At 44.7% G+C, this 53,454-nt stretch overlaps 1 protein-coding gene and 1 pseudogene across 2 annotated transcripts; both read left to right on the plus strand.

The window, feature by feature from the left end:
• Positions 1-5,521: 5,521 nt before the first annotated feature.
• LOC148152269 (interferon-induced very large GTPase 1-like) lies at positions 5,522-26,588 on the plus strand. 2 transcript variants are annotated; one of them, XM_087992150.1, is made up of 2 exons: positions 5,522-5,705; positions 17,712-26,588. In XM_087992150.1, the coding sequence occupies exon 2, from the start codon at positions 17,947-17,949 to the stop codon at positions 24,796-24,798; it is 6,852 nt and encodes a 2,283-aa protein (XP_087848276.1). In that variant the 5' UTR covers positions 5,522-5,705; positions 17,712-17,946; the 3' UTR covers positions 24,799-26,588. The 2 variants fall into 2 exon arrangements, with proteins under 2 accessions (XP_087848276.1, XP_087848281.1); XM_087992155.1 differs by lacking the exon at positions 5,522-5,705 and adding an exon at positions 12,286-12,350.
• A 21,551-nt stretch (positions 26,589-48,139) lies between these two features.
• On the plus strand, positions 48,140-52,328 carry LOC148152270 (uncharacterized; annotated as a pseudogene).
• The last annotated feature ends 1,126 nt before the right edge of the window (positions 52,329-53,454 follow it).

Below are 53,454 nucleotides of genomic sequence, written 5' to 3' on the forward strand. Positions count from 1 at the left end.
TGTATGAGGTGAGGGATGCCATCGACATCCCTGCCGATTACACTTGCAGGAAGTGCACCCATCTCCAGCTCCTCCAAGACCGTGTTAGGGAACTGAAGCTGGAGTTGGATGAACTTCGGATCATTCGGGAGGCAGAGGGGGTCATAGATCAGAGTTATAGGGAAGTAGTAACTCCAAAGATGGCAGATAGATGGGTGACAGTGAGGGGGACTGGGAGGAAGCAGCCAGTGCAGGGACCCCCTGCGGCCGTTCCCCTCAAGAACAAGTATACCGTTTTGGATACTTGTGGGGGGGATGACTTACCAGGGGTAAGTAACGGGGCTCAGGTCTCTGGCACGGAGCCTGTCCCCGTTACTCAGAAGGGAAGGGTGAAGAAGAGCAGAGCAATAGTTATTGGGGACTCGATAGTTCGGGGCACAGATAGGCGGTTTTGTGGGAACGAGAGAGGCTCACGTTTGGTATGTTGCCTCCCAGGTGCAAGGGTACGTGATGTCTCTGATCGTGTTTTCCGGGTCCTGGAGGGGGAGGGGGAGCAGCCCGAAGTCGTGGTCCATATTGGCACCAACGACATAGGTAGGAGGAGTGCCGAGGATGTTAGACAGGCTTTCAGGGAGCTAGGTTGGAAGCTCAGAGTTAGAACGAACAGAGTTGTTGTCTCTGGTTTGTTACCCGTGCCACGTGATAGAGATTCGAGGAATAGGGAAAGAGAACACTTAAATGCGTGGCTACAGGGATGGTGCAGGAGGGAGGGATTCCGGTTTTTAGATAACTGGGGTTCTTTCTGGGGATGGTGGGACCTCTATAAACAGGATGGTCTACACCTGAACCTGAGGGGCACCAGTATCCTTGGGGGGAGGTTTGCTAGTGCTCTTGGGGGGGGTTTAAACTAACTCTGCAGGGGCATGGGAACCCAGATTGTAGCTTCAGGGTGCAGGGCCTGGAGTGTAGGGAGGTTAGGAACATGGCATCAATTTCCAAGGAGGGTGCCTGTAAACAGGAAAGTGGCTTGAAGTGTGTATACTTCAATGCAAGAAGTATACGAAATAAGGTAGGTGAACTTGCAGCGTGGGTTGGTACCTGGGACTTCGATGTTGTGGCTATTACGGAGACATGGCTAGAACAGGGACAGGATTGGCTGTTGCAGGTTCCAGGATTTAAATGTTTTAGTAGGGTCAGAGGTGGGGGTAAAAGAGGGGGAGGTGTGGCATTGCTTGTCAAAGATAGTATTACAGTGGTGGAAAGGACGATGGATGAGGACTTGCCATCTGAGGTAGTTTGGGCTGAGGTTAGGAATAGGAAAGGTGAGGTCACCCTGTTAGGAGTCTTTTACAGGCCTCCTAATAGTCCTAGAATCATTGAAGAAAGGATAGGGAAGGTGATTCAGGAGATGAGTGACAGTAATAGGGTGGTTGTTATGGGGGACTTTAACTTTCCTGATATTGATTGGGAAAGCTATAGCTCAAGTTCGTTAGATGGGTCAGTGTTTGTTCAATGTGTGCAGGAGAGTTTCCTGACACAATATGTAGACAGGCCAACAAGAGGTGAGGCCATACTGGATTTGGTTCTGGGTAACGAACCAGGCCAGGTGTTAGAATTAGAGGTAGGTGAGCACTTTGGGGATAGTGACCATAATTCGGTGATTTTTACTCTCGTGATGGAGAGGGATAAGTGTGTACTACAGGGCAAGAGTTATAGCTGGGGTCAGAGAAATTATGATGCGGTGAGGCATGACTTAGGATGTGTGGCTTGGAAAAGTAGACTCCAAGGCAAGAGTGTAAATGATATGTGGAGCTTGTTCAAGGAGCAACTATTGAGTGTCCTTGATAATTATGTACCTGTCAGGCAGGGAGGAAAGGGTCGTGCGAGGGAGCCGTGGTTTAATAAGGAATTGGAATCCCTTGTTAAATGGAAGAGGGCGGCCTATCTCAAGATGAGATGTGAAGGTTCAATTGGGGCGATTGAGAGTTATAGGGTAGCCAGGAAGGACCTGAAGAGAGAGCTAAGAGCAGCAAGGAGGGGACATGAAAGGTCCTTAGTTGGTAGGATAAGGGAAAACCCTAAGGCTTTCTATAGGTATGTTAGGAATAAAAGAATGACTAGGGTAGGAATAGGTCCAGTCAAGGATAGTAGTGGGAAGTTGCGTGTGGAGGCGGAAGAGATTGGGGAGACACTGAATGAATACTTTTCTTCAGTATTTACTCAGGAACAGGGCATTGTCGTCGATGTGAATACTGAGTCACAAATAAGTAGAATGGATGGCTTTGAGGTATGTAGAGAAGAGGTGTTGGAAATCCTGGAAAAGGTGAAAATAGATAAGTCCCCTGGGCCTGATGGCATTTATCCTAGGATTCTCTGGGAAGCAAGGGAGGAGATTGCAGAGCCATTGGCCTTGATTTTTATGTCCTCGTTGTCTACAGGAGTAGTGCCAGAAGACTGGAGGATAGCAAATGTGGTTCCCTTGTTCAAAAAGGGGAGTAGGGATAACCCTAGTAACTATAGGCCGGTGAGTCTCACTTCTGTTGTGGGCAAAGTCTTAGAGAGAATTGTAAGGGATAGGATTTATGCACATCTGGATAGGAATAATGTGATCAAGGATAGTCAGCATGGTTTTGTGAAGGGCAGGTCGTGCCTCACAAACCTTATTGAATTCTTTGAAAAGGTGACGAAGGAGGTTGATGAGGGGAAAGCGGTAGATGTGGTATATATGGATTTTAGTAAGGCGTTTGATAAGGTTCCCCATGGTAGGCTACTGCAGAAAATACGGAGATATGGCATTGAGGGTGAGTTGGAGGTTTGGATTAGGAATTGGCTGGATGGAAGAAGACAGAGGGTAGTAGTTGATGGCAAAGTTTCTTCATGGAGTGCCATCACTAGCGGTGTTCCGCAAGGATCTGTTTTGGGACCATTGCTGTTTGTCATTTTTATAAATGACCTGGAAGAGGGGTTAGAAGGTTGGGTGAGCAAGTTTGCGGATGATACGAAAGTCGGAGGAGTTGTTGACAGTGAGGAAGGATGTGGCAGGTTACAGCAGGATATAGAGAAGCTGCAGAGCTGGGCAGAAAGGTGGCAAATGGAATTCAATGTAGCTAAGTGTGAGGTGATTCACTTTGGGAAGAATAACAAAAAGATGGGGTACTGGGCTAATGGTCGGATACTTGGTAGTGTGGATGAGCAGAGGGATCTTGGTGTCCATGTACACAGATCTCTGAAAGTTGCCACCCAGGTAAATAGTGCGGTGAGGAAGGCATATGGCGTACTGGCTTTTATTGGTAGAGGAATTGAGTTCCGGAGTCCTGAGGTCATGATGCAGTTGTATAAGACTCTGGTGCGGCCGCATCTGGAATATTGTGTGCAGTTTTGGTCGCCATACTATAGGAAGGATGTGGAGGCACTGGAACGGGTGCAGAGGAGGTTTACCAGGATGTTGCCTGGTATGGAAGGAAGATCGTATGAGGAAAGACTGAGACACTTGGGGCTGTTTTCATTAGAGAAAAGAAGGTTTAGGGGTGACTTGATTGAGGTGTACAAGATGATTAGGGGGTTAGATAGGGTTGACAGTGTGAACCTTTTCCCACGTATGGAGTCGGGTATTACAAGGGGGCATAGCTTTAAATTAAGGGGGGGTAGATATAGGACTGAAGTTAGGGGTAGGTTCTTCACTCAGCGAGTCGTAAGTTCATGGAATGCCCTGCCAGTAGCAGTGGTGGACTCTCCCTCCTTATGGGCATTTAAGCGGACATTGGATAGGTATATGGAGGATAGTGGGTTAGTATAGGTTAGGTGGGCTTGGATCGGCGCAACATCGAGGGCCAAAGGGCCTGTACTGTGCTGTATTCTTCTATGTTCTATGTTCTATCCCAGCCTCAATACTGGGGGAACCAGCATAATACAAGGCTGAAGCATTCAGAACAATCTTCAGCCAACGTGCCAAGTGAATGAGCCAGCTCAACCCTCTCCAGTGGTCCACTGCATCACAGATGCCAGACTTCAGTGAACTTACTTCAACATGCATGATATCAAGAAACAGATGGAGGCACTGGATTTGGCAAAGGCTGCAGGGCCTGACAACATTCCAGCTAAAGGACTGGAGACAAGCTCCACACAAGTGCCAAGCAAAGATCATCTCTAATAAATGAAAATCAAACCTTCTCCCTTTACATTTAATGGTATCAACATCCATTCTCAACATAGTGCAGGTATGCCAGAGGAAAGATCACAGAAGCGCTTCACAGAAATAAAGGGGAGAGGAGGATGCTCCCAAGCACTGAGGATGTCACCTAGACAGGGGACGAAATGTCCGCAACACAAATTCCCAGCTTGGCGAACAGAACCACAACAATGAGCACCCAAGCCTCACACCTTCACACAAACAAAGTATCTGCCAGATCTGCCTCTGCCAGTGCCTCTTCCTCGACCTCTTTTTCTGCAGCAGCTTTCTCCAACAGCTGGGTGACCATCTTTTTGGCTATTCCATTCTTCATTCCATTGATGAAGCTGTTCCTCTGGTGTGCTTTTTACGGCGTGATTTCTGCTGCCATTATGTCTTCAGGTTCAACCCTGCCAAGTGTGAGGTTGTCCATTTTGGAAAGACAAATAAGAATGCGGAATACAGGGTTAACGGTAGGGTTCTTAGTGTGGTGGAGGAACAGAGGGATCTTGGGGTCTATGTTCATAGGTCTTTGAAAGTTGCCACTCAGGTGGATAGAGCTTGTAAGAAGGCCTATGGTGTATTAGCGTTCATTAGCAGAGGGATTGAATTCAAGAGTCGTGAAGTGATGTTGCAACTGTACAGGACTTTGGTTAGGCCACATTTGGAGTACTGTGTGCAGTTCTGGTCACCTCACTTTAGGAAAGATGTGGAAGCTTTGGAGAGGGTGCAGAGAAGATTTACCAGGATGTTGCCTGGAATGGAGAATAGGTCGTACGAGATAAGGTTGAGAGTGCTAGGCCTTTTCTCATTGGAATGGCGAAGGATGAGGGGTGACTTGATAGAGGTGTATAAGATGATCAGGGGACTAGATAGAGTAGACAGTCAGAAACTTTTTCCCTGGGTACAAGAGAGTGTTACAAGGGGACATAAATTTAAGGTGAAGGGTGGAAGGTATAGGGGGGATGTCAGGGGTGGGTTCTTTACCCAGAGAGTGGTGGGGGCATGGAATGCGCTGCCTGTGGGAGTGGTAGAGTCAGAATCTTTGGTGACCTTTAAGCGGCAATTGGATAGGTACATGGATAGGTGCTTAAGCTAGGACAAATGTTCGGCACAACATCATGGGCCGAAGGGCCTGTTCTGTGCTGTATTGTTCTATGTTCTATGTTCTATGTTCTAGGTGGTCTCAGTCCACTATGGACATTATGGATTTCAGTGAGACGTGTAAGGTACTGGGACACTGTCTCACCTTCCCGTTGTTTGCACATTGCTATTTTGGTCATGTCCATTCGCACTGGGAATGTCTCCTACAGGCGGTTGCCAGCGCTGCAACAAAAGCATTAATGTCTCCGTTCTCTTCTGCTTGCGGGTTGGCTACTCTGGCATGGACACTTATGGCTGGCCAGTTATACTCCTCTTGGCCTTCTTGCTATGATCTGTTGTGGGTACGAGATGCTACCGGTGATTCAGCAGACCCTGAGGCAGCGGCCGCTGACTTGGAACCTTCGCCAGGCGGATCGCGTAGGGAGGCTGCAGGTCTCGGAGGGCAGTCATCAAGGTCAGGGTCTGAAACAGACTTAAGACACTGTACAGCTTCGTTAGGGTGTTTACCACGCACGTCTGCATGTGTGCTGGTGTTTGCACGTGTATTTGATTTATCGTTTACTTGAGATTTCCTTTCTCTGATCTCAGCCTCAGCCTTGTACATATTATAAGCACTCCAATTCACAGGTTCTATTTTTCCCTTCCTTTTCTCCTTCTCTCTCTCCTCCAACCTCGACCTCAATATTTCCAGCTGCCTTTTCCTAAAACTTCCTCCCTCCGGAATACCACATTCCTTGATCCACAATTCTAACTGCTTCACAGACTCTGGGCCGTAATTATTGAGCATGTATTGTAGTTTTGATTGGCCATTCCAAGTCCTGTGTGGACTCTCCCTTTGTTTGCTCTTGCCAGAGCCCATTTTTAATGTAACTGGAAAAGTGTTCAGCTCTCTCTCTCTCTCTCGCTCTCGTGGTACCGTTACCTTTTCCCTTTGACTTGCTTTTACCGCCGGTGGTCCCCTTTCACATTGGGTGTGTCCGCCTCAATGCCTTGGTTTTCGTAAACCAAGAGACCACGTACCTGGGACATCTTAGGCGAGTCTAACTCAGCCAGTGGTGGTTCCAAGTCTAAAACCACACTTAACCTTGCTGTCTCCTAAACACTCTTGAGAGGGCAAGCCCCTTCCCTTGGGGTTTTACTCTAATACCATGCGAGAGTTCACTGAACCCTTTTCCTGCTGTATTTATTCTCTTAGAATGAGTCTCTATGCAGGATTACTTAATCCACGATTCTTACCCCGACCTTATTTGATTCGAAACCCCGGCACTAGGGCGATCCACAGATTCCCAGTCCTCTCACACAAAAGGGCCAATTCAGCGCTCAAGATGAAGTGAAAGACCTTCAAGGCGCTGGCACATGCGCCTCCTGGGAATCTTCAGAATCTCACCCAGTCACGGGGTCCCCAACCGAGCCCCCAGGTTTTCTGTCGTGGAAATTAAATCGACTTGACTCAATAATTAGCAAGAGCAAAGCAAGGGTCTTTATTAAAAATCTTGCAAGATTGACTCATTACACTAAGTCAGATGCCTCAATGCAATGAGTACCAAAAAATTACACAGATGCCTGCCTTATAGCGTTCCTTATCACACTCTCAAGGGCAGAGACTGGGGAAACTCAAGTTGTTATCCCCTCATCTCTAGGCCTAGACATAACAGTTCTTCAGCTTTCGCTGAGTTTGACTATCATAGGTCGAGTTGAATGCTTACAGAATTCAAACAGAGATAAGCTAACTGCAAACCTTCATCAAAGCATCGTTTACAAAGCTCAGGGTTGGAGGATCTGAGCTACAGGGAGAGGCTGAACAGGCTGGGGCTGTTTTCCCTGGAGTGTCGGAGGCTGAGGGGTGACCTTATAGAGGTTTACAAAATTATGAGGGGCATGGATACGGTAAATAGACAAAGTCTTTTCCCTGGGGTTGGGGAGTCCAGAACTAGAGGGCATAGGTTTAGGGTGAGAGGGGAAAGATATAAAAGGGACCTAAGGGGCAACTTTTTCACGCAGAGGGCGGTACGTGTATGAAATGAGCTGCTAGAAGATGTGGTGGAGGCTGGTACAATTGCAACATTTAAGAGGCATTTGGATGGGCATATGAATAGGAAGGGTTTGGAGGGATATGGGCCGGATGCTGGCAGGTGGGACTAGATTGGGTTGGGATATCTGGTCGGCATGGACGGGTTGGACCGAAGGGTCTGTTTCCATGCTGTACATCTCTATGACTCTGTGACTCTGTCTGTGCTCGACAGTGACAGAGGGTCTTTTCCTCACCTTTACCTATCTCTGCCTTTGTGTGCTTGACACTAATTGGGGAGGGGGCAGGGATGGGGTGAGGAGAGAGGGTGAATGGAGATGGGGAGAGGAGAGTGAAGCAGGGAGAGTGAAGGGAGCAAGAGTAGTGGGGGAGGTAAGATGGTAAGAAATCAAACAAACAATCCCAAGACAACTCAGCCTAACCTCCATAGGGAGCAAATTATTGGAATCTAATTCGAGAGATCATGCAAAGCTGCCAATCAGAAAGGCAAGGAATAAATCAATATCAAGCCGCATGGATATGTTCGAAGATGGTGTTTGATATTGATCGAACTAACTTGATCGAACTGTATGACGAGGTCACGATGAGTATTGATGAGGGTGATACAGTTGATGTGTTCTCTGTGGATTTCAACAAGGTTTCTGATCATGTCCCACATGGCAGACTAGTTTAAAAAAAACACTTTAAAATCCCCCATGGGATCCAGGGGAATGTAGCAAGCTGGAAATAAAGTTGGCAAGTTGGTTTCATGGCAGAACGCAAAGGGTGTTGTTGATTGTTTTAGCAACAGGACGACTATTTCTAGTGGATTTCTTCAGGACTCACTCCTGTGGAATGGATTAACAATTGGCCTTAAACCCAGAGGGTATGATCATGACATTTGCAGGCAACACAGAACCGTGTGGTTGATGGTGATGAGGACAACTGTAGACTCCAGGATGAATCTGTTCTGCCCCGATCTGTGTACGCCATACACTCAGCCCTACCCTGTGCATGTAGATTATATCACTGAAATGAAAGGGGAACACAGTGGCACAGTGGTTAGCACTGCTGCCTCACGGTGCCAGAGACTGGGTTCAATTTCAGCCTCAGGTAACTGTCTGTGTGGTGTTTGCACATTCTCTACGTGTGTGTGGAGGTTTCCTCTGGGTGCTCCCGCTTCCTCCCACAATCCAAAGATGTGCAGGTCTGGTGAATCGACCATGCTAAAATTGCCCCGAGTGTCCACAGATGTGTAGAATAGGTACATTAGTCAGGGGTAAATGTAGAGTAATGGGAGAATGAGTCTGGGTGTGTTGTTCTTCAGAGGGTTGGTATGGACTTGTTGGGCCAAATGGCCTGTTTCCACACTGCAGGGATTCCAAGTAATTCAATTGACTTCTTACTAATCACATGATTTCTGTGAATATAACTCAGTTCTAATCTATTCATACACTGGCATTACTGATTGGACATGGAGAAACAGAAAGTGAAAGTCCTCCTGTTTATATAAAGCCAAATGCATCTCAATGGAAAGGTCATTCCGACATCAAGAATCATCCGGTTCAGATATCATTGGGTAATTCTGCATCTTGTTCTTTACCATTTTCTGTTGTCAATTTCTGTATTTCCAATCCACCCTCTGTCTCATCTCTCCTGCTGCTTCCTCTTGCTCTTTCTGTGTGTGCTCAACTGTGTCTGAGGGTCTTTTTCTGATCTCCTCTTCCCTGTCTCGGTCTTTCTGCATTCGACTTAGCCTTTGGGAGCAGAGGGCTAGAGGGTGTGTGGAGAGAGGAAGGACAGAGATTAGGGGCAGATGGAAGAGAGGTGGGGAAAAGGGGGACAGAAAGGGGGTGCTGGGAGAGAGAGGAGGCAGTGTGCAGGGGAGAGAAGGGGCAAGAGGGAGAGGAGGAGAGAGAGGAGGGACAGGGATAGGGACAGAGAGGAGAAAACAAAGAGGAGAGCAGGGTGAAGAAGGGGGAGATGGGGAGAGTGCCGGGGATGGGGAATGGGAATGGGAGACAGGGAGGGGGCTGGTGTTCCTGGCCTGTGTGTCACTCCACTTCCCAACCTCCATGCCTGTGTTTCCCTCAATTTTCTGCCCATTCCATCCCACGTAGAGAGGGAAGCCAGAGGACAGAGAGAAAGGAAGGAAGGGAGGGGAAAGGAAGGTATGGGGGAGAGCATTTAAGGGGCTGGAGAGCTGAGAGGAGATGGAGAATGGGGAGAGAAGAGATAGATCAACAGAGGGAGAGAGGAGAGGATTGAGGGGGAGAGAAATAAAGGGGAGAGGAGGAGGCGGCTATCAAAGGAAGCTATGGATTATATCAGATTAAATGAATACATATTAAGTTGTTGGATTTAGTATTAAAGCTGATAATTATGATGTATATTGAATTCAGCAAAGAAGGCCCAGTAAACTGATCAATCAAAATTTGAATATAAATGGGGAAATCTAAATGAGACAATATTTAAAAAACTGCATAAGAGTCTTTGGGTAACAGGAAAATATTTTCTAAGATGAATGTGGATCCATCATGTGCAGAAACAGGAAATGTTATAATGGGGAATGAATAAATGGTGACTGAATTGATGGAGTGCCACAGAGGCTAGCACTGCTGCCTTACACCCTCAGGAACCCAGGTTCAATTCCACCCTCGGGTGATGCCTGTATGGAGTTTGCATGTCCTCCGTGTCTGCATGGGTTTCCTCACACAGTCTAAAGATGTGCAGGTTAGGTGGATTGTCCATGCTAAATTGACCTAACAGGATGGTGTTACAGGGATAGGATATTCTTCAGAGGGTCAGTGCAGATCTAAAACAAATGTAGGACAGATGTCCTTTATTAGAGGAGCCACACACCTTGGCAATACATCATAAACTAATTCATGGGGCTATGCACGCTTGAGCAACGAAGCTACGTGCTCAAAAAATGTGGCACACTGCTGCCTCACTGTGCCAGAGACCCGGGTTCAATTCCTGCCTCGGGTAACTTCTGTGTGGAGATTGCACATTCTCCCTGTGTCTGCTTGGGTTTCCTCTGGGTGCTCTGGTTTCCTCCCACAGTCCAAAGATGTGCAGGTTGGGTGAACTGGCCATGCTAAATTGCCCGTAGTGTTAGGTGAAGGGGTAAGTGTAGGGGAATGGGTCTGGGTGGGTTGCTCTTCAGAGGGTTAGTGTGGACTTGTTGGGCCGAAGGGCCTGTTTCCACATGTAAGTAATCTAATCTAAAAAAAATGCTCACAGTTGGGAAACACTGAGCAGGCAAACAGAGGCACCTTGAACAGATAAGCTACACTTTACCATTACCTCCTAGTGAGAAAGGAACTTAGCTATGTGCAGGAGGCTGCAAAACAGCACCCCCACTGCTACATGGAGAAAGTGAGGATTGCAGATGCTGGAGATCAGAGAGTGTGGTGCTGGAAAAGCACAGCAGGTCAGGCAGCATCCGAGGAGCAGGAGAATGAATGTTTCAGGCATAAACACCACACTCTCGACTTCCATAGCTACATGCCAAGCACTATAGTTCTTCTGGATGAGGGGCACTTCAACAAAATGATTCCTTAACTGGGAGGGAAGCCATGACCAAGAAAATGGCTTCCACAGAGTTAGAAAACACATTAGAATTCTGGGAGATGATGAGTAAAGATTCCTGAATAGTTACTGCAGATCCAAAGGAAGCATTAATGTCACCCCATCATTTATGAGGGTGGGAGAGAGGGAACAGGGATTGACTGATCTGTTGGTCTTTCAATAACAGCAGGGGAATGTTGGAATCTATTAGAAGTGACAGGATTGGACAGAGTCAGCATGAATTTACAAAAGGAAAGTTGTGCTTGAAAATTTCCTGGAATTTTTTGACGATCCAACTAGAAGAATGGATGAAGGGACCAATGAATGTGGTTTATTTGGGCTTTCAAAAGATAAAGTCTCATATAAGAGGTGAGCATGCAGTTAAAGGGCATGGGATTGGGATGCAGTGTGCTGACATGGATAGAGAACTTATTGGCAGACAGGAGAAAAAAGAATTTGGAAAAACAGACCTTTTTTCTGAGGGACAGGCAGTAACTAGTGGGGTACCACAGGGCACAGTGCTTCAACTCCAGCTCTTCACAGGATGTACTATTGATTGGGAAAGGATTGGTGCAATGAGACACAGGTTGCTGAAAGTAAGCATGCAGATGCAGCAGGAGGTGAAGAAGATAGATGATTGTGACAGGGAATTCCAGGATTTTGACCCAGCGACAATGAAGGAAAAGCGATATATTTCCAAGTCAGAATGGTGAATGGCTTGGAGGGAAACTTACAGGGTGTAGTGTTCCCATGTATCTGCTGCCCATGTCCTTCTAGATTGAAGTGGTCGAGGGTTTGGAAGGTGCTGTCTAAGGATCTTCGGTGAACATCTGCAGTGAGTCTTGTCCAGTTGAAAATATATAACAAGTTGTGGTCAGTATGGATAATGGTCTCTCTCTGTTCCCATTTCAAACATATATATCAAAGTATATGATAGCCAGAGAAGCAATAGCCTCATGGTATTATCACTAGACTATTCATCCAAAGACACATCAAATATACCTGCATCAAATGTTGCTGCAACAGATGATGAAATTTAAATATAATTCTTTTGGCATTTAGTTTGGCACAACATCATAGCCAAAGGCCCAGTCCTGCACTGTATCATTCTATGTTGTATGTGATCAGAACTAAGAAGTTAACATTCAATAATTTTGATTTTTTGAAAGACAGAAGAGGTGGAAAAGTTGATGGGGCAGCACTGTTAATAAGAGATGAAATGAGAACAATTGTGAAAGATGACCTCGGCTCAGATAATCGAGGTATTTGGGGGGGAAGTAAGAAACAGAAAGGGAAAGAGCATTTTGGTGGGAGTAATGGACAGACCCCAAACAGTAGCCACTTTGTAGGAAAAGGCAATAAATAAATAAATAATAGACGCATGTGAAAAGAATAGAGCACTAATTATGGATGACTTTAATCACAGAATCCCTACAGTGTGGAAACAGGCCATTTGGGCCAACAGGGGAGGCAATGGCCTAGCGGTATTATCACTGGACGCTTAACGCACAGGCTCAGGTAATATTCTGTGAACCTGGATTCCAATCCCACCACTGCAGATGGTGGAATTTGAATTCAATAAATATCTGGAGTTAAAAGTTTATGATGACCAGGATTCCGTTGTTGATTGTTGGGGAAAAACCCCATCTGTTTCACTAATGCCCTTTCGGGAAGGAAACTGCCATCTTTGCCTGGTCTGGCCTACATGTGACTCCAGACCCACAATGATGTGGTTGACTCTTAACTGCCCTCAGGGTAATTAGGGATGGGTAATAAATGCTGGCCTAGTCAGTGATGCCCTCATTCCATGAATGAATTTTTAAAAGGTCTACACTAACCCTCGGAAGAGTAACCCACCCAGACCCATTCCCCTACACTATTACTCTACGTTTCCACTAACTAATACACCGAATCTACACATCCTTTAATACTACATGCAATTTAACATGGCCAATTCACCCAACATATATATCTTTGGACTGTGGGAGGAAACTGGTGCACCAGGAGGAAACCCACACAGACACAGGGAGAATGTGCAAACTCCACACGGACAGTTGCCCGAGGTTGGAATCAAACCCTGGTGTTATGAGGCAGCAGTGCTACCCACTGAGCCACCAATCGTCAAGTTACTTGGGCCAATCAAGTTGGAAAGGGGATCAATGACAAGAACTTCATAGTGAATCAGGGATAGCTTCCTCGAGCAATATGCAAGGGAGCCAAGTAGGGAGCAGGCTATCTATGATCTAGTAATGAGGAATGAACCATGTTTCAGAGTGAAAGGTCCCCTCAGAAGTAATGATATAATTTAATCCTCTGTTTGAGCATAAGAAACTAAAGTTAAATGAATGGAATTACAATGAAAGGAGGATAGAGTTAGCGAAAGTGAACTGGTTGGATAGATTAACAGGAATGACAGTGAGGATAAATTCAGAATCCAGGAAAGGAGGACTAAAAAGATAATAGAGAGTAAACTACAAGAGCAAACCAGCGAGGAGAATAAAAATTGTCAACAAGAGCTTCTTTATGTTGACAAAAACGAAGAGAGAGGTCAAAGTAAACATAGTCCTTTTAGAAAATGAAGCTGGTGAGACAATTTTCAGGGACATGGAGATGGCAGAGGAGTTAAATAGATGCTTTGAATCAGTCCTTAAGGTGGAAGATATACTTAAATTGATTTATTATTCTCACATGTATGTCGATACGGTGAAAGGTGCTGTTTTGCATGCTCTACGGGCAGATCATACCATACCAAGTGCATCACGTTAGCAGAACAGAGTGCAGACTTCAGCCGCAGAGAAGGTCATAATCAGACAGCACAGAAACAGACTCTTTGGTCCAACCAGCCCATGCCAATCATGTTCCCAAACTAAACTAGCCCCACATTCCTGTGTTTGACCCATATCCCTCCAAACCTTTCCTATTCAGAAGCATAGCCAAACATCTTTTAGACTTTGTAACTGTTCCTGCATCCATTAGTTTCTCTGGCAGTTCACTCCACACACGAACCACTCTCTGTGCAGAAACATTGCCCCGCGTGCGCCTTTTAAATTTCACCTTAAAAATAAGCCCCCAGTTGTGAACGCCCCACTTTAGGGGAAAAGACCCTTGTTATTCACCTTTTCTATGACCCTTATGATTTAATAAACCTGAATAAGGTCACCCGTCAACCTCCTACACTCCAATAAAAATTGTCCCAATCTGTCCTTTCTATTTTTATTATCTTAAGCCCACCATTGCTCACAGACTAGTCAAGCAACAGCCTGACATAATCATTCTTACAGATTCATACCTTATGGATAACACCCCAGACGCTGTCATTACCATCCCTGGATATGTCCTGTGCCACTGGCAGGACAGACCTAGCAGAGGTGACAGCACAGGGGGATTCAGTCAGGAGGGAGTTGCCCTGGGAGTCTTTGACATTGACTCCAGACCCGATGAAGCCTCATGGCTTTAGGTTAAAGGTGGGCAAGGAAACCTCTTACTGGCTCAGCTGATGAGTCAGTACTCCTCCATGTTGAACAACACTTGGAGGAAACACTGAGGGTGGCAAGGGTGCACAATATTCTCTGGGTGGGGGTTTTCAATGTCCACCACCAAGAGTGGCTTGGCAATAGCACTACAGATCGAGCTGGTCAGGTCCAAAAGGATATAACTGCGAGACTGGGTCTGCAGGTGGTGGTGAAGGAACCTGCAAGAGGAAAAAACATACTTGACCTCATCCTTACTAATCTGCCAGCTGCAGAACCATCTGACTATGACAGTATTGGTAAACGTGACCACCGCACTGTTCTTGTGTAGATGAAGTCCCACCTTCACATTGAGAATAACCTCCCTCTTGTTGGGTGGCACTATCATTGTGCTAAATGGGACAGAGTTTGAACAAATCCAGCAGCCCAAGACTAGGCATCCATAAGTGCTGTGGGTCATCAACAGCAGCAGAATTGTACTCCAGCACAATCTGCAATCTCATGGCCCAGCATGTCCCCCACTTAACCATTACCATCAAGTCAGGGGATTAACCCTGGTTCAATGGAGAGTGCAGGAGGGCATACCTGAAGGTGAGATATCTACCTGGTGCCAAACAGCATAAAGAGTAAATGATAGATCTGAGCAATCCAACAACTAACGGATCAGATCTAAGCTCTGCAGTCCTTCCACATCCAGTTGTGAATGGTGGTGAACAATTAAACAACTCACTGGAAGAGGCAGTTCCACAAATATCCCTATCCTTAATGATGGAGGAGCCCAGCACATCAGTGCAAAAGATAAGACTGATGCATTTGTAACAATCTTCAGTCATATCCATCTCAGCCTTCTCTGGTGGTCCCCAGCATCACAGATACTGCAAGGGCTTCCGGCCTTCTGGCAACAGTATTGAAGATGTGTGCTCCAGAACCTGCTGCTCCCCAAGTCAATCTCTTCCAGTACAGTTACAACACTGGTATCTACCCGAGAATGTGGAAAATTTGCCCAGGTATGTCCTGTACACAAAAAACAGGACAAATCCAGCCCGGCTAATTACCACCCTTTAGGGTGAGAGAGGAAAGATTTAAAAGCATCAACTTTTCCTTACAGAGGGTGGTGCGTGCATAGAATGAGCTCCCAGAGGAAGTGATGGAGCCTGGTACAATTACAGTAGTTAAAAGGCATCTGGATGGATATATGAATAGGAAGTGTTTAGAGATATGGCTAAATGCTGGCTAATGGGACTAGATTAATTTAGGATATCTGGTCGGCATGGACAAATTGGACTAAAGGATCTGTTCCTGTGCTGTATATGTCTATGACTTTAAATATTAAGGAAATAAATCCGAACATTTGGAAAATCAAAATCTAATCCAGCAAAGTCAGAATGGAATGGGAAATAGTGTCTTGACTAATTAAATTTTGGTGAACTTTCAACCAAAATGGATTGAGGGTAACCAATAAATATGTTGTATTTGGTCTTCCGCAAGGCATTCAACCAAAGTACCTCACAACATGTTAAACCATAAGAGCCAATGATGTTGCAGATAGTAAACCCACCTGAATAATGAATTGGTCAATGAGCAGGAAATAATGAGTGGGGATAAGGGGCTGTTTTTCACATTGGTGACCTGTGGCTGGTGGAGCTGCACAGGGACCTGCATTGTGAGTGCAGTTGTTTACAATCTCCATCCATTGACTTGGAGCATGTGAACGTACTGTCGTCACATTGGCAGGCAACACAAAAATATGTGGAAATGCAAGTTGCAAAAGGAATGAAAACAGTTTACAGAGAAATGTTGATTGTTAAAAGTCAGTGGGCAAAAGGTTGGCAAATGGAATATAATGTGAGAAAATGTGAAGTTGTTCATTTTGAAAGGGAGAACAAAAGAATACTTAAATGGAGAAGAATACAGAAATTTGCAACAGTGTTTTTGGGGGTACTCGCGCACAAAACACAGAAAGCAAACATGAAGCTGCAGGAGGTAATCAGGAAGGCCGCTGGCATGTTGGTCCTTATTTCAAGGCGGTATAAGAGTGAGGAAGACTGACTGCAACTGTACAAGTTGTTAGTCAGACCAGATCGGGAATAGTAGGTCCCCCTTTTTAGGGAAAGGTAATGTTTCACTGGAGGCATTTCAAAGGATGTTCACTTGGATAATCCTGGTTTGGAGGGATTGTTTTATTAGCAAAGGCTAAACAGGTTGGGTCTCTACTCATTGGAGTTTAGAGGAATGAGAAATTATCTCATTGAAACACACAGGATTCTTAAGGGGCTTGACAGTGTCAATGCCGAGAGGACGTTTCCCCTCATTGGAGAGTCCAAGACCAGGGAGCACAGTCTCAGAATAAAGTGGTGCCTATTTAGAACTGAGATGAGGAGGAATTTCTTCTCTCAGAGGGTTGACTGTCTTTAGAACTGTTTGCCTCAGAGAGCTGTGGGGGGCAGAATCCTTGTGTATATTTAAGGCTGCAATAGATTCTTGATCAGTTGGGGACTCAAAGGTTAGAGGAAAGTGGATGTGAAGAATATTGGGTCAGTTGTGATCCTATTGAATGACAGAGCAGGCAGTTTTGTGGGGGGGGGGGGGGCATGGTGGGGGGGAAATAGCCTCCTTTCCCTATTTATTATGGTCTTGTGGTATAAAAGAATCCCATTCTGTAAGAAATAAAAGCTCCCATGTCCTGTGAAAGCTCTATATGTTGACTAGTGACTTCAGAATTCATGCAATAGATACAATCCCATGCACATTACCTGTAATTCAATCCCTATTCCAAGGGTTTCATGCACACCTAGTACTCATCATTGAAATGGTTTCAGAACTGGCAAATAAGAATTATTTTCTTTTCTAATTCAACTCTTAACTGTGTCTGACTATAGGTGTAAGAGTTGTCAAAGAAGATTGGGTTAAATCATAGATAAAATTAGATTCTTTGTAGTTTGTCTGTGTCCTGTTGAAGTTGAGATCTGAGTAACAATTTGTTAATTTTTGTTTAAGTTTTTAACTTGTTGTCCAAAATGTGTAATTTGTCAACTCTAGTTAGGAACAATTGAATAATTTTGAGTGTCTTTGAATGTTTGAATTTCACTGTGTTGTGAATCCAATGAGGGGGAGGTTGATTTGGTTTGGCTTGCTGTTCCCGTGTCATAACAATGTGGAAATTTATACGATATCTGAATGGGAGAGAATAGAGAAACGGGGTTTCGAATGATACCTTAGGGGTAACACTTAAATGGCCACCTATGGATCTTTTTAACTGGAAGCAATTCAGAAAATATTACATTTGACTGGATAAACAAGAAGCAGCCTCACACGTCTAACAATGAAATATTAACGTATTTCTGATCTTCTCAATGACAATTCAGTCCAGCCTGTTATTTTTGATTGTTCCATTGTTACATGTCCACAGCTATTCCCAAGCACTTGAAGACTCATTGTTCTGAACGTGTGGTAAGAGGAAAGGAGCAACCTACAAAGTGCACCAAAGAGAAACCTCAGACATGGAAGCAATGTTGAGCAGCAGGTCAATTTCACAATAAATTACAGGACAGGAAGTCAGACCAGTGATAAAGCACAGGACAGGATCCTGAATCTCTGGAAATCGAATTTCACCTCTGATCAAAAGGAAATTTATTTAAAAGGAAATGGGACAGACTTCAGAATGTCGTAACTGGTCTGCAACTCAGCTGCTTGAAAAGGCATCTAGTGGACTGGCACTCAAAGGAATTTTTGTCAGTAAGAATGTGAATGATCTGTTAAAGACGCGGGAAAGACTGCTGGAAGTCCCAAAGACATGCTGTCTATTGGGTCCATCCATGAATCCTACTGAACACACTGAGAGTTTCACGTCTCACACTCATGCCGAAAATTCTAAGAAGTGTGTAGAACAGTTGGGTCTTGGTATCAGAAGCAGTGTTGAGACTAAATTCTGGAGCTTTGAACTGGATGTTAAGGGAGAGCATAACACTTCCAGCCGCAGTTCTAACAGCACAAAAAATACATATGTCTCTTTTTATAAGATGATCATTGTACCTATGGCCAGTGTTGAGTTAAACTGCAAGGATCTGAAACTGTCAGAAACTGCTGTCAACTCTCTGAAAGATGTTGAAATGAATCTGCGCTATCAGGAGTCAGATCATGTGAAAGATATTTTGTGCGAGCAATTCCTGGAACGATTCGGGTCACATGTAAACAGCAGCAATATTCACTTTGGGGGAAATTACTTGATAGAAACAGAAAGTGATAAATTGAAAACCCAAGAGAAAGAAGATGCTGAAGAAGTCATGAAAACATTGGTCAACACAGATTTACAAACTAGCGCGTTAGGCTTCGTCAGTGCCAGTGTTTCAGCGTCTGCGTCTCACTTTAAATCTAACGTTAACTCTACCTGCAAAAAGACTCTATTGGATAAAATAAGTGTCCGCAGTACTAAGATCGGTGGCCCTGTTGAAGCATCATCGCTTCTAGACTGGAAGAAAGGCTTACAGGAACAGGATAGCACTTGGCGAGTCATTGATCGTGGCTCTGTACACAGCCTAGTTCCTGTCTGGAAAGTAATTCAACAGAACCACAGGACAGACTTTGACAATTATCAATTACTAACTGAAAGCTTGCAGAGATGCTGGGAAAGGAAAACTGGATTACAGGCTGAAGATACAGAAACTGGAAAAGTGACGGAAGTTAATACCAGTATTCAAGATCTGGTGCAGGAAGTAAGCAAATGGAACTCCATCTCAGAATCAGAGTTTGTTGCAGACTGTATTAGGAACATTTCCCAGTGTGCACACATTAAAGCCTCTTTGGGAAAACACTTCCCGATAGACACAGACAGACTGTGGTATTGTGAATTTATTTGTAAAAGCCCCGTTCAGGAATTCTTCAGTAAAGTTTTAAAATGCATTGCAGAGAATAGAATTGTGGGTGTGGATAAAATCTATCTAAAGGTTCAACTGGCACATCTGCTGCAGCCTCAAGAAATAATAAACAGCTTGGATTTTCCAAACATCTCATCAATCTTGCAACAACTGACTGACAATATCAGTGATGAGAAAGAATTAATCTTCTCCAGTTTTGAGGAAGCAAAGGAATACATCAAGAAACTGGAGAAAATATTCCAGGGGCCAGATGTTGGGAACAAATTTCAAAGTAAAGTTTGCAGTGAGCTGGGAAAATCATTGTTTCAACTACAACAAAGTAAAGATCAAGAGACATCTTTGCTCTTGACTGCACTTCTGCACCCACTATTCCACCAACCTAGTGGAATACTGATTCAGCCTCTAACAGAGGATGGCTGTAAATACCTGATCTCTCAGTTAGATCAAATCGAAACCTTCAGGCATGAAATGGAGACAATGCAGAAGGCACAATGCCAAGCCTTCCTGCTCCTCAAAGCACTGACTGCCAGAGTCACTGAGTCAGAATATAAAGATCCCAGAATAGTACTCGAAACAATGTTTGCAAAAATGGACAAAGAAGTATCGCTTCAAGTCCGTGAGGCAGTGATGACTCAGAATGGAACCTTTTTATCTGACATGGAACTTCTAAAAGAAACATTACTACATTTATCAGCCAACAAAGATGGACTGGAAGAAAACACACCATCAGAATATAGTGAAACATTGGAAAGATTCACATTCAGTGATGACAGAGAAAAGAACATCAACAAGCTCCCAGATTCTTTCTGTGAGTGGACTGAGCAATCAGGCATATCCCACAATGAGACACCACCTCAAATTGTGAATGACTTGGGATTACAAAATTACTATCCTCATAAGCTATCCCTAAATTTCACTCGGGAGATGAGCTGGGATAAACTGAGTGACAGTAAGCTGACTGAGTTAAAAGATGTCCCTTTGCGTTTCCTCCAAAAGATCCTCTCTGCCAATTCTGTTGCAAGGAACCTTGAATGGCCACTTGCTCAACAATCAGAAAGTGAGATCGATGCTGATGAAGATTTCAATGGTTTCTTTGAAGGAAATGAAACTGAGATTTCTGAGATTAATCCTCAAGATATCATTACTAGTATCTTCCTTTGTGCAGATTACTTTCTACAACAGGAGCTAATGCTGAAGATGTCTCTATGCCAGTTTGCATTACCCTTTCTGCAGCCATATAGGGATAATTATTCTACAGAAAAGAAGAGGGATTCCACAGATGAACCTGGTGGCACCCTTCTCCTGTGGGCAATGCGATCTATTGTTAAAAAATGGTGCCCACAATCCCATATATCAAGTAACAGCTTTGTGCAAGAGCCAATTGTAACTGCAGCCATGCCAACCATTTCCTTCATCAGGATTGGAAGATGCAGTATCTCCAAATCCAAAATTCTCAATTTCACCTTGAGCCAGAAGCAGCAACAACAGAATATCTTCCTGCACTCGGGGATGGACTGTGGCCATGTTCCACGTGACATATCTGATGGACTAGCCGAGATCAGCTGGTACCTTCCATCTGGCAAAAAGAATTTGGACGTATTCCCCGAGGCTGCAGCATTCATTAACCTCCGAGGAGATGCTGAAATTTATCAGAGAAACACTCGGTTTCTTGCTAAAGCCTCTGCTGCTCTCTTTATATTCATTGATATCATTGGGGAAAAGGAAAGAAAATTCCTTACTTCTCTTGCACAGTCACCAGCCAAATTCTTTCTCATAATCAACTCACACAGCAATCAGCAAAAGATAACCCAACAGCAAACAAAGGAACTGTTCAAAGATCTACAGTTAAAACCTCAACAATGCATTGTTCGGACAAATTTAAATGATGCAAAGCTTGTGGAAAACCTTTGTTCGAGAATTGAACAAATGATTCTAACTCAGAAAGAGAAGACCTTTCTAAACCTGGAACAAATGGCTGAAATTGCACGAGAAAGTGGGATTCAAATCGATGAACATCATCCCAAAATACAAAATGCTAAACAATTGGCCTCCAAAATACTGGAAGGGCTTAACCCTGAAGCCATTATTGAATACAAACAGAGGGTGTTACCCTTCCATGGGAAGCCCTGGCAAGATTGGTCTAAAGCTGAGAAAGAGAAGTCTCGCATGAAACTCCGTAAGAACAAGACTACAGAGGTATACAAGTATGAGCTGGAGCAAAAGCAGAAAAAAATCCAAGGAGATCTGATCAAGCAGAACTTGTCGAAAGAGATGCAACAATTCATTACAGAACTGATTTCAACTTGTGCAGAAGAGAGAGCGCTTTTCCTACAATGGCTGAAGTTCAATCTGGACACTAAATCAAGGGAGATAATGTCAAACTTATGCAGCGCTTATAAAACGTTTTTGAAAGACTCAAAGCAGAAGACAAGTGGGCTGAAAGATTTGGATCAGAAAATGTCTGATAGTTCTCTTGGACTTGAGCATTTCATGAGGGAACTGGGTCAGGTTTATGAGATTTCAGTGACAGCAAGTAATATTGGCTCCGAGAGAAAAATGAACAGGAATATATTGGAGTTACCAATAGTTGCAGCTGAACTGTTGCTGGAAGGGTTCCCGCTGGAGCTCATTGATGGAGATGTTTCCAACATACCGGTTCAGTGGGTCACTGCTGTACTGAAGGAAGTAGCTAAGAAGGTGGGCACTGCTTCCCGTGTGTTTGTGGTGACAGTGCTTGGTGTCCAGAGTACAGGGAAGTCCACACTCCTAAATACAATGTTCAGTTTGCAGTTTGCTGTGAGTAGTGGCAGATGTACACGAGGAGCCTTCATGCAGTTTCTCAAGGTCACAGGGCAACTGAAAAAAGATCTTGGCTGCGATTTCATGCTGGTGATTGACACTGAGGGCCTGAAAGCTCCAGAACTCGCAACCCTTACAGACAGTTATGAGCATGATAATGAACTAGCAACATTTGTCATTGGATTAAGCAATTTAACTTTAGTAAATATAGGGATGGAAAACCCCACCGAGATGAAAGATGTTTTGCAGATTGTTGTGCATTCCTTAATCCGCATGAAACTAACTGGCAAGCGGCCAAGCTGCCAATTTATCCACCAGAATGTTGGAGATGTGTGTGCATATGATCAGAACCTGAGGAGTCGTCAAAAACTGCTGGAACAACTGGATCAAATGGTAGAGGCTGCAGCTAAACTGGAGAAGGTGGACAAAATGAAATTCTCAGATGTGATGGAGTATGATGCTGATCAGAGCAACTGGTACATCCCAAGTCTGTGGCATGGCACTCCTCCAATGGCTGCAGTTAATACTGGTTACAGTGAGCAAGTCTTTGAGCTGAAGAAGCACATCATTCAATGTTTAGTAAAACGTAGCAAATCTGAAAGAGCTTTAACAATTCCAGACTTTATCAAGTGGATGCCTGGGCTTTGGGAGCAGGTGAAAAATGAGAACTTCATTTTCAGTTTTCAGAATAGTCTGGTTGCTGAAGCTTACAATCAGCTCTCCATGAAGTACAAAGAGTGGGAATGGAATCTCCGCAAATTTGCACATTCCTATACATGTGAAACTGAAAATACAATAAAGAATGAAGATGGTGATCTCACCCAACTGCTCCCAAAATTGGAACTGGAGATCAGGAATACGATTGATGACAAAAAGCAGGACACACTCAATAATCTAAAAAGACATTTTGAAAGTGGTGCTGATAATGTGCAGCTGATGGAGAAATACAGGGAGCAATTCAAACAAAGCATTTCCATGTTATGTAGACAACTCCAGGATAATTTACTACAGAAATGTAAAGATACTATCAACAGGCAAGTGGGATTATCGAAAGTGGATGCTATCTGGGAAGAATTCAACAACAAGATTGAAGAACAAGTCAAGAAACTTTTACAAAATTGTAAAGAAATTCAGCAAGTGTTACATGATGAAGAACTAAAAGCTGCCTTTGAAAGAATGTGGCATGATACGCTCTCTAAATTGAACTATCAGCCCTGCAGTAAAAGAAACATTGAGGCCGAGATTGAAAATCTTCTGAGAGATGACATGGAAACACAAGGAAGAGTGATAAATGCAAGTCTGAAAGAGAAATGCCTGTCAAAGCACGGGAAGCAAACCTTTAAGATTCTGGAGAAACACATTAATGTGTCGAAGTGGAGGTTGATTAAAAACTTTGGTACAATTAATCCATCAGATTTAGAACAAGCAGGACTGATATCAAATACACTTGAGACCGAATGTAGGGAACAGATCAATAACATTGCAAAAATGGACATAGATTATGATATCAAATATTGTATTGAACTTTTGGACAACATAGACAAAAAAATCAACGATAATGATTCAGATTCAAAGTTTAGAATGAGTGAGATTTTCAGGGCAGAGTTTAAACTTCACATGTGTGGCTACGCTGCACCAAGATTCATGGAAATGCAATCCAAATTTATCAACAAACATGATCCACAGAAGTGGCTGGAAAGCAAAAAAGATCAATACTTTGAACTATTCATGGTGATTTACAAGGAGCAGGATCAGAATCAGCAACAAGCAGAACGATTTGTAAAATGCTGCTTTATGCCAGCTGTCAGAGATGCCACACTCAACAGCCTCAGCCTGAAAATAGTGGACGATATGAAAAAAAATGATCCTGAGGGGAAGTACACACTCCGCAATAACTTCATTGTCGCACTTCTGATCTATTTAAAACAAACTAACAGCTTCGAAGAATATTACCAGTATATTAATAACCTTGAGAATTTTGCATCCAACTGGCTTCACAAGCAGGTTATTGCACACTGCAAAATGCAATTTAAAGGAGAAATGAAATTTATACATCTAGCTAAGGAAATTGTCAAAGAAATCACTCAACAGGCCATTGAATTTGTCAGAGATGTATCACAGCAGAACATTTCTGGAAATGTTCAGGGCTTCCTTGATCTGTTTGTTAATAAGTTCAAAACAAAAATTGCGATGCCCAAAGAGGAGTTGAAATTTGTTTTATTCCAGACTGACAGCAATGCCAAGAAATTTGCAGAAGCAGTTCTACTGTCTATTGCAGAGGCAGAGAAGCTCCTCCTCCATGAGGTGACAGGCTGGAATGTTGAAGCAAAGGTGAAAGAATTATCTGTAAAACCAAATAAGGAACTCTTTAAAGGCTTATTCAGTTGCACAAAGAAATGCCCTTTCTGTGGAGTTTTCTGTGATGCAGAGAGCCCTGAGCACCAGCAGCATTTCAGTAAACAACACAGGCCTGAAGGATTAACTAGTTGTCAATGGACAGACAGCCAGCGTCTTGTGGTGGATGTTTGTACAGCTTCAGTAGCAACCAATGCACAATTCTGCAATGGTGACACAAACGGTAAGTACGTACCCTACAAGGACTACCGAACAGTCAATGATTACTATAAATCCTGGACTATTCAAAAGGAGCTCACTGCAGAGGCAACATCCTACTGGAAAAAAGTTTTTTATACTTACAATGAGAAATTTGCTGAGAGATATGGAGCAAAATGTGCAGAAATGAGCAAATCCTGGGACATTGGATGGGATGAAATAAAGAAGCAGCTGATCAAAACATATAACACAAATATCGAATCCCTGTAGGAGCCTTTTCAATATCTTAGCAATGCAAACACCTTAAATCAATCAGAAATTAGAGAGTATATATGGAAATGTCAAGAAATGCATTACTGTAAAATTTCAAATGCCACAATGCTAAATTAAAACTTAGGAGAAATGTTTTCACTCACGTTTTATTAAGTATAATTAAGTTATGGAATGTTATTAGGGAAAGGAACTGGAGAGGACATTAGAAATTAGGTCAAGAAACAGTCAGATATATTTCTAACAGGAATTTGGGATATGACGAAGAGGGATTGAAATGTGTAGAGAGAAAGTGTTGAGGGATAGGGTGAGAGAGACCGAGGGACATGGAGAAGGTATTGAGTGACATGGACTGAGTAACTGAGGGACAGGGTGAGAAATATGTTAAAATTGTGGATTGGCCACGTCAACATTTGTAAGAAAGGTTTAATCTCACTGCCAATTCCTGATTCTCTTTCTTAAGAACAGAGCACTATATCAGACACACAATCAGCTTCCAGGTCAGTTTCTTCTCAGTTATGTATTAAATAGCTCTGAATGCATCAGTCTAAAGTGTAGGGAAATGATAGTTGCTTATGAATCTCTACCAAGAAAAGCTTACACAATGTAATTATATTCTTAAATATTGTTAATATGTTGCAGGCTCTGCAAAGCCACATTATTCATATTTTTTATAAGTGAATTTGAAAAGATTCACAAATATTCAAACTGAAGCAGTAACAGGCATCTGCAGGTACAATGTGAGGCAGGAATCTGAGTAGATAGTTTCAGATTAGAAACCATTTCTAGTACAGAATGGGCTGAATAGCCAGTTTTGGTGCTTTAATTCTGAGCATTCAATGATTTATGTCAGTTCTGCCTGTAACCTCTATCTCTGAAACTGAAGAACCAGAGGATGCATGACCTTAATGGGCAGAGTTGGTTTTACTTCTGTTGACAACTAGAGACAAGGAAATTGTCACAGTGGGACAGGAACAAGTTCCTTTAGGAACTGCAACAGAACAAACACAAAGATAAATTACTTCTCTAGGAAATGCACCTTCGTGCCATCTGAATTCTCCCTCCACAGAAACTCTACAATCTACAAATCCACACACAGTATCTGACTTAGACAATAAGACCTTGGAGCAGAAGTAGACTATTCAGACCATTGAGTCTGCTCCATCATTAAATGGGATTATGGTTGAGTTGATAATTTTCAACTCCACTTTCCTTCCTTTTCCCCATCGTAATTAAAATAAATCTATCTCAGCTTTGAATATACTTCATAACCCAGGCTTGAGTGTCCTTTATGGTAAAGAATTTCACAGATTCACGACCCATTGAAAGAAAAAATGCCTCCACATCCTTGTCTTACATTTGCAATCCCTCATTCTGAGATTACGACTCTGGTCGTAGACTCTCTCGTAAGGGGAAGCATATCTTAGAATCATAGTATCATAGAATCCCTACAATGTGGAAATAGACCATTTGGCCCAACAAGTTCACACAGACCCTCCAAACAGTATCCCACCTTGACCCTATCACTCTACATTTACTAGATTAGAATGGTGCTGGAAAAGCACAGCAGTTCAGGCAGCATCCGAGGAGCAGTAAAATCGACGTTTCGGGCAAAGGCCTTTCATCAGGAATACAGGCAGAGAGCCTGAAGGGTGGAGAGATAAATGAGAGGGGGGTGGGGTACATTTACCCCTGACTAATGCACCAAATGTACACATCCCTGAGCACTATGGAGAAATTAGCATGGTCAGTCCACCTAGCCTGAACATCCTTGGACTGTCATGACTCAGCAGAATAATCTCTGAAAGGAATTTCTGCAAAAGTGGAGTCCAATAAAGAGGATAATAAGTGAAACCTGACAGTACTTGCTCCTCCTTATGTCTCCATTATCTGAGTAGAATTGTGTGAAACAACCCAAGAAACCACTGGGGCCATTACAGCTTTGGATCATCTTCATACAGAAGGAGAAACAGCAGAACTAACATTGGGTTAACTGATGAGCAAGGGATTTGAACCAGGAAAGTGCTGATTCCTTGATGAGATGGCAGCACTCACAGTGAAATTGGAAGAATGTATAACGAGACATGTCTTGAATTAATTTAAATAATGAAAAAGCGCTGCTTGCAATTGTCATTTTAACTGTGTGTTCTAATGAGAATCTAGGTGTACTTTGTGTCCTCTGCTAATTACTGAGTACAATAACTCAACAACAGTGAAGATAGTCATTCGGCTAAAAATGTGTAGGTGCCTTCAAGTAATTAATAGTACTTTTAACATTAATCATCAATTATTTTTAAAAATCACATAACACCAGGTTATAGTCCAACAGGTTTAATTGGAAGCACTAGTTTTCGGAGCACTGCCCCTTCGTCAGGTGGTTGTGAAGGAGCAGCCAGCGCTCCGAAAGCTAGTGCTTCCAAATACACCTGTTGGGCCATAACCTGGTCCTATGGGATTTTTAACTTTGTACACCCCAGTCCAACACCCGCATCTCCAAATCATCAAGTAATGATTGGTTACAGTGCTTGCAGTAAAATAGTAAATTTGATAAAGTTAAGCATTCTGAGTTAGTTCAGTCCATAGCTGGTTTGTAATAAAATAGAATAATGCAAAGTAACAGTATAACTCAGACAACTGTTGGTAGAAGTTTAAGACATTATAATGTATCACTGCAAGTTGGTGCAAAAAGTAACCTTGAATTCATGGAAAGACGGAGGGAGAAGAATAGTTAAGATTCAGAAGTTAGACTCCAGATCCTTGAAGTAATACCAGAGGCTAACTACTTACACTTTTACTTGGTTACAGTCATTGTATCAACAATAATAAATGATTTAAAACTGAAAGCTCAGAATCACTGCTATGTTACAGAAGAAGAGGAGGTTATTCAGCCCATCAAATCTACACCTTGAGCTCTTTATCCACTGCCAATCTCCCACTTTTTAGAATATTTTTGCAGTTATATTTATCAAAATAATCATCCAATGCCTTCTCCTGTTACCGTGGTGTATAAACTGAAGCCCAGCTCCTCAATACAAAAGCACCAAGAACTCAATGTTTACTGTTCTGGTATGTGTATTTGCCTTCAGCCATTACTGTGATGCTTTAATCTGAACTACAGTTGCATTTCCATGATATGATGTGAAATTAACATAGTGAACTGTTATTGCTTGAGTAGCTGTAATTGAATAAAGCAGATTTTAGCTGTACATGAATGGTGTCCTGTCAAATCCTTCACTGAGCTGAGCAAAGAATTCCCAGTTCCACACTATGTTTACAAAGGATTGTCTGTGCAGCTGAATCTTATTCCTTGATCCAGTTTATTTAAACATTGGTCATTATCAAAAATGCCCTAAATCCTGAAACCCATTTGAATTCTCATATCCCCCAGTCCATTACTGACTTGATATGCCCGAAACATCGATTCTCCTGTACCTCGGATGCTGCCTGACTAGCTGTGCTTTTCCAGCACCACACTCTTTGACTCTGATCTCCAGCATCTGCAGTCCTCACTTTCTCCTTCCTCTATTCCCTGCCTGTTCATGTGTCTGGCTAAATGTCTGTTAAATATTGCTATCATATCTGTGTCTACCAGTTCCCCTAGCAACATGTTCCAGGTACCTAGCAACCTCTGTGTAAAAAACCTGCCTCGCACATCTCTTTTAAACTTTCCCCTCTCAACTTAGACCTATGCTCTCGAGAATTTGATATTAACATCCTGGGGAAAAAAAACTTTGACCATCCATCCTATCAATACCTCTCATTTTATATACTTTTATCAGGTTGTCCCTCAGCCTCTGGGGCTCTAACAAAAACAAAGTTTGTCCAATCTCTTCTTAGTTGACAATGGGTCCACCGTGATCTCCTCTGCAGTTGGGGTGAGTGATCCACCTTCCAGAATTCACCTCAGTCACTTCTCACTATTGCCCTCTGCTCATTATAATGCTGAGTCTGGGATCTACCAAGCTTCATTGCAGCGTTGACTCAAACATGGACCAAAGGGCTTAACTCCAAGGGGTGAGGAGAGAGTGACTACACTCCACTGAATGGGGCATTAAGGAACCCCAGCAAAATTGAAGTAATTGGTAATATGGGAGAAAGCCTCTCCATTGGTTGGAATAACACTGAGCACAAAGGAAGATGGTTTCAATTCATAGGATCACAGGCAAAATGATGCCATTCAGCCTTTTAGGTCCACGTGGTTCTCTGGGTATTCCATGTTATCTCCTCCACTTCCCGTACCCCTGCCCTTAAACCCCAGACCTTCAACTGCAAAAAGGATAGAACCCCCTTGGTCCTCACCTTCCAACCCATTACTCTCTGGATACAGCACAATATCCTCCGACATTTCTGCCATCTACAAAAAGACCCCACCATCAGAGATATATTTCTCTCCCCACTCCTATTTGTGATCCGCAGAAACTATTCCCTCCTTGATTCCCTCATTAGGCGCCCCCACCAGCCCACCCTCCACTCCCTGCACCTTCCCTTGTTGCAGCAAGGGGTGTAAAACCTATGCTCACACCTCCCACCTCAGCTCCGTCGAAGGCCCCAAAGGATCCTTCTATATCCGATAGAGATTTCCAAACACCTCATCTACTGCGTCCATAGCTCTCAATGTGGTCTCCTCTACATTGGGGAGACAGGCCGCCATCTCACGGAATGTTTCCGAGAACATCTCTGCGACACATGTACCAAATAACCTCTTCCCCTGTGACTGACCACTTCAACTTCCCCCTCCCACTCCTGGGCCTCCTCCACCGCCAAATCCAAGCCATTCGACTTCTAAAGGAAGATGGCCTCATCTTCTTCCTTGGGACCCTCCGGGATCAATGTTGACTTCACCGGTTTCCCTTTTTCCCAACACCCTCCACCTTATCCCAGATCCAACCTCCCAACTCAGCACCACCCTCTTGAACCATCCTACCTGTCCCCCTTCCTTCGCACCTATCTGCTGCACCCTCCCCTCCGACCTATCACAATCACCTCCCACCTGTATCTATCTATCACCTTTCCAGCACCCCACCCCCACCGTCCTATTTATCCATCAGCTCCCTTTTCCCCCACCCACATTCCTAATGAAACATCGATTCTCCTGCTCCTCGAATACTGCCTGACCTGCTGTGCTTTTCCAGCACCACACTTTTTGACCTCATTCTAACTTGTCACCAATCTGCTGCTGTTTCCCCAAATCCTGAACATTATTTCTATTTAAATATCATTCAACAGACTCTTGAATGCCTCAACTGAACCTACCCCTGTCACACTTTCAGGCAGTGCATTCTATACTCCAACTAATCACTGTGTGAGAAAAGCGTTTTCTCGAATTACATTTGCTCCATTTGCAAATCACTTTGAAGCCATGCTCCATGGTTCTTGATGTGTTTAAAAGTGGAAAAGGTTCTTCCCTGTCCACTCTGTCCAGACCCTTAGTGATTTTGAAAGCATCAATCAAAGTTCCTCTCTGCCTTCTCTTCTCCAAGAAAATCAGTCCCAATCAATCCTTGTCATTGAAGTGTGTCTCATCCCTGAAACTACTCTCACAACAAGGGTCACGGAGCTGTATAGTACAGAAACAGACTCTTCAGTCCAACTTGTTCATGCTGACCAGATATCCTAAATAAATCTAGTCCCATTAGCCAGCATTTGATTGATGTCCCTCTAAATCCATGTCTCTGACTTTATTTACGTACCCATCCAGATGCCTTTTAAATGTTGTAACTGTACCAGCCTCCACCACTTCCTCTGGAAGCTTGTTTTATACATGCATCACCCTCTGCATGAAAACCTCGCTCCTCAGGTCCCTTTTAAATCTTTCCCCTCTCTCCTTAAACCTATCCCTTCTAGTTTTGGACTCCCCATCCTGGGGAAAAGACCTTGTCTATTCATCCTATACATGTCCCTCATGATTTTATAAGCCTCTATAAAGTCACCCCTCAGCCTCCAACACTCCAGGGAAAACAGCCCCAGCCTCTCCCTCATGCTCAAATCCTCCATCCCTGGCAACATCCTTGTAAACCTTTTCTGAATCCTTACAACATCCTCCCTATATCAGAGAGACCAGAATTGCGTACAGCATTCCAACAGTAGCCTAACCAATGTCCTGTACAGCCACAATATGACCTCCCAACTCCTATACTCAATGCTCTCACCAATAAAGGCAAGCGTACCAAATGCCTTCTTCATTATCCTGTTTACCTCAGACTCCACTTTTAAGAAACTATGAACCTGCATTGCAAGGTCCCTTTGTTCAGCAACATTCCCCAGGACCTTATCATTAAGTATTTAAAGCTTGCCCTGATTGGTCTTTCCAAAATGCAGCATCTCATATCTATCTAAATTAAATTCCATCTTCCAAAGACTAAGAAGCTTACATGAAGTCACTCCAGGACTTACAACCAAGGTAATAAAGGAGGTTTGAAATGAAATTTCAAAGATGATGTTCTGCTGCACTTTAGAGATGATACAATTCCATCAACCTCCCCAAAAAGAACAGTAACAAGAGAAGCTGAACAGTGGGGTTGGTTAATATAGAATACAATGACTTTATCCACCATGTACATCAACACACATGCTATACAGTATTCCCAATTCCTCCGCCGGATCTGCTCCCAGGAGGGCCAGTTCCACCACAGAACACACCAGATGGCCTCCTTCTTTAGAGACCGCAATTTCCCTTCCCACGTGGTTAAAGATGCCCTCCAACGCATCTCGTCCACATCCCGCACCTCTGCCCTCAAACCCCACCCCTCCAAACGTAACAAGGACAGAACGCCCCTGGTGCTCACCTTCCACCCTCCCAACCTTCGCATAAACCAAATCATCCGCCGACATTTCCGCCACCTCCAAACGGACCCCATCACTAGGGATATATTTCCCTCCCCACCCCTTTCCGACTTCCGCAAAGACCGTTCCCTCCGTGACTACCTGGTCAGGTCCACGCCCCCCTACAACCCACCCTCCCATCCTGGTACCTTCCCCTGCCATCGCAGGAATTGCAAAACCTGCACCCACACCTCCTCCCTCACCTCCATCCAAGGTCCAAAAGTAGCCTTCCACATCCATCAAAGTTTGACCTGCACATCCACCAGTTTCATTTATTGTTATCCTTTGCTCCCGATGTGGTCTCCTCTACACTGGGGAGACTGGATGCTTCCCAAAGCGCTTTAGAGAACATCTCCGGGACACCCGCACCAATCAACCACACCGCCCTTGGCCCAACATTTCAACTCCCCCTCCCACTCTGCCGAGGACATGGAGGTCCTGGGCCTCCTTCACCGCCGCTCCCTCACCACCAGACGCTTGGAGGAAGAATGCCTCATCTTCCGCCTCGGAACACTTCAACCTCAGGGCATCAATGTGGACTTCAACAGTTTCCTCATTTCCCCTTTCCCTACCTCACCCTAGTTCCAACCTTCCAGCTCAGCACTGTCCCCATGACTTGTCTTACCTGCCTATCTCTTTTTCCACCTACCCACTCAACCCTCCTCCCCCCCCGACCTTCATCTCCTCCCCCACTCACCTATTGTACTCTATGCTACTTTCTCCCCACCCCCACCCTCCTCTCACTTATCTCTCCATCCTTCAGGCTCTCTGCCTGTATTCCTGATGAAGGGCTTTTGCCCGAAACGTTGATTTTACTGCTCCTTGGATGCTGCCTGAACTGCTGTGCTTTTCCAGCACCTCTCTAGTCCAGACTCTGGTTTCCAGCATCTGCAGTCATCATTGTTTTTACCGACCTGTGATACAGTTTTGTCATAGGCACACTAAAGTAGATGTGACTGGTATGCTTAGTCCCGAGACATCTAAATCATGCTCTAATGCGTGGTCCGCATGAAATTCCTGCATTTGTTATTCATACACAAGATAGATCCAGTGGCTAGGCCAGCATTTACTGCCAGTTCCTAGCAGCCCCTTGACAAGGGGGTGGTGAATGTAGGTACACAACGGTGTTAGGGTGGGAATTCAAATATTTCCACTCAATGACACTAACAGAATGGTGATATATTTCTAAGTCAAGATGGTGTGTGACTTCAGGGGAACTTAAAGATGGTAGTTTTCCCATTTATATGCTGCCCTTGTCCTTCTGATCGTGGTCAGAGCTTTGGTAGGTTCTGTCTACGAAGACTTGGTGTGTTACTGCAGTGCATCTTGTAGATAGTATACACTGCTGCCAAGGTGGAGGGAGTATGTGTTGAAGGTGTCAGATGGGATTTCAAACAAGCTTTGTCCTGGATGGTGTCAAATGTGGAGTCATAGAGGTAATACAGCATGGAAACAGGCCCTTCTGCCTGAACTGGTCCATGCTGTCCATGGTGCCCACTCAGCTAGTTTCAATTGCCTGCATTTAGTCTATATCCCCCTAAATCCTTCCCTTCCATGTACCTATCTAAATGTTTTTTTAAATGGTGCTATTGTACCTGCCTCAACCACTTTCTTTGGCAGCGCATTCTATATGCTTCTTGAATACTGTTGAAGCTGCAACCATCCAGGTATATGAGAGTATTCCTCACTGTGCCATGTAGATGGTGGATAAGCCCTGGGGAGTCATAAGTTACTCACTGCAAGATTCCCAATTTCCCCGATCCACTCTTGTAATTGCAGTATGTATAATCAGTGGCAATCCCCACAAGAATGTGATGGCTAGAGCTTCAGCAGTGGTAATACCATTACACATGAAGGAGCAATGGTTAGATTTTCTCTTACACAGAAACATAGAAGATAGTAGCAGGAGGAGGCCATTCGGCCCTTCAAGCCTACTCTGCCATTCATCACTATCATGGCTCATCATGCAATCCAACAGCATAACCCTTTTATCTCCCCATAACCTCTGGTCCTATTCCCCCCAAGTGCTATATTTAGCCACCTCTTGAATACATTCAATATTTTGGTATAATCTACTTCCCTCTGGTAATGAATCCCACAGGAGAAAGTGAGGTCTGCAGATGCTGGAGATCAAAGTTGAAACTTTATTGCTGGAACAGCACAGCAGGTCAGGCAGCATCCAGGGAACAGGAGATTCGACGTTTCGGCCACAGGGCCTGTGCCCGAAACGTCGAATCTCCTGTTCCCTGGATGCTGCCTGACCTGCTGTGCTGTTCCAGCAATAAAGTTTCAACTAATGAATCCCACAGGCTAACCCACTCTCTAGGTGAAAAAATGTCTCCTCATTTCTGTCCTAAATGATCCACCCCAAATCCTCAGACTGTGACCCCCTGGTTCTGGATGCACCCACCATTGGGAACATCCTCCCCGCATCTACCCTGTCTAGTCCTGTCAAAAGTTTATAAGTCTCTACGAGATTCCTCCTCACTCATCTGAATTCCAGCAAAACAAATCCTAACCGAGTCAATCTCTCCTCATACGTCAGTCCTCCCGTCCCTGGAATCAGCCTGGTGAACCTTCACTGCACTCCCTCGAGAGCAAGGGCATCCTTCTTCAGAAAAGGAAGCTACATCTGCACACAATATTCTCAGTGTGGCCTCACCAAGACCCTATATAACTGTAACAACACATGGACTCGAAATCTCTCGCAATGAAGGCCCACATCCCATTTGCCTTCGTTACCGCCTGCTACACCTGCAAGCTTACCTTCAGCAACTGGTGCACAAGGACACCCAGGTCCAAATGCACACTCCCCTCTCCCAGTTTACAGTCATTCAGGTCGTAAATCTGCCTTCTTGTTTTTACTTCCAAAATGTATAACCTCACATTAACTGCATCTGCCACTGATTTCCTCACACACCCAACCTATCCAGATCATGTTGAAGCATCTCTGCATCCTCATCACAATTCACTCGCCCACCCAATTTTTTTATCATCTGTAAATGTTGAGGTCTTACCTTTAGTTCCCTTGTTAATAGAAATTGTGAATAGCTGGGGTCCTCGCACCAATCTCAGAGACACCCCTCTAGTTACTGACTGCCAATTTGAAAAAGACCCATTAATTCCTACTCTACGTTTCCTCTCTGCCATCCAGTTTTCTATCCATCTCAATATACTTGCCCCAATCCCATGTGCTTCAATCTTGCACAATAATCTCTTATGCAGGATTTTGTCAAACGCTTTCTAAAAGTTCAAGTATACAACATCGACTAGCTCCCCCTTGTCAACTCTAATAGTTACATAAATTCATAGAGATGTACAGCACAGAAACAGACCCTTTGGTCGAGCTTGTCTATGCCAACCCAATATAGTCCCACCTGCCAGCACCCGGCCCATATCCCTCCAAACCCTTCCTATTTATATGCCCATCCAGATGTTTTTTAAATGTTGGAATTGTACTAGGCTTCACCACTTCCTCTGGCAGCTCATTCCATACACGTACCACCCTCTGCGTTAAAGAGTTGCCCCTTAGGTCTCTTTTATATCTTTTCTCTCTCACCCTAAACCTATGCCCTCTACATCCTCATAAAATTCCAATAGATTTGTCAAGCATGAATGCCCCTTCATGTATCCACGCTGACTCTGTCTGAACCAGCCACTGCTTTCTAAATGCTCCACTATAAAGTGCTTGATAATGGATGCAAGAATTTTCCCCACTACCGATATTAGGCTTACTGGTGTATAATTCCTGGTTTCTCTCTATCTCCCTTTTTGAATATTGGAGTGACAAGGCTCTGCAGGAATCAGAACAGGTAGGCAACACAATGAGCCAGACATCAATTATGAAAGCAGAACTAGTCTGGGGTCTGAGGGAAAGCGCAGAATCTTAGGCAGTTCAAAGGTTATTTTAACAAAACAGATATGGAAGCAATTCTCCTCAATAACCTGTCAGCAATCTGTGCTTTAACTTGAGAGATAAGTTTTGTGACAAAATGGCTGCCAGTCAAAGTGTGTCAAATCTTCCTTCCACAGTGACAGAGTTGATTCAATGGACTGAATGGCCTACGTGTATGCCTACGTCTTATAGTCTAATGATCGGTTTTGCTTTTGTGGAATTTCTAGCTTCACCCTAACCATTAGTTTCAGGTTGGCCACTCACCAATGCAAAAATCATTTTCAGTTACACCATTCACTGAAATAAGTAGATTGGGGAGGCATGGTGATTCAGCATTCAATAGACAATAGATAATAGGTGCAGGAGTAGGCCATTCTGCCCTTCGAGCCTGCACCACCATTCATTATGATCATGGCTGATATCCTCAATCAGTATCCTGTTCCGGCCTTATCTCCATAACCCTTGATTCCACTATCCTTGAGAGCTCTATCCAACTCTTTCTTAAACAAATCCAGAGACTGGGCCTCCACTGCCTTCTGGGGTAGAGCATTCCACACACCCACCACTCTCTGGGTGAAGAAGTTTCTCCTCATCTCTGTCCTAAATGGCCTACTCCTTATTTTTAAGCTGTGTCCTCTGGTTCGGCACTCACCCATCAGTGGAAATATGTTTCCTGCCTCCAGAGTGTCCAATCCTTTAATGATCTTATATGTCACAATCAGATCCCCTCTCAGTCTTCTAAACTCAAGGGTATACAAGCCCCAATCTTTCAACATAAGATAGTCCCGCCATTCCAGGCACTCCCTCAATAGCCAGAATGTCTTTCCTCAAATTTGGAGACCAGAACTGCACACAATATTCTAGGTGCGGTCTCACCAGGGCCCTGTACAGCTGCAGAAGAACCTCTTTGCTTCCATATTCAATCCCTCTTGTTATGAAGGCCAGCATGCTATTAGCCTTCTTCACTACCTGCTGTACCTGCATGCTTGCCTTCATTGACTGGTGTAGGTAAAAACAACTACTGCAGATGCTGGAAACCTGGATTCTGGATAGTGGTACTGGAAGAGCACAGCAGTTCAGGCAGCATCCGAGGAGCATTAAAATCGACGTTTCGGGCAAAAGCCCTTCATCAGGAATACTTCATTGACTGGTGTACAAGAACACCCAGATCTCTTTGTACTGCCCCTTTACCTAACTTGACTCCATTTAGGTAGTAATCTGCCTTCCTGTTCTTGCCACCAAAGTGGATAACCATACATTTATCCACATTAAACTGCATCTGCCATGCATCTGTCCACTCACCTAACCTGTCCAGGTCACCCTGTAATCTCCTAACATCCTCCTCACATTTCACCCTGCCACCCAGCTTTGTATCATCAGCAAATTTGCTAATGTTACTATTAATACCATCTTCTATATCATTAATATATATTGTAAAAAGCTGCGGTCCCAGCACTGATCCCTGTAGTACCCCACTGGTCACCGCCTGCCATTCCGAAAGGGAGCCGTTTATCACTACTCTTTGTCTCCTGTCAGCCAACCAATTTTCAATCCAAGTCAGTACTTTGCCCCCAATACCATGCGCCCTAATTTTGCTCACTAACCTCCTATGTGGGACTTTATCAAAAGCTTTCTGAAAGTCCAGGTACACTACATCCACTGGATCTCCCTTGTCCATCTTCGGAGTTACATCCTCAAAAAATTCCAGAAGATTAGTCAAGCATGATTTCCCTTTCATAAATCCATGCTGACTCTGACCTATCCTGTTACTGCTATCCAGATGTGTTGTAATTTCATCCTTTATAATTGACATCAGCATCTTTCCCACCACTGAGGTCAGACTAACTGGTCTATAATTTCCTGCTTTCTCTCTCGCTCCTTTCTTAAAAAGTGGTACAACATTAGCCACCCTCCAATCTGCAGGAACTGATCCTGAATCTATCGAACTCTGGAAAATAATCACCAAAGCATCCACGATTTCTCGAGCCACCTCCTTCAGTACCCTGGGATGTAGACCATCAGGCCCTGGGGACTTATCAACTTTCAGACCTAAGAGTCTCTCGAACACCAATTCCTGGCAAATATAAATTCCCTTCAGTTCAGGTCCTTCAGCCACTGTTACCTCAGGGAGATTGCTTGTGTCTTCCCCAGTGAACACAGATCTGAAGTACCAATTCAACTCTTCTGCCATTTCTTTGTTTCCTGTAATATATTCCCCTGTTTCTGTCTTCAAGGGCCCAATTTTAGTCTTAAGCAATTTTTTCCCTTTCACATACCTAAAAAAGCTTTTACTATCCTCCTTTATATTTTTGGCCAGTTTACCTTCCTATCTCATTTTTTCTCTGCGTATTTCCTTCTTAGTAATCCTCTGTTGTTCTTTAAAAGCTTCCCAGTCCTCAGTTTTCCCACTTATCTTTGCTATGCTTTACTTTTTCTCTTTTGACTTTATTTGTTTCTTAACTTCCCTCGTCAGCCACGGCCACCCCTGCCTCCTCATAGGATCTTTCTTCCTTTTTGGAATGAACTGATCCTGCAACTTCTGCATTATACCCAGAAATATCTGCCATTGTTCCTCCATTGTCATCCCTGCTAAGGTGTTGCACCTTTGAACTTTGGCCAGCTCCTCCCTCATAGCTCCATAGTTCCCTTTATTCAACTGAAATATTGTCACTTCCAATTGCAGATTGAAGCTTATTGTATTATGGTCACTACTTCCCAATGGCTCCTTCACTTCGAGGTTTCTGACCAATTCTGGTTCGTTGCACAATACCAGATCCAGAATTGCCTTCTCCCTGGTAGGCTCCAGCACCAGCTGTTCTAAGAATCCATCTCGGAGGCACTCCACAAAGTCTCTTTCTTGACGTCCAATACCATCCTGATTCTCCCAGTCTACCTGCATGTTGAAATCCCCCATAACAACTGTAGTAACATCTTTGCGACAGGCCAATTTCAGCTCCTGATTTAACTTACACCCTACATCCAGACTACTGTTTGGGGGCCTGTAGATAACTCCCAAGAGGGTCTTTCTACCCATAGAATTTCTCAGCTCTTTCCACACTGACTCTACACCCCTGATTCTAGATCCCCCCGCGCAAGAGACTGAATATCATCCCTTACCAACAGGGCCACCCCACCCCCTCTGCCAGTCAGTCTGTCCTTACGATAGCACGTGTAGGCTTGAATATTCATTTCCCAGGCTCTGTCCACTTGAAACCACGTCTCAGTTATCCCCACAATATCGTAGCTGCCAATTTGCAAAAGAGCCTCAAGCTCATCCATCTTATTTCTAATACTTCATGCATTCATATATAGTATTTTTAATTTGTTACTGCCCTCACCTTTCCCATCAACCCCCAACCTCTTCAGGTGCAAACCGTCTCTTTTGTATAATTTCTGCTTACCACAAAACATACCCCAGTGATCCAAGAATTTAAATCCTTGCTTCCTGCACCAGTTCCCCAGCCACACATTCAAGTCCATTATCTCCCTGTTTCTGGCCTCACCAGCCCGAGGAACTGGAAGCAAACCGGAGATAACCACCTTGGATGTCCTGCTTTTCAGCCTTCTTCCTAGTTCTCCCAAGTCCCACTGTAATATGTTCCTCCTCTTCTTCCCGACATCATTTGTGCCGACATGTACCACCACCTCTGGCTCTTCACCTTCGTCCTTGAGGATTTCCTGCACTCTGTCTGTGATGTCTTTAACCCTGGCACCAGGAAGGCAACACACCATCCTTAAGTCCCGCCTGTTGCCACAGAAACCCCGTTCAGTTCCTCTCACTATGGAGTCCCCTATCACCACGGCTCTGTGCGATGTCTGACTCCTCGGCTCTGCCTCCATGCCAAATTTTGATTGACAGACCTGACCACCTCGCGGACTGGCAGTGTCATCTGTCTACTGTTCCCAAAAGATTCAACTTATTCCTGACAGGTACTTCCCCCAGGGTCTCTTGCACCTGTCTCCTCTCTGCCTTCCTCATCGTCTTCTCTCTTCTGCTCTCTTCTGGTATGGTTGGTGTAATAACCTCGCTGAAGGTCCTGTCCAGAATGATCTCGTTCTCTCGGATGAGCCTAAGGTCCTCGAGTTCTTTCTTCAGTGCTGCGATATGCTCGGTCAGTAGCTGAACGTGCACACACTTTACACAGATATACGAGCCAGACACACCAGATTCGTTGACCTCCCACATCAAGCACATAGCACACTGAACCAGCTGGGCAGTCATGTCTTCACCCTCTTCAACTGTGGCGTAATCACTTCACTCGACCTCCTCGTCGAAGACTCCTCAGTACTGCTGCCTCACAGTGGTAGCGACCTGGGTTCGATTCCGGCCTCGGGCGACTGTGTGGAGTTCTGCCCATGTTGGCATGGGTTTCCTTTGGATGCTCTGATTTCCTCCCACAATCCAAAGATCTGCAGGTTAGGTGAATTGGCCATGCTAAATTGCCCATAGTGTTCAGGGATGTGTAGGTTAGGTGCATTAGTCAGGGGTATATGTTGAGTGATTAGGGTAGGGAAATGGATTTGAGTGGAGTACTCTCTGGAGAGTCAGTGTGGACTTGTTGGGCCAAAGGGCCTGTTTCTACACTGTAGGGATTCTGTGGAAGTTTGTTTCTTGCACTGAGTCAACTTGCCAACTTTATTTCCAGCTTGCTGCATTCTCCTGGATCCGACGGGGGGTTTAAGTTGTTTTGTTAACTTATCTACCATTTAGGACCTGATCAGAAACCTTATTTATTATTTTTAATTATCAGTTGTATCAGCCCTGAATCACAAAATCAGAATTAATTGACAGGATCGCTTGGTTTTATTCCTTTACACATTGTCAGTGACCTGTCTCATTACCTCATGGGTAATTTGACACATGGCTGCATTAATGTGTTGCTAATTTAAGTTGAAGGGATTCTGCATGTGATTGGGGAATAGAGGTATATATAGCAGATGGAACTCCCAAACGCTGGGAGGTGTTCATAGCTGACTGTGAATGGGTATACGATAAAATAAAAGGGACATGAGATGAAAAAAAAAACGAAAGGGACATGAGAAACAGTGTAAGGTCATTAAGGCTGAGGAATATACAAACAGGGTTAAAGCATCAATACTGTAAAATAAAGAACTTAGATTCTACTCGAAATCCCGAGCATATTAGATTACTTACAGCGTGGAAACAAACCCTTCGGCCCAACAAGTCCACACTGACCCGTCGAAGCGTCTCCCATTCTCCTACATTTACCCCTTCACCTAACACTACAGGCAATTTAGCATGGCCAATTCCCCTAACCAGCACATCTTTGGACTGTGGGAGGAAAACCCACACAGACACGGGGAGAATGTGCAAACTCCACACAGAGAGTCACCTGAGGTGGGAATTGAACCCGGGTCTCTGGCGCTGTGAGGCAGCAGTGCTGCCACAGTGCCACCCTAACATCTGGCATTCCAAACCATTTGAGGATGGGGGTGACTCTGATAGGGACGAGGATAGGAATTTTATTCCTGGATATCCGCTCAGTCCTTAACATCTCCACATTATCCCTAACACATCCCCCCATCCCCCAATTACAAACCTGCTTTTGAAAATGAAGCATCCAGTCTTCATAGCCGATATCATGGGGATGAGTGACCTGTGCCGTCCTAAACCAGGGCCCATCCCGGGAATTAGAGTTATGTTAATGAAGCATGCCCCTCACCGCAGAACAAACTGCCCCAATTTGCTCAATATGCCCAAGGGTGACACAGATGTAAACGCAGCAAAATTCTGGGAGTAGCCTGAATGTGACTGGCTTGTGTTACAAGACTGAAAGATGTGGTTATCTGGCTGATGGAAGTAGTATACATCAGAAAAAAATTGAGAAGCTGATTCACCTTTGTTTAACCCTGTGCTTTTGCAATGTTTTCCTCCTGGTGTCACTGACATGATCCAGACAAACACCATGAACTAGTCCAGGAATTTCCAGTCGCAAATGAGGTGAGCGGTGGTTTTCTATTGGGATGGCCAGAACCAGAGTGAACCACAATGCAAGTTACACGTAAAACCAATTATATCCAGCGCCCTCACCATCCCAAATGCTGTGTAACCCTTTCCCGAGGGGACCCTGGAAATGGGGACAGGCAAAATTTCCCAGGGACAAAATTTCCCATTGCTTTAACTGTAGAAATGGAGCCAGTGGGGAGTGATGTGTCTTTAATGTTACCTTGGAGCTAATGTGGGGAATCGACATGCTTGTGTCCTTGCAAAAGGAACATCTGCTAATAAACACTGGCTCTTCGTTGTGCTTCTGGTGTCACCCATGATTATGGAGTCTTGTGGGAACATAGAGGATTTTTAACCCCCACGGGGTGGTGTTATGGTAACGCTGTTTTGTCCAATCAATCTGGCAGGTATCAAGATGTTTGGCTCACGCTGAGGCAACTGATACAGTTTCCAAAGTAATGGGCAGGTGGGTACAGCTGCCAAGCAGACAGCCTTCCACCCCAAACTTATAGCCCCATTGGGCTAATGCTACAGACCATGAATGGACAGACACATTAGAACAAGCCATAGACATTAGACAGCAATGAACACAGAAAATGAAAAATATAGAGCTGCAGAAAAATAACTTAACAAACTCACAAAATAACAGTGCAGACAATCTAGGAATGTGGATAAAAACTTATCTGACCAACCCTTAACAGACACTGAAAAGTGGTCTTAATAAGAGGATTAAATTACAACTTCCGAGAGGCACACAAGAAAGATTTCTGAGCAGCATTAGAAACAACACTGAAAGACAACCAACTCACAGAAGAAACCTAGCAAACCATCAGACAGACAGTCACACCACCATTTAACAGGAAAAAAGGAAGGAAACACACTCAATACGCAAGAAAGGAAAGCTTTAGAAGGACTCAAAAAAGATAAAAACATTGTTATCTTGTCGGCAGACAAAGGACGCTTGACAGTCATTTTAAACTGAACAGATTACATTGAGAAAGCAAACGCACTGTTTGAAGATACTGACACTTACCAACAGGTGGCGATATACCTGACCCCACAATTAGAGAACCAAACCACAGCCTCACTCAAAAATCATCAGAAATCTGGAGAATTAAATAAGACAGACTTCCAAAAAATGAAACCAGATGGATCCAACGCAACACTCTTCTATGGATTACCCAAAATTCAAAAACCAGGAGCCCCCCCTCAGACCCACAGTCTCACTACCTGGAACACCAAAGTTCAGATTAGCCAAGGAACTACACCAAAGACTAAAACACTTAGTAGAAGACTCACGCTACTCCATTGACTCCACCCAAGAATTCCTGAACACCAAAGACACCAAGATAGAAGAGGATGAAATAATGGTCTCCTTTGATGCAACAGCCCTTTTCACATCCATCAACATTAACCTGGCCAAGGAAACACTGATACACTATTAGAAGAACCAAAGACACATACAGCAAACACCACCAACTTCATCAGCAAGGACAATGTCGTCACGCTAGTGGACGTATGCCTTCCCACGCACCTCACTTTAAATAACAAAACCTACAGACAAACCAACGGAACATCCATTGGATCTCCGATATCAGGGTTCTTAGCAGAGGCAGTAATGCAGAGACACGAACAAACAGCTCTGCCAAACACCCAACCCAAACTTTGGGTCCGTTACGTGGATGACACCTTTGTCATCACTAAACAAATCTAATTAGAAGAAACCTTCAAGACTACCAATAATACCCTTAATGGCATAAAATTCACGAAAGAAGAGGAAAACAACAACATGCTGCCGTTCCTAGATGTCACAGTAGAGTGAACAACCAATGGGGAACTTCAAACCAGCGTCTCCAGGAAAACAACACATACGGACCAAATATTAAACTACAGAAGCAATCATCCCAACATCCAGAAATGAAGATGCATTAGAACATTATTCCAATGAACCACCACACACTGCAGCACAGAGGAACTATGAAGAGCATAATTAAAAAGAACGGATACCCAATGAACACAGTCCACCGATTTCTCAGCAACAAACCCAAACAAGCAGACAATACATGTCCAGAAACCCTAGCGACTCTCCCCTACATCAAAGACATCTCAAAAATGACTGCCACACTACTCAGACCCTTTGGCATCATGGTAGCCCACAAACCCACCAACACACTAAAACAGCAGCAAGTCAACTTGAAAGACCCGATACAGACAAGAAAAATGAACGCCATTTACAAAATATCTTACAAGAACTACAACAAACGCTATTTTGGACAGACAGGCAGAAAACTAACCACCAGGATGCATGAACACCAACTAGCCACAAAAAGGCATGACCGAATATCACTAATATCCTTACACACAGATGAGGAAGGACACCACTTTGACTAGGACAATGCATCTATCCTAGGACAAGCTAAACAGAGACACGCACAAGAATTCCTAAAAGCATGGCATTCCAACTGGAACTCTATCATAATCACTTGGACCCCATTTACCATCCTCTGAGAAAAAGAATGAGAAATGACATCACCACCGGAAATGACACCACTACAGGAAATGACATCACCAACACAAGGAAACCTAAACACATAAATAGAAAGTGGGTCATAATACCAGCGCTTCACCAGAGGCTGCTGATGTTACCTACTATGGTGACAAAACATCTGAAAAATGAATCCTCCAGCTCAGCAAGGAAATGTATATCCAGAACCACAAATCTTATCAAAACTCACCGAGACATGATTTCCCACGCACAAGGGCATGTTGACTATCCCTAATCAGTCCTTGCCTTTCCAAATACACGTAAATCCTGTCCCTCAGGATTTCCTCCAACGACTTGCCCGCCACCAGCGTCAGGCTCCCTGATCTATAGTTCCCTGGTTTTTCCTTATCACCTTTTTTAAATAGTGGTACCATGCGAGCCAACCTCTAAACTTTCGGCATCTCACCTGTGACTATCGATGATACAAATATGTTAGCAAGGGGTCCAGCAATCACTTCCCTAGCTTCCCACAGAGTCAGGTCCTGAGGATTTATCCACTTTTATGCATTTCATGACATCCTGCACCTCCTCCTCTGTAATATGGATGTTTTTCATGATGTCACCATCCATTTTCCCACATTCTATATCTTCTATGTTCTTCTCCACAATAAACACTGATGCAAAATACTCATTTAGTATCTCCCCCAACTCCTGTGGCTCCATACATAGGCTGCCTTGCTGGTCTTCAAGGGCTCCTATTCTCTCCATGGTTACCCTTTTGTCCTTAATGTTTTTATAAAAATCCTTTGGATTCCCCTTAACCTTATGTCCCCTTTTAGCCTTCCTGATTTCCTTCTTAAGTATACTCCTACTTCTTTATACTCTTCTAAGGGTTCACTCGATCTCTCTATAACTGACATATGCTTCCTTCTTTTTCTTAACCAAAACCTCAACTTAGAACATAGGACATTAGAACATAGAATGTTACAGCGCAGTACAGGCCCTTCGGTCCTTGATGTTGCACCAACCTGTCATACCAATCTGAAGCCCATCTAACCTACACTATTCCATATACATCTATATGCTTGTCCAATGATGACTTAAATGTACTTAAAGTTGGCGAATCTACTACCATTGCAGGCAAAGCATTGCATACCCTTACTACTCTTTGAGTAAAGAAACTACCTCTGACATCTGTCCTATATCTATCACCCCTCAATTTAAAATTGGGTCCCCTCGTGCTCGCCGTCACCATACTTGGAAAAAGGCTCTCCCTGTCCACCCTATCTAACCCTCTGATTATCTTATATGTCTCTATTAAGTCACCTCTCAACCTTCTACTCTCTAACGAAAACAGCCTCAAGCCCCTCAGCCTTTCCTCGTAAGACCTTCCCTCCATACCAGGCAACATCCTAGTAAATCTCCTCTGCACCCTTTCCAAAGCTTCCACATCCTTCTTATAATGCGGTGACCAGAACTGTACACAATACTCCAAGTGCGGCCGCACCAGAACTTTGTACAGCTGCAGCATAACATCATGGTTCTGGAACTCGATCCCTCTGTTAATAAAAGCTCAAACACTGTATGCCTTCTGAACAACCCTGTCAACCTGGGTGGTAACTTTCAGGGATCTGTATACCTGGACATCGAGATCTCTCTGCTCATCTACACTACCAAGAATCCTACCATTAGCCCAGTACTTTGCATTCCGGTTACTCCGACCAAAGTGAATCACCTCACACTTGTCCGCATTAAACTCCATTTGCCACCTCCCAGCCCAGCTCTGCAACGTATCTGTGTCTCTCTGTAACCTACAACATCCTTCGTCACTAACTTGTTTAGTCATCCAGTATTCCCTACACCTACTAGCCTTTCCTTTCACTCTAACAGGAATATACTGTCTCTGGGCACTTGTTATCTCTATTCTGAAGGCTTCCCATTTTCCAGCTGTCCCTTTTCCTGCGAACTACTGCCCCCAATTAGCTTTTGAAAGTTCTTGCCTAATACCATCAAAATTAGCCTTCCTCCAATATATAACTTCAACTTTTCCTCAGAGATTTTCTCGCAGATTTGTCAGGCATGACCACCCTTGATGAAACCATATTGACTCTGCCCTATTTTAGGAGAAAGTGAGGACTGCAGATGCTGGAAATCAAAGCTGAAAAATGTGTTGCTGGAAAAGCGCAGCAGGTCAGGCAGCATCCAAGGAGCAGGAGAATCGACGTTTCGGGCATGAGCCCTTCTTCAGGAATGAGGAGGGTGTGCCAAGCAGCCTAAGATAAAAGGTAGGGAGGAAGGACTTGGGGGAGGGCCATTGGGAATGCGATAGGTGGAAGGAAGTTAAGGTGAGGGTGATAGGCCGGAGAGGGGGTGGGGGCGGAGAGGTCAGGAAGAAGATTGCAGGTCAAGAAGGTGGTGCTGAATCTGAGGGTTGGGACTGAGATAAGGTGGGGGGAGGGGAAATGAGGAAGCTGGAGAAATCTGCATTCATCCCGTGTGGTTGGAGGGTTCCTAGGCGGAAGATGAGGTGCTCTTCCTCCAGGCGTCGTGTTGCCATGGTCTGGCGATGGAGGAGGCCAAGGGCCTGCATGTCCTTGGTGGAGTGGGAGGGGGAGTTATAGTATCCAGCCACAGGGTGGTTGGGTTGGTTGGTGCGGGTATCCCAGAGGTGTTCTCTGAAACGTCCCGCAAGTAGGCAGCCTGTCTCCCCAATGTAGAGGAGGCCACATCGGGTGCAGCAGATGCAGTAAATGATGTGTGTGGAGGTGCAGGTGAATTTGTGACAGATATGGAAGATCCCTTGGGGCCTTGGAGGGAAGTGAGAGGGGAGGTGTGGGCGCAAATTTTGCATTTCTTGCGGTTGCAGGGGAAGGTGCCGGGAGTGGAGGTTGGATTGGTGGGAGGTGTGGGCCTGACGAGGAAGTCGCAGAGGGAGTGGTCTTTCCGGGAAGGGGAGGGAAATATATCCTTGGTGGTGGGGTCTGTTTGGAGGTGGCGGAAATGAGGAAGGATGATACGATGTATCTGGAGGTTGGTGGGATGGTAGGTAAGGACGTAGGAAGAACAGTCAGCTTAAAAGGATGGAGATGAAGGCTGTAGGCAGGTCTAGTGAGGATGAGCAAACCCATGGTGGATGAAAGCCTGATGAGAAGCTGTTTAAGAATATCCAAGCATTGCCTAAATTTGGTGAGAAGGATGTGGAAGCCTTTTTCATCTCATTTGAAAAAGTGGCTAAACAAATGCAGTGACCAGTGATCATATGGGGTTTGTTCATCCAAACAAAACTTGTAGGTAGGGCGAGTGAGGTCTTTGCATCACTATCAGAGGAGGTGTCTGGGGAATTTGAGGAGGTGAAAAAAGCCATCTTAAGTGCATATGAGATTGTACCAGAAGCCCATAGACAATGTTCCAGGAATCTAAGGAGGGACCCTGGTCAAACCTATATTGAGTTGAAAGTATCAAAGTAATTTTGATAAATGGATAAGAGCTTTAGAAATAGAGCAAACCTATGATGCCCTAGAGAGGTAATTATGCTGTGGTTCTGTTCGCCGAGCTGGAAGTTTTTGTTGCAAATGTTTCGTCCCCTGTCAAGGTGACATCCTCAGTGCTTGGGAGCCTCCTGTGAAGCGCTTCTGTGGTGTTTCCTCCGGCATTTATAGTGGCCTGTCCCTGTCGCTTCCGGTTGTCAGTTTCAGCTGTCTGCTGTAGTGGCCAGTATATTGGGTCCAGGTCGATGTGTTTGTTGATGGAGTTTGTGGATGAGTGCCATGCTTCTAGGAATTCCCTGGCTGTTCTTTGTTTCACTTGCCCTATAATGGTAGTGTTGTCCCAGTCAAATTCATGTTGCTTGTCGTCTGCGTGTGTGGCTACTAGGGATAGCTGGTCGTGTCGTTTCGTGGCTAGTTGATGTTCGTGGATGCGGATCAGAGGGTGGTACACGCATGGAATGAGCTGCCAGAGGATGTGGTGGAGGCTGGTACAATTGCAACATTTAAGAGGCATTTGGATGTGTATATGAATAGGAAGGGTTTGGAGGGATATGGGCCGGGTGCTGGCAGGTGGGACTAGATTGGGTTTCTGGTTGGCATGGACAGGTTGGACCGAATGGTCTGTTTCCCTGCTGTACATCTCTAGGACTCTGTGACTGCAGGCTTTGTCCAGAAACTAATCACAGTGCTTGCTCACCTGTGGTTCACACTTGAGTGAGGTGCCATTTCCTTCTCCTAGTTTGATTTAACCTCAGTGGTGGGGAAGCTCTGAGTAACAAAACGTCAGAACATCATGAACCGACTTTCAGATAAATATGGGTGAGTTAAGGAAAACCAAGTGCAGATATGAAGTGACAGAGGGTTGGGGAGGGAATTCTGTCGATGTAATGTACACGTACGTCCAGGTGGTTTTAGCTGAAGTCCCACGTAACAGACCTGCCAGCAACATTGAAGCTGATGGATTAAAACAGACCCTTTTAAAAAAAAAGCCACAAAGAACTGAGGCTGCAGGAGATCTGAAAACAGAAACTCAGCAGGTTTGACAGCATCTGTGGAGTGAAAGCAGAGTCAATATTTTGAGTGCAAGATCCTTCTTCAGAGGAGAAAGGATACTGGACCTGAAGCGTTAACAGATGCCACCACGCCTGCTGAGTTTCTCCAGCAATTTCTGAATAAAAAGGACGTGAACCTGAAAATGCTGGTGGTCAGTTGTATTCAGGCTGCAGCTTCATCAATGACCATCCCACCACCGTAAGGTCAGAAGTGGAGATGTTCACCGAAGATGACACTCCTACTAGAGCATTCCATGGCCAAAAGCAGCAAGACTTGGACAATATCCAGGCTTGCACCGACAAAATGGTGAGTAATATTTGTGCCACGTGACGGTCAGACAATTACCATCCCCAACCAGAGAAAATCTAATCATTGCCACATGACATTCAGAGGTGTTAGCATCACTGACTTCCCCTCCAAATTAACATCCTGTGGGTTACTACTGACCTGCAACATAAACACAGTAGCTACAAGAGCAGGTCAGAGGTTAGGAATACTGCAACGAGTTACTCACCCCCTGACTCCCCAAAGCCTGTCCATCATCTCCAAGGCACAAGTCAGGAGTATGATGGAATATTCCCCAGTTGCCTGGGTGGGTGCAGCTCCAACAACACTCAGGGAGCTTGCACCATCCAGGCCAAAGCAGCCCGCTTGATTGATACCACATTCAGAAACATCCACTCCCTCCACCACCAATGCTCAATAGCTGCAGTGTGTACTATCTGCAAGATGCACGGCACACCAGAGACACTTTCCAAACCCACACCCACTTCCATTGAGAAGGATGAGGGCAGCAGATAGAGGAGAACGTCATCCCCCACAAGTTCCCCTCCAAACCACTCACCATCTTGACTTGGTAATATATTGCTGTTCCTTCACTGTCACTGGGTCACAATCCTGGAATTCCTTCCCTAAGGACATTGTGGATCAAGCTACAGAACATGGACTGCAGCGATTCTTGAAGGCAGCTCACCCCCACCTTCTCAAGGGGCAACTAGGGACAGGCAATAAATGCTGCTGTTTCAATGAGATTGCCTCTCATTCTTCTAAACTTTGGAGAATTTAGTAGTTTACTTAGCCTCCCCACCGCCTCCAGGGACCAGTGTAGTGAGCCTTTATCCTTTACCAATATTCTTTGTTAAATTTGGAGAAGCACAGTACTCCAAGTGTGTGGTCTCACCACAACGTTGTACCTTTGAAGCAGGAATGCTTTACTCCTACACTCCAATCCCCTTGCAATAAAAACCAACAGACCATCTGTGTAAGGGAGTCCGCTTGGGAGTGTGGGAATGATGGCAATGGAGTGAGTGTGAGAAATGGGAGAGTGGGAATCATGATACTGGGATCAGGTGGGAATATGGAGGTTGGGAGTGGGCTTTTCTTCCTGTTTATGGGATGTGGGTGTTGCTGGCTAGGCCAGTATTCCTTACTCAGCAATCACATTGGTCTGGAGTCACACGAAGGCCAGACCAGGTACATTTCCTTCCCTAAAAGACATTAGTGAACCAGATGGGTTTGACCCCCCACAATCGACTATGGTTTCATGGTCGTCACTCGTCTCTTAATTCCAGATATTTATTGAATTCAAATTCTATCATCTGCTGTGGTGGGCTTCGAACTTGGGTCCCCATAGCTGCCCTGGGTGTCTGGATTAATCACCTTGTGATAATATCACTAGGCCATGGTGAAAATGACAGTGTTGGGATGGGGGTTGGGAATGAGGGAGATGGAACAGTGGAAGCATGGGGATGAAGTTGGGGTTGGGAATGTGGGAATAGGAGAGTGGGAATGTGGGAGATGGAGTCAGGGTTCGAATGAGGAAGTGGGTGTTATGGTATTCAATCATTGGTGAAAGTCTCGTGTATGCTGTATGAATATAGATGTCTATATGAGATTGATCTGTAGACAGTCTGGTGTTTTCTCCATCCCTCAGGGTCTAACTTCTCTCGATTTACATGGATGCAGCAGGATCCAATCATCTCTCCTGGTGGATCTGATCGAGTGTCTGCCACGCCTCCGTAAGCTGACTCTGTCAGGTACCCAGTGTAACCTCCAGGTGCTGTCAGCTATTGGATGTACTTGCAAGGAGCTGAGAGAGCTGGATGTCTCAATGTGTAAAGCAGTGACCTCCTTGGCGTTGCTGCACTTGGTGTATGATCAGAGCCGGGCAGCGTTTAACCCCCTGCAGCTGGGCAAGCTCCTGACTGAAGGCATTCAGCTCTGTCCGGACTCCACTGAGCAGCAGGTGACTATTGTGGCCTTTCTCCTGCTAGCTCTCCCCAGGTTAGAGTACATCTCTCCCACTTTCCTCGCGGAAGCACTAACTCTGATCCACAGGCGCCTCTTTGGGAAAGGCCAGCAGTTTCTGCACAGCCAAGGCTTCCCCTGTCTGGAGAAGGCCTTAGGCCTCAGAGTGACACCAGGAGATGGCCCCTCACAGACAGCGCTCAGTCTCAGACAGTTAGAAGTAGGTCCAGGGCAAGACCTCTCCATCGTGACATCCATCTGCAGAGAGGTTGTCGAAGCCAGAGTTTCCCTGGATGATGAGATAAGGGACCTGCAGTGCTTTAATTCCTGGAAACAGCTAACCCACCTCACTGTGGACTGCACTGGCGACGCCAAGAGGACTTTGAGTGAGATGATCCCGATTTTCTCCTGCCTGGGCTGTCGTCTCCACTTTCTTTCCCTTCAGAACTTCCATTACCATCTAGAAACTTCTGTCAGCCGAATCCTGGAACTCTGTCCCAGTCTCCGTGTCTTCCAGGCTCTACTGCATCTCCTCCACAGAACTGTAGCTCCGCCCTGATAAACGAGGACAGTGATGGTGAAGATGATGACCAGCAGCCAGTTGAGAGCTTTTTGCTTCCCATAAACTGGCATTTTCCCCACTTAAAGGATTTCAGTTTGCGGCTTTTCGATTCCACCCCGATGCCTCGCAGTTTCCAGCTCTCCCTGGGAACAGCCATGATCTCCGCTCTGCAGGGGTCACCGAGGCTGGAGAAGCTATCCCTCATCAACATCCTCATGAATCTGGACAGGCTTTTCCAGAAGGTTCTGGAGCAGCCTGCCTCTCTGGTGCAGTTAGCGGAGCTGTGTCTGTCCCAAAGCCATGTGTCACCTGTCACTGTCCAACTCCTGATGACAACAGACAACCAGCTGACCTCCCTCGATATAAGACACTGTCACATGACCAGTTTGTGACAGATGCAAAACGCAGTAAATTTGATTTGCTAATCGTCTGGGAGTGATGTGTAAGGGGACTGGTTAAACCGGTATATGCTAAGCATTGCTATCATGTGATAGTCCTCAGAGTGTGGATTTGAATGAGCCTATGATAGAGGGAAGATCTGAATAGTATGAAGAGCTTTCTACAGAGACACAGGCAGTCTTAGAGGCATACACACCCACACTCTCACACCCACACTCTCTCACACACTCAGAGGCCCTCTCTTGTGCCCTCTCTCTCTCTCTCTCTCTCACACACACACACACACACACTCAGAGACTCTGTCACCCTCTCTTGTGCTCTCCCTGTCTCTCTCTCTCACACACCCAGAGACTCAGAGACTCTTGCTCTCTCTTGTGCTCTCTGTCTCTCTCTTTCTCACACATGCACGTATACACACACACATGTATACATACACACACACGTATACACACACACATATGTAGACACACACACACGTAGACACACACACGTATACACACACACAGGGAGGTAATAGTATTGTGGTAATGTCACTGGTCCTAGTAACCCAGAGGCTCCGGCTAACCTGTGAATGTGTGAATTCAGTAAATAAAACATGGAATTGAAAGCTACATCAGTAATAGTGACCTCATTAGTGATTTTTGTAAAGACCAAAGACTAATGCCCTTTAAGGAAGGAAATCTGCTCCTTACTTAGTCTGGCTTACACGTGACTCCATACCCACAACAATGCGATTGACACTTATCTGCCTTTGAAATGGCCTAGTACGTCACTCACTTCGAAGGCCAGTTAGGGATGGTCAATAAATGCAGGATGTTAATGCCCATGAAAGATGAACAAAACTTGTGTGCGTGCGTGCACACACACGCACACTGCTGTTTGCACACCCACGTCACAAATCTCTGCTATCTTGAACAGTGGTCAACCATATGAAAGCCATTGTTTAAACTTCCACAAAAATAAATAAATCATACAAATTGCAATGCTGTTACTAAATTATTAATAATAATGTGAAACCAGCCAGAGACACGCTAATGGATTTTTATGGAAGAGCCTTTCACTGTAAAGTGAATGTACTGACAGATGTATCAATGAAATAGAGTCAAAGAGATGTACACAGGGAAATAGACCCTTCGGAGCAACCCATCCATGCCGACCAGATATCCCAACCCAATCTAGTCCCACCTGCCAGCACCCGGCCCATATCCCTCCAAACCCTTCCTATTCATATACCCATCCAAATGCCTCTTAAATGTTACAATTGTACCAGCCTCCACCACTTCCTCTGGCAGCTCATTCCATACACGTACGACCCTCTGCGTGAAAAAGTTGCCCCTTCGGTCTCTTTTGTATCCTTCCCCTCTCACCTTAAACCTATGTCCCCTAATTCTGGACTCTCCCCACCCCAGGGAAAAGACTGTCTATTTATCCTAACCATGTCCCTCATGATATTATAAACCTCTATAAGGTCACCCCTCAGCCTCCAGCGCTCCAGGGAAAACAGCCCCAGCCTGTTCAGCCTCTCCTTGTAGCTCAAATCTTTAACCCTGGCAACATCCTTGTAAATCTTTTCTGAACCCTTTCAAGCTTCACAACATCTTTCCGATAGGAAGGAGACCAGAATTGCACACAATATTCCAACAGTGGCCTAACCAATGTCCTGTACAGCCGCAACATGACCTCCCAACTCCTGTACTCAATACTCTGACCAATAAAATAAATCATACCAAACGCCTT

This window comes from Chiloscyllium plagiosum, unplaced genomic scaffold (genome assembly GCF_037043375.1).
Source record: "Chiloscyllium plagiosum isolate Xiang-an unplaced genomic scaffold, Cpla_swu_hap1 HiC_scaffold_1, whole genome shotgun sequence".
Lineage (NCBI taxonomy): Eukaryota > Metazoa > Chordata > Chondrichthyes > Orectolobiformes > Hemiscylliidae > Chiloscyllium > Chiloscyllium plagiosum.

What these genes read in the sequence shown, in the direction of transcription:
- LOC148152269 (XM_087992150.1), top strand. Translation starts at nt 17,947, where the DNA reads ATGGGACAGACTTCAGAATGTCGTAACTGGTCTGCAACTCAGCTGCTT.